This window comes from Pithys albifrons, chromosome 9 (assembly GCF_047495875.1).
Source record: "Pithys albifrons albifrons isolate INPA30051 chromosome 9, PitAlb_v1, whole genome shotgun sequence".
Lineage (NCBI taxonomy): Eukaryota > Metazoa > Chordata > Aves > Passeriformes > Thamnophilidae > Pithys > Pithys albifrons.
In genome coordinates, this window is record NC_092466.1 from 31,281,706 (window position 1) to 31,339,203 (window position 57,498).

At 38.2% G+C, this 57,498-nt stretch overlaps 1 protein-coding gene across 2 annotated transcripts; it reads left to right on the forward strand.

Moving 5' to 3' along the window:
- Nucleotides 1-3,443: 3,443 nt before the first annotated feature.
- On the forward strand, nt 3,444-54,195 carry CABCOCO1 (ciliary associated calcium binding coiled-coil 1). 2 transcript variants are annotated; one of them, XM_071563603.1, is made up of 9 exons: nt 3,444-3,509; nt 10,743-11,002; nt 13,883-14,052; nt 17,129-17,273; nt 21,381-21,450; nt 50,280-50,348; nt 50,722-50,862; nt 53,351-53,441; nt 53,796-54,195. In XM_071563603.1, the coding sequence occupies exons 1-8, from the start codon at nt 3,474-3,476 to the stop codon at nt 53,390-53,392; spliced, it is 933 nt and encodes a 310-aa protein (XP_071419704.1). In that variant the 5' UTR covers nt 3,444-3,473; the 3' UTR covers nt 53,393-53,441; nt 53,796-54,195. The 2 variants fall into 2 exon arrangements, with proteins under 2 accessions (XP_071419704.1, XP_071419705.1); XM_071563604.1 differs by lacking the exon at nt 50,722-50,862 and having other exon boundaries at nt 53,351-54,195.
- The last annotated feature ends 3,303 nt before the right edge of the window (nt 54,196-57,498 follow it).

A 57,498-nucleotide genomic window follows, 5' to 3' on the forward strand; every position in this document is an offset into this window, starting at 1 on the left:
GATACTGCCTGAGAAATGACAGAATTATCTTTTTGTCTTAAAAACGAGTTCTCTGACTACCTGGAATTTGTGTTTCTTTTCTAGTACATAATCACACCCAGGATTTTTTCTAAAGATAGATATATAGATAGATATAGAGATATGTGTATGTGTGTAAAACAGAAGACTGTTACCTAGAGGGAATGGTGCTCCCTGGATAGAGTTATCTGCAAAGAATGTTACAAAGAAGCCAGGAGGGATGATTAATTCCTATGTTAATGCACCTATGTACAATAATGCAGGGTCCTTATTAAGAGCCATGTAGCACTAATGTCCTGTTTCTTTCACAAATTACCTTTTGTTACTAAGAGGGTCAAGCCCAAATACTGTGCGTGCAAGACCTCCATATGTGCCCATGTTTTCTTGCTCCTTGTCCCACAGGGCACAAGTAGAAGCAATTTGTTGTTGTGAGGGCTGGCAGCCGGGGAGCTGCATGTCCATCTGATGTTGATGTAACAAGCACGGCTCCGCTAGGAATTTCCATCTGCTTTTCATCCTGAATTTGCCTACGTCTAATTACTGTGCTTGGTGATGCTTAACTAAAAGTGAATGGAAAGGTGTTTGCGATTGAACGTTTTTGTAGGATCTCTGTCAGTAGGAGGATGTGTGTATAGGCCTGGAGTTTACTAGAACTTGGCTGTGTAAAAGAAGGCTTCTGACAATTCATTTCTTCTCTTAAATTCATAAATTTCATTTACTCCTGAAATGCAAGACCTCTGCAAGTGAGTAACAAAATCACCTTAGTTATTAAAACTTTGGAGGACTCAGTGGAATATTTTGGAGCACTTACAGCTGCTGTTTTTGTTCCACTTGCAGGTGGCCTGCACCATCAAAGCCCTGCAGATCCTCACTTGCAGCTGTGATCTTTATTCCCCTTCTGACAGGACTTGTGTGATGCAGGTGAACCTGTTCCCTCCCCAAAGATGTGATATTATGAGGAACTGGAAAGTATTTCTAGAAAGACAGTGGTGTAGTTCATTGTGCAGGTTGCAGCTTGGAATTGCTATGTTCATGATGTTTCAGTGCATCATTAGCAAAATGAAAATCTGAGGACATGATGAAAATTGAGAACCAGCAGTACTGCTCAGTCTCTGCCAGGGCTGGGTGTTGGTGGTTATTCTACACACATTAGAGGTGGCCCAGGCACCATGAGCTGAAAAGCTTTAATTAAAGACAGAAAGAAGAGTTCACCTCCAAGATCCTCACACCTTGGGTGATACCAGCCTTGGCAAAACATCTCCGAAACCTGATCTCTGCTTGAAACCTGATCTCTGCTTGCTTCTCTGACAAATAGAAGAGCACTTACTGTGTAACACTGTGTAAAGCCAGATTTTCAAATATATTCTGTTTAAATTACACATGCAGGAACAGACACTTTCAGGGAACCTTTGCATCTAACACAGCTACACCAGTAGAGGAGGAGCTCTGATGTTCCTCGCCTCTAACCTGGAGAGTTCCATTAGAAATTATAGGAAATGTACTGTGGTTACCTGTAGCGGGAAAGGACTAAGTCAGTGTTTTAAGACTACTATTTCTGTTTGCACTTAGAAGATTTTGCATTTGAAGGAAATGAAAAAGCCACCTTAAATACTTGCATGCCCATGCAAATGTGGGTTTTGTAAATTGAAGTATTCACATGAAATTAGATGGAATGCCTTAATGCCACTATTGAATACTTTTTTTTGTGTGAAATTTTTTCTTTTTTCTTTTTTTTTTAATATCTAAGTCTTCTGACACAGTTATCTAAAAATCTAAATTGAAAAGTAGGAAGTTTAGGAGCTCACTACTGGAGATGTGGATTGAGCTTCAATCAGTTCTCAGCTTCAATCACCTGCTCAGTACAGGTTTTTTGTAAGAGAGAATTCTGTCCTTTAATATTTAGTAAGAGAAATGGAATTATAGCCTTCTAAGGGCTTTGAGGTTCCATGTCTTTTACATTGAAAATGTTCATCGTAGTCAGTGGGCATTTTCAATACCAGATGAATGCAAGGTTAAGTCCAGAATCTACCTGTTACCAACTAGGTAACATCAGAATAAATGTACACAATGTTATATTGCATCCAAATATCACACCTAATTCCCCAGTTTTAACACCTTACTCTGTGCAGTGCTTGCAGCTCTGAATACTGTTCTTATTTGGTTGGATTTATATACATAGTAAAAGGGGCAGTAATGCAGCTGTACAGCTGTCAGCTACAGAGCACAGCACAAATGGTAGGAGTTCACAGTGTGGGCCCTATTTCTTTAAAATTCACAGTGTGGGCTCTATTTCTTTAAAATACTATGAATAATTCTACAAAACACTGCAGGATCCAGCTCTCTGAACCTCATTCAAACAGATTTCTGGCTGCTTTTGGAAGCGGGATTGGTGTACATGTGTCAGTGAGGGTCAGGGTGTTTGAGCAGGAAGAGGAGCTATGGAAGTGTTGAATCTCACACTATAAATCAGAGTCTGAGTGGGTAATGGGCATGTTCTTGTCTCCTGTGACCCAGCTAAAACATGGGTACTGTACTTAGTGGTTTGCACATTTTAAGAAACTGATGATGACAATCTTTAGAAAGTGGCAAACTGCTCAGAAACAGCAGCAGACCTTGAAACAGCTGCAGAAATCCCAGGAGGCCATTGCTTTATGTGGAGCACTGCAAAGAAATTGTTTTGTCATACCAGTTCCCTCAGCACATCAATAAACTTTGCAAAAGAAGTTAGCTCTTTCTTTGTTCTAATTCCTGTTCACCCACCAAATGCTTGCATTTTATTTGATCTCGCAGGTAAGTGCCATTGCTTGGAATTGCAAAGCCCACAGAGAAAATGTTTCAGTGCAGTTTAGTTCATTAGTCTTCTAAGTTAAAAAAATAAAAGAAGAATAGGACAAAGAAGAGAAACAAGGGATACTGATGTTGAATGTAATGAAAACTCAATTTGTCTCCAAGTCCTCTTCCATTTACTGTAGTTTGTAAATGATTGTAGATAAAACCTGCACATGTAAATTTGGATCCTTAGTTGCAGTAAGTCTGTGTCACTCCCACCAGGTGTGCCGATTTACACCTGTGGGCACCTGAGCCACAGCCAGTCACCGACATTATCGGGCCGCGTTAGGGGCTAGGTGTTTGGCCCGGCCTTGGTTTTCGATAAGCTGGAAGGGCTGGGCGCTGTTTGGCACTTGCTGGGGTGGCTGCACGGCGGGGTCCGTGCCCTCGCTATTCCAGCAGTGACAGGGCAGCTCCCGGCACGGTCAGGGGCAGTACAGGGGCAGGGTCAGTACAGACAGGTGGATGTAAAAGAGAAGGACCGGGGCCAGGGGCAAGACAGGGGCATGTAAATGAGAAGGGGCAGGGCCAGGCACGGAGACAGGACAGAGAGGGCTGTGCATGCCCGGGCGGTGCCGCTGTGCCCTCTGAGGCCCCGCCCGGCCCCGGGCTGAGAGCGGGCGGCCATGGCAGCCATGGCGGCTCCGGCGGGCCCCGCGCAGGTACCCGGGCCGCCCCGCGGGTCTGTCTGTGTGTGCAGAGGGGTCTGTGCGGACCCTCCGCAGAGTGAGGGGCTGCAGCGGCTCTTTTGAGGAGGGACGGGGGAGCAGGGCCTGTTCGGTGTAGGGCAGGCTGGGAGCGGCGTGCCGCACTCTGTCGGTGCTGCCCAGCGCCAGGACAAGGAGCAGTGGCCATAAACTAAAAGACGAGAAGTTCCACCTCGACACGAGGAAGAGCTTCTTTACACTGAGGGTGGCAGAGCCCTGGCACAGGCTGCCCAGGGAGGCTATGGAGTCTCCGTCTCTGGAGATGTTCCAGCCCCACCCGCACCCGCTCCTGTGTCACCTGCCCCAGGTGGCCCTGCCTTGGCACAGGGTGGGACTGGAGGGTCCCCAGAGGGCCCTTCCAATCCGCGCTGCTCTGAGAGTCTGTGTGAAAATGCAGCGTGTGTGTGTATGTGTATCAGGTTCTGGAGCAGAGGCTGTCCTGGAGCAGCAGATGTCCTATAGCAGAGGTTCTTCTGGAGCAGAGAATCCCCTGCAGCCAGTGGCAGTGAAGGCTGCAGTGAGGCTGCTGTGTCCTGCAGCCCACGCAGGCTGCAGTGGAGCAGGTGCCTGTGCTGGGCAGTTCATGGAGTCCCATCCTCTGTCCCCATGGAAGGGACCCCATGCTGGAGTATGGGTAGAGTGTGAGGTGTCCTCAGAGGCAGCAGGGTCAGAGAACACGTGCCATGAACTGACTACAACCTACAACCACTATACCTAGTTCCCTGGTGCTGCTGGGAAAAGGAAATGGAGAAAACTGGAAGTGAAGTTAAGCTTGAGAATAAAGGAGGAGTGGAGGAGAGAAGGTGTTTTGACATTTAGTTTTTATTTCTCGTTGTTTTACTCTAATTTAATGGTAATAAATTATTTTTGCCTAAGCAGGGCCTGTTTTGCCAGTGATAGTATTTGGTGAGTTTCTCTGTCCTTACTTTGACCCACAAGTCTTTTGTTGTATTTCCTCTCCCCTGTTCAGCTGAGGAGGGGGCTGACAGAGAGGCTTTGGTGGGCACCTGGCATCCAGCCTGGGTCAAACCACCACACTGGCTTATTTGTGGTGGTAGGAGAATCCTAATTTTTGATTGTTGAGGAAAAGGCATATAGTTTCCCTTCAAGGAGCACTGAGGGAGTGGAAGCAAGCTCACACCTTCCTTCCAGCAACATCACGATTGTATTTCTCACCTTTCATTGCTTTAGGAGGTTGAAGTGTCCTAGAGGATTTTTGCAAATCTACCATGTTCACACTAATATTTCCTTTTTTTAAACTTGTATTTCACCTCTATTTTTTCCCCTGTTTTCTCTTTTGGCTTGGTTGAAGAGGTGTAGTTTTTGGGAGGCAACTTATCTCATGCTGCATGTCAAGAGATGTCAGAATACAAGTTATTCCTTCCAAGAACGCATGAGGTGCTGCATCAGCTCGGAATTTTGCCCTCAAGCCTCTCTATACAGTTGTAGCTACTATGCAATAATTTTCTTCTGGTTGAACTGCCTTGTTGTCTTAGATGGCCAAGAAGTTACTGTGGCTATTGTGGGAGTGATTAACCATCTCCAGCCAGTGTCATGGTTGGATTTTATTGTCAGTACAAAAGCTAAACGTTTAGGTTTCCTTAAATAAATAAGCCCTCTTCCATGTGAAATGTGTTATTAAGTATTCTAAATGCTTTATGAAAAATATATGCATCTTTCACAGTGCTCTCTGTTAGTGTTCTCAGTAAATATTTTGGCAGTTGGAACAGCGTAACACTGGGGTAATGCAGTCAGATCACAGTAAAAGGATACAGGGTGTACTGGATGGGAAATGACAGGCTGTCAAAAATATATTGTACATCTGTTTGAAATGTACCACTGAAATTTTTGTCATTTTACTTCATGGCTTTGTAAAAGAAATCTTAAGGGGAATTCAGTGAACATTTTTTCCCCACATATTTTCTGTTCCTTATGTATTGAAGTTTGTCCTACACACAGCAGCTTACCTTTGTGATATTTCCTTCTATCCTTAATGATTTGTTTTTACTTTAAACTCTGTGGAATTGTGTGTTTTTATAAATTACGTTACATAGTCTCCAGTTTTGGCTGAAGTTAGCTTGGCATGGTATATATGTAAGCTATAGGGAACATCAATTCTGTCACTATTTTTTTATTATGTTCCTCAGGTCTTGAGACAATTCCTTTTGATTTAAATTGAATATTTTTGTAATTGTTCTGACTTGTAATGAGTTTCAGCCAAAAGCATAGTAGAAAATCTGAGTTCTGATCTTAGCAAGTCTTGCTGCTGCTTTATTTTTGACCACATTTTTTCCAATAAGTGGTCTGCAGCTGTGAAAACATCAGTAAAATTTAGTGTCATCATACATTTGGTCAACCATAAATCTTGACGTTTGGCCTGTGTGAAATTTTTGAAACATATTCTATTATTAAAAGGGCATTATCAGTCTGTTGTTTATAATGGTCTTCTGAAAGCTTTCCTTGCGTTATGGGTTTTATCTTTGCAATTGACACATCTGCATGTTTCTCCTTTTGAAGGTAGTTGAAATTGGTGTTGCTATTTTTATTTCCTCATTTGTTTGACAACAAAAGATGTGTTTGTGACTAAAAATAGCAACTATTGATTTTAACTTCCCATTGTGGGAGCAGACAAGTGGGGCCTTTTTCAAACAAACAGGAACAGCGAACGTGTTTCTGTTTCTGCCTTAACTATTTATGTAGACAGCTTCAAGATTTTCTGCTGCTGCTGAAGCACTTGACAGCTTGGTAACAAATTGTGTATAATAATACAAATAACAGCCTGTGTTGCTGGTGTGGTTTGGTTGTTTTTTTCATTCCCATTTTGATTAAAGTTGTAACTGATACATAACACTCTCAGGGTACATCTGCACTGCTGTCAGCCCTGTCGCTCAGGCAGAGGTAGCTGAGCTGGCTTTACATCACTGACTGGGAAGTATCTTGCTGTGGCAAGCAGAGTTCAGTCCAGTCCTATTTCCTTGGTAAGGTGAGGACAGGAGGATCCTGAGTTACTTACCCTTTGGGTGTTTGATGTAATTTAAGAGATTTGGTAAAATGCTCCTTCGTGTGCATTTTTGAAAGTCATGTTTTTGCAAAGTGTGGTTGCTGCATTGTCAAAGACATGCAAGTTTTATCTTCAGCCACTGCAGAGGACTCATCGCAAAGGACAAGCTTATTTTTCTCCAGGGACTCTGGTGCTCATTTCCATTGCTGTGGTTCAAGGTTTTCCCACTCTGGAAAGGCCCTCACCAAAAGTGCAGGGCCAGGGATATCAGTTGGCTAAAACTTGGTTGTAATAATGCCAAGGTCATGGGTTCAATCCCCTCTGTGGGCCACTGACTTCAGAGTTGGACTCCATGATCCTTGTGGGTCCCTTCCAACTCAGAATAATCTGTGATTCTGTGATCTCACTAGGTGTGGGGGTTTTGAGAGCTCTCCCCCATCCCCTTAATCACAGAGGTATTTTGCAATTTGCCATTTAACTATATCACTCTGCTGATGATATTTTCTGCTTCGTGGTGATTTGTGAACATTGTCTGAGAGATTTGAGGAGGATCTTACTATTTTGTTTTAGAATGTCTGGTTTGGTATTTTGATTTGATGCTGTTGACAAGGGATGCCCAAAGCATTTGGAGTAATGTATTGAACAGCCAGAAACTTACTATACATTCAGAAGAGTTAAAATTCTTTGAAGGAAAATAAAACAGTAACGAATAATTCCCTAGTAGCAGTCTATGTTTAAATAGGCTAAGTCTACTGCTGGGAATGTGTACTGGTAGGATTGGTTTAGGAGTTTTTCTTCTGACACACGAAGGTAGCGTTGCCAGAATTAACTCACCTTGGATTGCCTCAGTCAGGCACTACTGTTAACAGTAAAACAAATGGTAAATTCTTTGACACCAGTGAATGTGTATAAAAAATAACTTCACTTCAGATTTTCAGTGGTGGCTAAAGACAGAAATCAAAAGGCAAAAACACAGTATTAAAATAATTGTAAACTTTTAGTCATATGTCTGTGAAGGTTCTCCCCAAACAAACTTTCCAAAAGGATGAGATTGTTTAAATGATTTCTGGACTTCCAATACTTTTTTAAATTACAGAAACATTGATAGTTTTAAATAGTAATTTTCTGCATTGTGTGCTTTTTCCCATAGTTCCTTATCAATGCTTTGTAACAGTATTTTTTCTTATCTGATATCTACGCTGCTTGTAGTGGACAGTGTACTGCTCATCCTTATCGTGAGCAGTAACAAAGACAGTAATGCATGGATGTTGCTGCTAAGAATGTTGTTTCAGGCTCTATGGGGTGAAACAGTTCATGGGAAGCTTCATCTTGCCCTGTAAACTGCTGGGTTTTGATGTGCAGATTACAGAGTCTAATCTGCAATACGGGGCTACAGAGCTTGCCTATCTGGTCAGTTTAAACTGCAGACTTTAGCTGGTCAAAGAATATGTTTTTAGAGCTAAAGGACCTTTAAATGTGTAGAAAGAGATTATAGGTAGCTGAGTGCAAGGTATTTAGAGTTATTTTTAAATAAATTTTTGTAATCATACATGGTTTATATATTGCTATAGTACCACATTACAGGCTAAAGCAGCTGTTCCCAAAGGTCCTCCTTGCTGTGTGTAATTCCCAGAATGAGATGAACCTCATCACCAGCCTGTGTGGTGTGCTGGGCCTGTTGACATCACGTGGGTTAGAGAGCTGCATACTGTGGTAAGCCAGGTACATACTGGGGGCAAGAGAAATTTCTATTCTGCACAAACCTTTTCTAACGTGGTGGATGTTGTGTACTACGTGAGGAATTAGTTTGGGTAGGATTCTCGGAAGTTGTCACCCAGAATATTCTATTTTTTAAGCTACTAACCTGTCCCTTACAGTGTGAGATGTAAGCAGTGGGAGGGAGAAATATGGCTTTTGATGCACCTCTATTTATGGAGTACTGTTGTGACCTGGATTTGTGGAGGGGGGTTGTGCAGGTAGTGAGGAGTGCTATGGGAGGGCCTTAGTTGTTACTAAGAGATGCTGAAAGATAGTTTGATGAGAATAAAAATACTATACCTTGAACTTTCTTATGCTTTTCTTTCTGATACAGTGCTAAATTCCTCATGCTATGCTGATTAAGTAAATCTGGGGTGATCATGAAAAATATCATTTTGCCATATTAAGAAGGATGCTCAGTAAGATGTTGACTAACTGACCAGTAGTATGTAATGGTGGTCATTATAAATACTAAAGTATCCTATGTATTGAACATCCTGAGTGAAAAGATGGATGGGTATTAATTCAGTTTCCAAAACATCAATATCAGTTATTCTTTTCATTCAGTTCTCACTGCTTCTAAAATAATTCAACAGGTTTCTAACACCACTGGTTGCTTCAGTAAAGCATTCATATTTTCTCTACTTGTTAAGAAATGCCTTTCAATAGTTGTATAATGTTAGTATTTAGAGCTATTGTGTTTTCCCTAGCTGGGGCATGTAACTTCAATTATGTTAACATTGCTGACTGTAGGAGTACTCTTTGTATGCTGCATGAATTATTGCTAATAAAACAAAAGCAAACTGACGTCATGCTCTTAACTATGTGAAAGAAACCTTCATTTATTCCATTCCTGTTGTTCTGATGAGACATTTTATCTGAGACTGACTTGTTTACAGTTGGGAACAATAATTTTTCATATTGAAGTACGTGCGAAAGTACTCTGGTACTTAATTAGAGGGGGAAAAAACCTAGTCTGTCCACGGAATGTTCTTTGTTACTCTCAGTGTTGTTTCCTCAGTCTCCTGTGGTTTTTCAGCTAGTCTCAGAGTTTGCAGTATATCTTGCAGTTCAGCAGCAGCAGGGGGAGTAGTGTAGCTTTATTTGGGACCTCTCCTTGACCAGCATGAGAGTAAGTTGATTATTAGCCCAGAACAGTGATGGTCAGGCTCTGAAATCAGTGCACATCAGGAAATCTTCTGCTTTGCTCTCCCTAGGTGAGCTGGAAGCAGGATCCTGCAAGCTTTGCCTTGTTGCACTTCTCTGAAGTCCTGCAGATGTGGAAGTTTACCTGCTACAAGCAAATTGTGATCAGGTCCCATCATGGGGCTGGAAGGGATTTTGGGACATGCACTGGTTCAGCTGCTTGCTCAGAGCTGGGCCAGCACCAAGTGCAGACCAGGACTTTGTCCAGCTTTGCCTTTCAAGCCTGAAAGGGTGGAGATTCCTTCACCCTTCTGGGTTACCTGTTCTATTGCTTAATCGTTTCCATTGAGAAACATTTTCCTTAGTGCTGTCCCATTGTATGTCACCTTTCAACTAAAATACTCCACTCTATGACCATTGTCCCTTGTTCCCCTGCTATGCACCTCTCTGAAGACACTGCCTCATCTCACATTTCATAAAGTGCTTTGACACCTCACTTTGTCAGCTGCATATTCTACTGTTTTATGTATTTCATAGATTTCTTACTGAAATCTCTGCTCAAATGTTTTTGGTCAGTGACAACACAAAAGAAAATATCATCAACTATTCCTATTTTTTAAAGACCATTGCATGGTTAGTGCTCAGTTTATTATACCCTATAACATTTACATCCTGGAATTTCCTATAAGGAGCTGCCTTCTCTATTACGAATACACTGAGCTTCCCTGTAACTGTAGTGTGAGATCCTTGTGTGTGTATCATTCTGCTATAGCAAACATCCTGGGCTTTCTTTTGGTTAGGGAAGGAGTCTGCATAGACAGTAAATTTGAAAATGTAATCAAGTACAGGGTGGAGAATAAATAGCATGGTAATATGTGGTATTCTTATAATATGTTAAGCAGAAACTAATTTTAAACTTTAATTATTGTGCAATCCAGTATCATGTTGGTCAAATTTAGATTCATGAAATTTTTTTTTACACCTTTAAATCTCTGTTGTTTTTACTTGTGAGTTAATTTAATCTTGCTCTGCACATATGTTGCTGTGTTCCCATAAGAATTTAAGATAAAAATAGTATTTTCCATGTAACGGCCCAGCTTTTCTCTGGTGAGAATGTGTTAAGGTATTGTGTTACTGCCATATAATTATAGCTGTCTTACATTTTTGGCATTTCTTGAATTAAGCCCTTGCATACTTCCTCACTATAAAAACGTTATTTAGGTAAGTTACTGACATAATAAAATAAACATTTTAAAATTTTATTCCTATATACATGTTTGTAGGAAGAAGACCAAGATCAAGGTTCCATATGTGAAAAGGAAGAAGACCAAGATCAGGGTTCCATAGGTGGGAAAGAAGAAGACCAACATCAGAATGCTGTAGGTGGAAAGGAAGAAGACCAGGATCAAGGTGCTGTGGGTGAAGAGGAAGAAAACCAAGGTCAGGGTGCTGTACATGGACAGGAAGAGAAAGAGAATAGTCCATTTCTTTCTCTTTCCCAAATTACTGCTTTGTTAGAAGAAAATCTAGGAGGAATGGAAAAGTAAGTAGCAATAACAACAATGCTAGAACAAATATAATAATGAAATAAAAATTACAGTCTATTTGTTAGATTTCTTTTGTGATGGTTATTAGTGTTTAATTGTTCCCTTAATTCATTAATATTTAATATGATTCCTGAAAGGTGGAAGTAATACTGTTGATCTCATATCCAGTCTATTTTACTGTATTTCTTGATTTTGCTTTGACTCCTCTTTTTTTCAACTTATATTTCACATTGTGGTTTCTGAATTTGCAATAGTTTTAAATAGTCTGTAAATTAAATACTAAGGTGTAAATAAGAACAGGCCAATACTAAACTTTTTTTTTATGAGTCTCACATGGTACCTTTTTTGCTAAAACGTTTAAGATTCTGTACTGTAACATGAGTTACTGAAAAATCAAAAAAGGTCTTAAAATTCAGAAAGGGATGGAAAGCTTAAGAAGGTATTAGAAGGTCCCCATTATGGTGCACTGGGGAAATAGGAGGCAGCCAAAGACTTCTGATGTAAGCCAGTCTTGTCTTTCCTGTAGCAACACTCTCCCTTGTTATTGGTGTTTAATAGCAGCTAAATTTAGGAGGCCAGGGGTTCAGCCTGAGACTCCAGACTTATATTTTAAAGATGGAACTTTTCAGAAGTGCTCAAATTATTTAGGAGCCCTTGTGTCCACTGGCAAATTCTTAGTGCATGGAAAGCCAAAGGGCTGGGCCACTGGTCTAGTTTGGGAAGGAAGGGGTGGGGGTAGATATAAAATGCGACTTTGTTCCTCTGAATAGGTGATCATTTAACAGAGATTAAAATATTATTCCTAAAATATCTTCTGCTCCTCCTATTTGTCACTGTTCTGAGGGAAAACACACTCTTTCTGGGATTTTCTTTTTTAAAGAAAACTGGAAAGAAAATTTGCTACCATGAAATAATAATGCAGAAATTCTTTCCTTTCCTGTTTTCTCTTGCACAATAGGCCTCTTTAAATTTAGAGGAGACTGAAGTGTATAACTCACTGGAGACTAAAATGTGCTTAATGACGCGATTCGTTGTGAAACTCTCTCATTAAGAGTAAAAGGAAAAGCACTGAAAGATCGTGGTCTCTTTCTTAGGCTCAGCTGATCACGTGTTTGTACATACACACAGTACAAGGAAACGTAAAGTACATGCTGCTGCATCCAGCTGAAAAGAGCAGAGTTACAGGGTATTTTTGCACTCTAAGCAGTTTGGCAGTGTCATTAAAATTTTGTTTACCACAGTGCATCGTCTCTATTTACAAAAGCAGTTTGAAGGCCACAGATAAGCTTAGAAAATTGGAATAGATCGATCCAGTAGGAGGATTTTGATGTCCTGCATTCCCATCTATCAGGGAATTTTATACCACTACCCATCTTTGTAGGACTTGAGCACCTTCCATGAAGAAAGAAAAAGCAGTCAGGATAACTAGGAAATCTAACTGCCCCATCATTGCCCAGTCATGTACAGACACTGTTGCCAGTGACAGAATATTGAAAAGATGAGTACTGGCATTGTTAGCAGAATCAGAGAAAATCTAAATCCCTGAGAAGCTCTGATTATGAAAACACAGAGTTGGCAGAAGCTTCAGAAAGAGAGGATATGGACTGTTTCAAATGTTGGAAAGTTCAGCTGGCCACGTTCCACTTCTATTTCAGGACACAGTTAAGTGTTTTTAACCGACTTGCATGTGTGCAGCCGTACAAATTTGTCATGGAGAACAAAGGAATACATGTTTTAAACAAAACTGATTGGATTATATGCTTTACTCTGTTAGCTGTTGAAGCTTTAATTAAAAAAAGAAACTCATCTTATTTGACAGTCTATCTGTACTGTCTCGGCGAAACCCCTGAAAATCTAATTGTTTCCTATCAGTAGGTCTGGGATTATTGTCCTTCTTGGAAAGGATGAGAAGGTTGGAGAGGTGGGGAAGACTTTTCCTTTTTACAGGGGACTAGAAACTGTGGTCGCTGTCTCCTGAGTCATCAGGTATAGTTAAGAAGCCAAGGATTGCTTTAGTGTAAAACTCAATTACCTGAGGCATGGCTGAAGTTGTACTGGAAGAACTGCAAAAAAGGTCCTAGCCCCAGTCCCCTCTCTTCATGTGGAAAAGTGCACACAGTTATTATAAAAGACATAACTAATTCTGTGTTTGGATAGAGTAGACATAAATGTGTCAGCAACACATGTGGCCTCCTACAAGGGAGTGTATTTTTTCATAAATTTTGCACGTTAAAGTAAGTGGAAAAATTTTCATCGTGTGCCAGTAAAATAGGATGAGGCTCTTTTACAATGTCTTGACCATTATGAAAGTGCAATTTAATTTCTAAATATTTTTGCTGCTTTCACTAATTATATATTATATTATTTACATTAATTTTGAAATGTAATTTTTCTTCAGAGGAAAAATAATCTTGAAATGGAAACCTTGAAACGGAAACATGACCTTATTATCACTGTAAAACTATCTCAATCAGAATGAAAGAGTGGTAGTAGAAAGTGGAGACTAATTGTTTTCATTTTATCCTACAAACCACTTCCTGATGAAACACTGTTTTTTCTCTGGGATTTTTAGTGTATTTCTCTTTGGTTTTTTTCTTCTTTTTGTTCTTTCATCAGTCTTATCTTAACACTTAAATAGTGTCTGCTGAAACCTGTAGGTCATTGTTTAGTTTTTGCAGCTGATATTTTCTCTGATCATAAATGTTTTTATCTGGAAACTGATAAGTTCAAGAAATTGTGTATATTAGGTATATGTAAATAATATAGTAAATAATAATAAAAAATATTATGGATATAATTACCAGCAGACTAAGTTAAACTTTGGAATCTGTAATTTATTTTTTAATCTCATTATTTTACTCTACAATTTTTTTTAGAATGTTGGAAGAATTTCTGAATTTTACACGATTAAAGACATCTTTGAGAAAAGCTATTTTAATAGATTATTATAGTGCAGGATTTTTGTGGGCTAAAGAAATGAACTTCAGTCCTATACAGCTCTCAGTATTCATGGATCTATTAAATTTCATCTTGGAGAACATCAGCAGTAAGTATAATTACGAATTGTAAAATAAATATCTGAAGTGGAAGGCAAGAATGTTTTGCAGTCATTTTAATAAAGCCATATTGAATTATGAATAATTATAAAATGATTTATTTTCCTCTTGAATATTGGCATGCCAGACCGTGTGCCTGGAAATAATTCCTATTGGCAGATGTTAAAACTTTCATTAGAGAAAACTGTAGTCATTTGAGCAGAATATCCCTCATTCTTTGTTTGTACAGTATGTGGTACAAATGGGCCAGTCCTGAAGAAACCTTTTCTTTGCTGTGGTAAAATAAATAATGATTACAGTAGTGTGAGAGCAAGGAACTCCTAAATTCCAATTCCAGCTGTCTCAGTGACTGACTCACTGTAGCCTTGGGCACATTTCTCTGCTGTTTGAGATATTCAGTACATCCTGTAGCATTACAGCAGGTGAATTACATTTATTTTATCCTTGGAGGTCAACTCTCAGGCAGCTTTTCTATATGGCAAATGCTACACTTCTGGCACAGAATGTGTGTTAACTAAAGAGTGGTGAGGGAAGTAAACTGGCATCGCTGCCGAGGATGAAAAATAACAATGAAGGGACTGTGACTCCTGTGGCTATGAGGAAATTTGCAACAAAGCATGGAGCCTGGGTCTAGTGGGAATGAGAGAGCCAGAAAAAATGGTAGCAGTGTCCTCTAAAACCTTCTTTTTCAGAGATCCTAATGCATGCTTAACATTCACTTTGAAGGTGATTATGTTGAGAAAAGTCTATCCCAGAGGAAGAGCAAAAAGACTCAGCAGTTCCATTCAAAGAGAAGGCGAATATTTAAAATCAAGCTCATAATAGTTATTATACTCTTTCATTGTAATTTAGTTCAAGGGCCCTTCTGACTTGGAATTTTGACAGAATATGTACGTGCTTTATGATCATTGGAATTCCAGTTGTCCTTCCTGTCTCCAATGAGAAAGTATCTTAACATATGCTAACTATATTACTGTAACAATGGAGAAGAATGGAAACCTGTCAGAAACCAGTTTTATGGGGCTGTGTAATGCATGTGTGTGCGACAGCTTGGTAGCACAACTGATTATTAAAGCTGACTGACGTTTTTCAGGAATGTGATCTTAGTTGCATAAAGCTTTGCCAAACTTTAACTCTTTAAGATGAAATTTTCCATGGCAGTGTCTGCCTTGGATTAATTTTTATATATAAAATTGCAACTGAACCAGTTTATTTGGCTTCCAGACAGAGGCTGTGAGACCAAAAAAAGTGTTTTGTGTTTTTTTTTTTAACAGGTCTAATACCCCTGTGCTGTGAGGTAGAGAGAAGGTTTGGCAAGCAAAAGTTGTGAATTTGCTTTTTGCTGTCCTGTGAAAATCCATTTGGATTTGGCTAAAATACATGGGGTTTAGGGAAAGAAAATACAGTTTTTAAATGCTTACAGGGCAATTCTTATATTTTCTTCTCAGATAAGTTCCCTAAATAATACATTTTATAAAGTCTGCTGTAGCCCAAGGCTGAGATGAATTTTTTTGTAATTACTGTTCTCAACTGGTGCAACTTTCAAGACTAAACAATTAACAGCAACATTCTAATGTCTTCTGTATTAAAGACACTTTGCCTTCCCTGCACTGGACCCAAGTGGCCTGGAGAATTAAGATGATTTGGCCCTATAATAGCAAGAATATCATGGAGCAGAAGGAATGGGTTATTTAGAGAAGGAGGGTAGTGGAAATACATTTAGGGCTGGTAAAGGACAAAGGAAAACTGGAGGCTTTTGGTGGATTGGGAGCTAGAATGAGCTGCACAATTTGATCCCTCTTCTATACATTCCTTACCTCACAGAAGTACTGTGAGAGTCTTCTTGAGAGAGGTAGTTGGGGTTGAAAGTCAGGTGTGCAGAGGAAAGAGAACATTTGCATGCTCTGACACCCGACTTGGGCCTGGTGATCCTGTTCTGTGGCTTCACTTCTCTACAATGGGTGGTATAACTGGTTCTATTGCTCTTCCTTGTTTCCCAGGGCTTTTGTTTCCTCCATGTTCTCTGCCTTTCGTTTTTGTCCCTTCCATTATGATTATTTCTATTGTGCTACCTCTCTTACTGAATACTGAGGTGAAATTTTCAGGTCTTTGATTACTGTACCACTAAAGGGCAAAACTATAAAGAACAGAAGTCTTGTAAGTCTTTTAATTTGTTTTCTTTACAAAGAACCAAGGAATGTATCAGTAGAGAATTTAAAAAATAAGGAAAATAAATCTGTTTCATCACTGGTGGATATATCCCCATTCCTTTACTGTAGATTTTTTAGATATAAGAGGGAAAAGTATATTGTATTTGAAGCTTTTTTTTTAACTCCCCAAAGTTCTAGAGATGGCAGACACTGTGTGCAAATCAGAAAGATGAATCTTTTCTTTTTATATGTTTTGCAAACACTGATACATTTCAGATTTTCCTCTTTGTCAAGACAGTTAACAAACAATGTAAATTCTAATTCAAAGCTGCTTTGGCATTTAATTCTGATTTCCAGGGTAAAAATGTAAAGTAATTATCTATTCTGGAGGGGTACAAAAATGTCTTCAAGTTTGATGATACATGCAGGGTATTATGAATGTTCATGTTTAATCTATTATGACTGTAAGCACTTTAAAAAAATCAGTTGCACTTTTAATATTTGTTCCTGTATTAATGGGTTATATTGTAGGGGGCACGGTCAGAAGAATAATATTTTAAAATACATAATATTAAATTTATTTTAAAGATAAAGGTACTCTGCATCTCAAATTTACATATTATTCTGCCTGTGGTTATCTCTGCACAGGTAAGAGGCCAAGCTGTAGAATTTGATCATCCATTATTGTGATCCATTATGAAGGCAGATTGGTGATTTTATGATGGAATTTTAATGCACACACTGTTGATGAGAACAACGGCAACAGAGAGGAGCGTTTGACTGCTGTTGCTCTTTAAGTTTTGTCATGGCTCGTAACTAAAAATTTGAGAAGTTTTATAATTAAAATGAGTCAAAAAAACCCACCCCACCCTGTCATGTTCATAGTTAGAGTTTGTTCTTTGGAATTATTTTGCAGACAAACGCATGACCTTAGGAGATAATTTAAAAGAACTGGAAAGAGCAATGGCTGAAACCAGAGAAACTGATTCAGAACAAGGAGGTGACTTGAATTTCTTCAGCATTGAGCAAGCCAAAGCAATCATTGATTACTTTGTTAACAGGTATTTATTTCTACAGGTTCTATTATTTCTTATTTCAGTAATTTAACATAGTGGGGAAATGACTGATAATTTTATTGTTGTTTTTGTTATTATTATTATTATCAAATAATTAAATTATTGACATACTAAAACATATCATTAAATTGCAATTATTTAACTGAATATGTTCCTCCTGTGCTAGTATGCTGCACAGACCAAACCTTAAACCATTCAAAAGAAGAGAGATTATGCAAGTAGCAGATGAGATCTGGCCTCAGATGTCAAAGCCCAGAGAATAAATTTAGACTGGTAGTTTATCAAAATGTAAGATTATGCTGAAAATATTCCGTCTGGGTTTTGTTTTGAGTGATAAAAGGAGAGAGTTGGAGTGGTACATAAAGACTATTCTTGGTTTATTTTTAAAACATGCTACTTTATAATTCCATTTAAATAGAATTTTAGGTCTTGTCTATAACTCTTTAAGTATTTGTCTGGCCTTGACAGCTGTAATGGACTTCTTAAGGGATTTAAAGTGTTTTACTTTACAGAATTAAGGCTACTATCATATAGGAGTCATAAAAATGTTGCATTTCAAAAGCAGCACAAACCCAGTATCTACATGAAAATGTTTCGTGGCAGAGACACAGAAAGAGGTGCAAACAGCAGTCATTTAGTTATTTATCTGAGAAGAATACTAAGAGTCTGATAGCAGCCAGTCACACCTCTCTACATAAAGTTTTAACTATATAGTGATGTCTACAGACCTCTCTCCACTGAAATGACATGGTTGACACTGGCTGTACTCACATACCACTGTTCCCAGTACATGATGGACAGAATGGTTCTCAAGCTGTTCTATCACCCATGAATGTTGGGGGCAAGGAGATGGAAAATTAAGAAGTCGCTCTCGTTGTATGTGCTCACACACTGCACGTACCTTGTGCTGTGTCTGTAGCCCTCCAGCTGTTCTCTCACCTGAGTGGTGATTGGAGGGGGGTTTGTGGCAGATGGGCTTAAAAATTGGTTAAGATCATGACTGTTCCATACATAGATTTGTTGGGAATTTTCAGACTTTTTTTTTTTGCTAGGAAAAGTTTAACACATCAAAGAGAAGGTTTTTTAGAGTGTCTTCCTGAATGCAGAAAAGTATTTCCTCTTGAAGACAGGCAAAAATACTAGGATAGCTATAAGCCCTCCAGTTCAGAGTGCTGGGATTCAGACTGGGGATTTAAACCCATCACAGGCGATTTCTCTTACAATTGGGCTATAAAATTATTCTCTTTCTTCTGCTGTCTGATTTTTTTTCTTTTGTTTCTTGTTCATGGAAAATACAAAACACTTCAGGTTCTTCCTGTATGAAATGGGAACATCTCTTTAAATCTCAAATTTCTGTAGTCAAGGCAAACCAATGTCCTGCCAAGTACTAGCCCTGAACTAAAAGGAAACTTGGCATTTAAGATGTCTCACTCAACTTCTTTTACTTCTCCCTTCCTGTCTGTGTCTTTTGTATATTTATAAGGAACAAATGTTCTTTCCAAGTAGCATGTCTAAAGCTCTTGTGTAAATTATCCATTGAGAGATATCTTGTCCATGAAGTAATTCCTTCACAGTCACAAGAATTTTGTCCAAGAGATTAGGTGCTCCATCCTTCTAGCACCAAAGTATTAACTGGGTAGGAATACAGTCAAGCCACAAGACTTTTGCAACAGAATGGTATTTTGGCTGCCAGATCTGTGGTTGTGTGTTCAAGCTGCACAATTTATTACAAGTGTGTGCTGTTGCAAGATCGTGGATATACACACTTACACTGAAATATGTTGTGTGTGTCCAGTTTGTGCACTTCATTATTTCAGTCATTGGAATATTTTTCTTAAATAAGAATGGAATCAGCAAACTTACATAGGTGTACTTTGAACTTTGTAAACTCAGAAATAGGTTGACTGAGTTTTATTACAGCTCAAATTAATGTATTACTTCAACATTTTTTTCTTGTTTAATTTTAAATGATAGACCTATAGCTTTTTTTTCCTACTCAGGACAGTATGACATGTTGTAATTCAGATCATATTTTTACGGATGAGCTCTAAACCCAGGGGATTTATAATGGAAACAGGGGCAAATGTTTGACTACATTGGCACAAACTGTGCAGCAACTATAATGACACCTTCAGGTTTGGTGAAAGGTGACAGTTATCATCTTTTTATCTTGTCTCCTTGGGCAAACACACATCAACATAACTCTTGACATTTTCTTTCAGGAAGCAGTGGAGCTGTGGAAACATGTCATTGTTAATCACCCTCAGGTTCTCATATGACATCATAAAAGGGTCTATTCTTAATCTTACTTACACGAGCAAAATTATTTTTGTGTGGTTGCTAAAAACACTGCTATGGAATTTTTTAATTGTTCATAACAGATAGAAAAAAAAGCATTTTCTATCATGCCAATAGAAGAGAGAAAACTACACCCTTTTTTTCAGGATAAATATTGATGTATAATTTACATGATTTGATGTAAAGAGCATTAGATGGACGAGTTCTTTCCTTGATACAGGATTAAGGGTGCCAGGTTGAAGAGAGGTCTGTTTAAAAATAAAGACATAAAATTCATAAATGCCAAAAATAAGTACTTGTATTTTTGGCATATTATAAATTATTTGTACCTGCAACATACTTCATTAAGAATATCATAATACATTTGAAGTGGATGGGGAAAAGACCTGATTTTTAGGTTTTGTAAATCTGGCTCATTTCCAAAGCACTGGAATAAGTAATAGAAAAAAGTCTGAAATGTTGATTTCTGCCAGTGCAGCTGGAAAGATGTATGTCTTATTTCTTGTCTGTGATGTTCATAAAATATCTTTTTTGTATTTTTTCAAATAATCCCTGGTAGAATTTTGCCAAATAATAGGTGTGTATGAGAGAGCGCGTGTATTTCAATAAATTGGTGTGAGTCATTTCCTGGTTAAGTCCTGAAGTCTGTTTAAACATAATTTCTATATCTCCACTGAAACATATCGGGAATTCTTTGGTGAAGTGCTGCAATAAAAATGTACTGCAAATGAAATGGCAAATATTTTAAGAACTTAATTAATTGCCTGTGTGTGCTGGGTTTGGGGGAAGGGCACATGTAGTTGATGGTGGCCAAAGTTCTTATGCAGGCCTTGTAGGTATCAAGGCAAGAAGAGGCATTGCTGCCCCACTGATGGCTCTCCTAAGGAAAGAACCTGTGTCCTGTCCCTACAAATATTGCTGTACTTCTCAGGGATACATCAGGCAGGAGGAGTGTGATAAACTCTTGAAATCATCCTTCAGCCTGGACTTGCTATGAAATCACAGAGCTGTGTTTTAAATTGTATGTCAAAATGACATGACAGAAGCCAGAAGTTCTGTATCATGATTTTAAGAGGAGAAGTAATTGTAACAGATGGACTGTGACAAACGAAACCTTTGATTAAACAAATGCCATATCATTGATCATTAAAAAAGGAAACAAAGAATAATATTTAAAACACGTGAAAAGGAAAGCCATGCATGTTTTAAGGAAGATAAATATTTTGGGCCATTGAGAAAGTCTATTTAAAGTTACTTTTGTTGTAATGCACAAAACTGCTGTGTGACAATGTAGTTTTTTTAGTTTTTCTTTGAGGAAATACTAAGCTGATTTTGCAAAGTGACCTTGAGAGAATAAATGCTTCCATTCTTTATTGTTTTGGTGTTCCAAGATCAAACTTGCTCCCTGGACTGGCAGCCCATCCCAGAATCTGAAAGTTGATTTGGCTTTGTTTCCTTCTTGTCTGCTATTGCTGATATTAAAGGCATAAGTATCCTGGTGATAAGTGTTTCAGGAATTACTTTTTTCAGAGGAGAACTTTGTCTTCTCAGAGTTTAATTTTGTAAGGACTTAAGTGGATGTATTTTTAAGTACCACACTCTATTTTCTACAGCCATCTGATAGTATATCCTGCAAACTAAATATACTACCTGTTACACCTGAAGTTAAACAACAGTTTTAGAATTTAGAATATTACCATCCTGGAGGGTAACCCTTAGTTTAACAAAATTTGTAATATTGTTATCTTTCCAAAGATTTACAACTGTAATATTCTGTATTCTCTTGATTTTCAGCTTATTTAAATACTACAGAGCGTATGAATACCTTTTCCACGGTCCTGGAGGACTTGAGTTAAGTGATGAGGTGAGTCATTTATATAGATGGAACTCATTATGCAGAGTTATTTAACGAGTGCACCGTGGCATATGTTTTATATTGCTCAAAGCAACTTCATGTCAACATTCCTGCATTACTAACGTAAAATGGCTGATTAAAGAACACAAGTTAGATGTTTTTATCCTCATATTCAAAATTAATTTTGGATTTCAAAACAGTGTAAATGCACTGCTGGGTTAAGCTGTTAGTTGTGTTAAATTAGGAACATTTTTGTGGATGTATTTATAAGTTGATGCATGTAATTTGAATTAGCAACGCATGAGTCTGGCTCTACCTTAAAATCAGAAGAGGTTGTGTACCATGCCCAGTCTGACCAGAGCCCTAATATTTATGTATTCCTGTGTATGTGCAGGGTTTTGTTTCTACTGTAGCCACCAACAGGTAATTATACTGACTGTAAAGAAACAAGAGAGAGAGAAATTGAGCATTTTGAAAGCATCCAGCTAATAACAGTGAGTTGGCTTGTCTGTAAACTTTGTCATGTATTCTAATTTACATGGGGAAAGAATACATCAGAAAATGCACTGATGCAGGATGTGGCCTTTAATGAAATGGACAGATTCAATTAGTCAAATAAACCTTTCTTTAGCCTGACTGTGCCTTTTGAGGATATACGTTACAATAGTGAAGAGGATTTGCATTTTAAATTTGTATTAGGAGATAACTAGTTGCTCAGAGGCACAGTAGTGATTTTTTTTGATGGCACTTATATTTTAGCTTATCAATACACAGTGAAGTTAAAATTAATGCACTGGAAAATTTTCTTTACACTTTCAGTGGGTGATTGGACTTTATAAATGATGTGAGATATTTTCTTTCCATATTGCTTTTAAATAGCCATATTATAAAAAAAAGCACTTTTCTTGACATGGATGCAAATATTTGGAAATTATTCTCCTAGTTTCTAAGGTGGGTTAAAAATCCAGCTATGACAAAACTGTCAGGTAGAGCAGGACTTCAGCATTGCTGTGTTAGGATGGGTGTTTCATATTAGTTAATCAGATCAATGGGTGGTTAGCACTTCCTAATTGGTAAAATTGATTTGAAGAGGCTTTGATAAAGTAATTCTTGTGTAAATTTTGGTAATCCAGCAAATCAGTTTTAGACTGGCATAAAAGAAATGTGTCTGTGTTTTTTTAAAACCCGTTTCTAGTGGGTGAGATCAGCACAGGCTGTGGCAGCCATGGAAGGGTGGTTTTCCTGTGCTGGGGAGCACCACCTCTGCCTCCAGGGAATTGCTGGGATTCCAGTGATGATCCACCAAAGCAACAAGTGCCATCTACCGTTATAACTGCCACAAAAACCTGCAGGACAGTTGTTAGCCATAACTGCTTTATGGCCATTTCTTACCTATGGCACCACTTCGGTTTAATCCATCTGTTTTGTATTCTGAGTACCATGGCAGAGAGCTTTTGATTTGTCCAACCACACTCCAACACCCAAGAAAATCAATACTTATATTCTGTTAGAGTCTATTTTGATAGGGTGATGCATTGTTCTTCAATAAGTAACAGTTTAAGGCATTGAAGCTGCACATACAAATTTATGGTATTATTTGCTCTTGCTTTATGTGTTAAAATGGGATGAGAGGTGAATCCAGCATAGACTTCAAGCCCTTTTGCTACAACTTTGTTATATTTAGAAATGCTTATGTATAAAGAAGAGCATTACTTCTGTATTTGCAGTCCCTTGGATGAGCAGCTCAGACCCCAAGGAGCTGGTGGGACTGCCGTGGTTTGGTGTGTGTGGCTGTGGCAGGAACACACCTTGCCCTGCAGTGGATCTGCTCAGGGGACAGGAGATGGACTGGGGTATGTCTGTGCTGAAAGTGGACAGTGAATCTGTGCTGAAAGGCTGACTGCAGTCCTGCTATGTAGACCAATGTCTCACAAAAAAAAAAAAAAGCCACTCCAGACACAGCACAGCCCACAGCTGGATGTGATCCTGACTCCAAGTTGAGTGTGATTAATGTCTAAAAAGTTTTCTTTTAGCTCCAGCAATAAAAACCAGTTCTGTTGGAACAGGGCACTGTAAATTGTAATGGCCAGATTTGCCGAAATAACAAGAACCGTAGTGTTCCAAGAGCTTAATTACAGTATTATCTCCTTTTGCAAATGAACACTTTGAGACAAGTCAGTGAAATGACTTGCTTCAACAGAATTGATTTGCTTCCAGTGAAATGGCTTTAGCTCAGTGAGATGTGTGCCCAAAGAATTACCTACTGAATAAAAGCCCAACAGCCTAACGAGAGTTGCTGCTCCTTTAAAAGAGATGCAGCACAACAAATAAAAGCCATACTCAGTGTTTAATGGATATCCTTTCAGAGAAACCGCAGTGTGTGTTTTCCAGAGAAATCTTACAGTGATGGGTTGTAAACTCATTGGAATTTTTTTTTCTCTAGCACAGGCAATTATACAGTGTTCTCAATCAGGTTTCCTTTTTGATCTTTCAGTGCAGTTATTTCCAAATGACCCTGTCATTTCCTGTGTAGCATAAAATCTGACAAGAAAAGGGAAATGACTCAAAACTCAGATTATGCATACAATATCTGTGGCCGTGCCGCTTAACAAAATGTAAGTTATTTAAATGTAGCACATAATTAGTGGAGCTTCACAGTCTGATTAATATTCTGCATTCGACGCAGCTAGCATAATGGAGCCACCTTTGTAAAATACACAGTGTTTAAGTCTTTTAAAAAAAAAGGTAAAAAATGCCTGGCTAATTTAAATTTATTTTTTTTATTGTATTGGCTAAAGCCTTCAAACCCCAAACTGCCTGAGGTGATCATATTGCCTAGGAAAAAAAAAGGTTAAAACAGAAAGACACGAATGCTTGGTTAGATGATAAAACACACATCACACTTCTAACCTACTTTGACAGTATTTAAAATTTAAAACTTGCCTTTCCAGCTATCAAATCCCTTACTTCTCCTTCATTCCAGATCTACAAAGACCTATATATTATGTATGCATGAATACCTGTTAGAAAACATGACGGTACAAGGAACTGCTGAGAAGTGTTAACATTGCCAAGTAAATTCATTGCTTTCTTTCCTGTTACTATTATGAGCAGTTCCCCCCCATTTAGAATGATTACAGGAGAAGCTGTGCTTTAGCTGTTTTATGGCTATGATCCAAAATAAAATGTATGTAGTGCTAACATACCAGGGTTCTTTAGGAATATTGTTGTTAAAGATAGTGGGTTTTTTTTCTTTTGCCTGTTCTGGAGGTTTTGCTCCCTAGTTGTGATTTAGTGCACCTATATTAGTCTGCAATTTCAAGGAAAGTGAAGGGACTACAGACTAAATCTGGATGTGCAGGGATTCAGTGGAGCAATTCCTATTAACACATGTCAGATCTTATAACAGAGGTTTAAATTGTTAATACGTGAATTGTGTAGAAGTTTTTATTCTTTTCTATTTCTATGTTCAGTTAATTTATTTTCCTCTGATAGGATGATATATTACAGCACATCTTGTAATTTTTTTCCTCACATTTACAAATTGTACCTTATACTGCAGTTCATGTTTTTTGCTGCTCTCTGTTGTGTATTTTTGGATGGAATGAGACTAAGGCCTTTTGGGATTATGTCTGCTTTGAAACATTTCCTAGTAAAAATAATGTGGTTGGTAAATCTAGTTTTATTCCTAGTTGCTTTAGCCAGCCTGATGGAGTAATCTGCTATTTTATGGCCCAGATGACTAGCTAAGTTTGACTTCTTGAAATAGTAGTGTACAATGTAATTTTCTTTAGAGATGTCATAGTGGGTCAGGTTGCAATAAAAATATCGAAGATTAAGTTTAATGGCAGTGCAGATTCAGTATTATAGCAGTCACTAGATATCATCCTCTGTACTTAGAGTTCCAAAACAGTTTCCATTAATGCCTTCTTTCCATGTACTCCTTACTTTCTGAAACATTAAGCTTTTGGACTATGTCTGGTCTTTATCCAATTGTGGGTTGGGTTGTTTTTTGTTTTTTTTTAAATTTGAACAAAAGCCCTTCTGCATTTGAATTTAAGGTGGTGAATAGGAAGAATATACTATTTGAAAGCTAATAAAGGATTTTTTTTCTCTGATGTCAGAAGACCTGAAGTCTGGGACTTGACTTTAATATGTAATCCTCATTAGGTGTTGCATATTTAGATTGGTTAATCAATCATTGTTTAAACAAATTTGCTCAGTGATTTCTTGAGAACTGCTTAAAGATCTCTGAAAACAGAACATTTCCATAAGCATATCAGTTCATACTAGAGAGACTCATTCCCCAGCTAATGGAGTGCTTTTCAAAGCCCTGAGGTTTCAGATATTTGTAATGCTTAAAAAACAGTGAGTTGATTTTCCGTAGCTTTGTTTTGTACACATCACCATGGCAAAGGCATCAAGAAGAGCAGAGGACTGGAAGGGATGTCTTCAATTGTCAGCTCTACTGCCTCTTTCTGGTAGTGAAACACACATAATCCTCTTGAGAAACTTGTCAAACTCCAATTAAAAAAGTTAACTTTTTTTTGGTTTTGCTCTTCCAGTTAGAAAGCTGCCCTGGTGCCTGGTTTCTGTAATGCTTATGAAACTTCAGTTTCTAGTCAAGTGTATTCATGGCAAGCTTATGTGCATTTGTCCTTATGCCAATTTGTGCCAGCATTGACCTTTAGCTCTCGCTCCATCCCCAGTGTTTATTTTTCTAATGTATAAAGGGAGAGCGATCTTATTGTCAGCCTCCATTTAGCTAGACTAGAAAAGCCAGCCTTCTCTAATCTTTGCTTTCAAGGTAGACTTTTGATACCTGTATTCTTACAAAGGTAGCAGCCTCTAGTCATCTTGTTGGCCTTTTTCTATAATTGTTCCACTTTGAATCAGTTTTTTTTAACGTAAGTGACCAAACTGAGATAATATTGTTGCTGAGATAAAAGCAAGGCCTTGTAAAATATCAATAGTGCTTTCTTTTCCTCTGCTGGGAATAGCCTACATGATAGGTCCTAGAAGCACGTTTTATACCTGTATCATGTGGTTGCCTCATCGTACATCTGCTATTCTGGTTCTCCTTTATTACTGCATTTTCCAGCTGAGGTACTCCCAGTGCACAGTAGGTGTTAAAAAAATCATGTCCCCGCAATGTCACCTTCCAATTTGTCATTGAATACAAGACTGAATAGTCTTCAAGGCCATTCAGTCCCATCTGTGTGATACTCCTGCCCACTCATGAATTGATCATGTCTCTTACATTGCTTTTGTCTAGAAAATTAGTTATTTAATAAACTATGAAATTAGACTGGCATTGTGAGTCTTTGATAAACTGATGTTGTGTTACGTTCCATTTCTCTTTCAATTCCATGCTTTCATTTATTTTTCCTTCAAAACATGTTTGTCAAGCCTTTACTGCCATGAAGATCAAAACTACAGCTTCAGGAGCAGGTTCGTTATTTTACGATTGTAAATGTTTTGAACTGGCAGATTGGTACTTGGTCTTTTGATGTCCATTACAGAAGTGTGTGGTATCCAAGATAGGATGACTGACATAAGCAGCAAGAGAGCCAGTGGGTTTTGTGACAAAAATCACAATCTTGAAGCCTCCTATGACTATAAACAGAGAGATCTTGAAGGACTTGTGATAAATCTGAATGGAAAGTGGAGTCTGTTGGAATTGTATGCAGAATTATTATTTAAGCATGGTAGAAACTACCTTTGTTGTTATACTCGTTCACCAGTAGGAGAGATACACTGACCTTTAACAGCCACATTTCCATGTGGGTCTCATGCTGATGGACTTTTACAACAATTGTAATGTTCCTGAGTTTTGGTAGCTGCACTGCCCTGCCCTGAAGGCCAGTGAGAGCTCCAGGGAGCTGGTGGAATTCATAAGCCAGTGCCGAGTACTTTTACAATGCTTTAGAGAATGATTAACAAAATGTTTTTTAAATTATTTTCTTAGGAAACATCAAATACAAAACAAAACCTGCTCTTTAACTCAGTAACATGCATGAAGTCACGAAAGAGAATTCAGGCAGGAAAACTGCCAAGTAGCTGACATAGGCAATGCCTTCAGTTTGCTGAGCACGATGGTTCTGACTCAGCCAGCCTTTAAACAAGCGCCTCTTTTTAAGAAATTGGGAACTTTCATTTCAATGGACCTATTCACCATACACAGAGTTAAACTGAGAAGTGACTGGGGTCACATTGTTCAGCACTGTGAAGGATAAAAAGCTAAAGACACCAGAGAAAAAAAAATTGAAGCTCATCATCACTTTTTAGTTCAGTTGTACAGTTGACAAGGCATCACATTTTTTGACTGTATGATGTTAAATGAGAGAGGGGGGAAAAAGTCCATGAATTCTTGGCATGAAAACATTTCTGGAACTGTGCAGGAATTAATATATACACAGATGTGCACTATGAGATTTTTTATTATTTATTTAGAAAGTGGCTTTAGTTCTGTATGCATGTGTTTGTATGTATGTAAACATACATAGTTGTGATAACAGCCCTAATGACTTGTTTATTTGCTGGAATGCTGCTCAACTAGGAATTGCAGGCTTTGACTAGGACAGTCAGTATGTTAATGACAGCATGTTTCTGCTATTCATCAGAATGTTCTACAGTCCAAATGATTAAGTGCTGTATCAGGAGACTGCAGCACATGTTTAAAAATAGTTATCAGTCAAGATATAAATTTTAATAGAAGACGTTGAGATTGGCAGAAATGGATTGACTTGGAGAAATTTTAAAGTGGTTAAGCAAAGTAACTGAAGGCAGACTATTAGGATATGAATTTTGTTTTACTTTTCTTATATTCCTGAATAGCTCACTCTCTTGATGCCCTTTGGAAGTTCTACTTGTTTTACTTGACCAGCATAAAACCAAGTACTTGGAACTGAGCAAAGATCAGTAATTTTGTTTCATAGGAGATTTTTTTGTAGTTTAACTCCATTTAAAACAAAAAATAAACACATAACAGAATTGCTGTTCTTACATGCCTGTGTTTAAACTCCCTGGCACCAAAGCAGTGCCCTTGAAGGCCTTTTCAGAGCCCAAGCTTCGTCCTGGTGCCATGCAGTGTACTTGGCTCTGCAGGAGCAAGGTCCACTTGATCCTGGGGTCCATGTTGTGCCCTCAGCTTTCCAGAAGGCAAGTTACTGGGGAGCCAGGAATCTGGAAAAGAGGCTGTTGGGTCAGCCAACATGGCAAACTGTTGGAAGAGCTTTGTACTTAAGCTGGTAAGAGCAAGGTAGGCCGCTGCTGGCATGTTGGCAGGAAGTTAATTGCACAAACTCTATCCTCATTTTTAAGTAATTCAGAGAATAACATTTGAAAAGAATCTGCCCTCTTCCCCACAAAAAAAAGGACACATCTTATTTTGAATCCAGTCCATTATGTCTGCTGCAGGACAGTGCTATTTTCAGTGTTAAACTCATCCATACAGGAGTTTTTCAAGAAGGTGCCACATTTCTTTTATATTTTGCTGGTTCAGATTTAACTGCCTTTATTTAAGGTTGTTTGCTATCAGGTATCATTTTGGTACCTGAAGACTGGTTTTCCAGAGCAATTACCCTATTTCCAAAATTTCCAGCATAATTTTTGTTAATTGGCAGACAGAGATCCATGAACTTATACTACAATGGACAACTATTTTTGTACCCCCTACTTTTGTCTACAGCTTTTCATCATCTTGAAAATTGTATTCATAAAAGTATCTGTGGAACAGGCAAGTGATGTGATATTTCATGGGAATGTATCCCCCTGGGTCAATAGTTATGTATCAAATTCATACATCTTGTGACCTTATGTTATGAATAACATGTTGACCTTATTCATATAAATAAACAGCATGACATTTCTTTACTGTGGTGATTTATAATCAATATACATTTTAATAAATTTTTATCCCTTTAGTTGATGTTATGAGGACAAATGTAATCCAAGTCTAAATAACAGACAAGTTTTGCAGTCTTTTAAAATCCTTTTTAAAATGCGCCAGAAAGTTTCCATGTCTTCTAATTTCACCTTGAATTTTATGACTTGTCACAAGATACAACATAAAGTATTTTTACTGAACATTGAATCTGATGTATTTGAATTTTTAATTCATAAAATGTTATTTTGATTTCCTATAAATATGTTAAGCTCAGCAAATTGTGGTGTTACTCTTTAGAAAGCTGTTTTATAGGATGTCTGGTTGGTATGTGAGGTAACTTATATTGCTACTTAGGCTTACATTTAATAAACCTTAGCTAGGAAAATTGTTTAAATTTCAAAGAAAAGATAATAAATAAAATGAGGGCATAGAATATTAATGTGAACTGTGCCTTTATTTTGTTAAAGCATTCAAAGTTAAATAGTGGTGGTCTGTTAACAATCTAGGGCTATTTGGCAAGTCTCTAAACTTACTCAATAATCAAAACATAAAAGGACAATGGAAACTTTTCACAATAAAAGAAAAAGGAGTTGAGTACAGAAACCAAACAAATTATTCTCTGCTTTTTCTTGGTAAGGAGGTGAACTTTATAGGAAGGGCAGCAAGCTCTGGGTTAGGGTTGCCTTTTCCTGTCTTTGTTATAAATTACATCTGTCTGTGAAGAATCCTCTCCAGTCATTCATGGTTCATGGCTACGGGGGAGGTGTGCGTGTCTATCTGGAGTGGGGCAGAGAGAGGCAGTTTGTGGGGGAGCCTTCTTTTCATTTTACTGGTTTGTTTTTCACTTAGGAAATGGCAGTTCTAAGCATTAATTTGCTTACTAAATATACAGATGGATAAAATTCCTAAGATCCCAGCTGTGTAAATAGAATATTAACAAAACAACTGTTTTCTTCAGCGTTTGTATTATCTGTTCTTTGTAGCTTGCTAGACTTTTGGAAGACTTAGGCACCATTTAGGTTCAGTGTAATCGTTCAAAATGTGTTTATAAGGGCTTAAATGAGGAAAACATTTGGCAAAGGGGTGGACTTGATCCAAAGCACAATGCTTGATTCTTTCATGAGAGTCTGAATATATTGCAACAAGATTGTGAGGCACCAGAAATATGGGAAGAAGCTGCCAAATGGTACTGGAAGGAGAGCCATGTACATACCTGGGTGCAGAGCACTCTGCATGTACCTGGTGAGTGCCCAGAGAGAACAAGCTGAGGCAGCCCATGTGTGACTGCAGACAGGAGAGAAAAGGGCCAGAACCACGTCACAATATTATTTCTTTGAAGCTAAAACTTCGTTATGTATCTCCAGCATACTACTCTCAGAAAAACAACATTAAATAAGTAGAATATACTGTATCTCCTCAAGGCAGGCTGGAAAAGATGGCAGTTGGAGCCTTTTGGTGTGTTTCATGGTTAAGACTATTATCTGAAGTATTTTGTGGTTTGGCTTCCCATTTGCATGGTTGAAAATTTGGTATCTCCTCTTGACCAAGTTAAAGCGGAGAGAAAGAATACTAAATTATTTATACTTAATGTTTGCTTTTTCTTAATTGTAGGAGTGGGCAGACTCTTTGGCTGACTTTAAGATGCTAAGGTGGTGAGACTTGATCATCTTTTTTCAGGCTGATTTCACCCTCCCATTTTGCCCTTGTCTTGGACTGCAAAGCCTATGCCAGAGTCCATGTGGGTTCTGCAGACTTACATTGCAGCTGGTGCGGAGTCCAAATAACCCCACATGTCTTCACCTTAAATATGTCAACTTCCTGCTCTTCACTTTTATGACAAGTGGTCCTTGTGACCTTTTTGGTTGGTTCTGCAAGAATCCAGCAATATTGTGGAAACACATTCCAGAAAATATTGTTAGTACTCCCACAGCACAGAACATTCTGCATGAATTACATGCTAATAGACATATGACTGTTTTCTCAGTGTTAGAATTCTTGTCCTTGGTAAAATTTTTGTTGTCTCTATTCTATTCAGACAGCACTACGCAAGGAACAATATCTCCTGTGCAGTTGCTCTGTAGTTTATTTTGACTATGCATATCAAATTTGGCTTGTGAACACAGTCTAAGGAAATGACATAGATTCTAAGAGATAAAGATGAATGTTGCATGCTTCACTGGAAGGCCATCCAAATATGGTCTCAGAGTTATGAGAACATCCTGTGCTTGAGAAGTCTTGAATTTCGGATTGGTTGAGGCTGTGGACAAGTTTCAGGCACTAACAGGATGGAGTTCTGATCTGCCTCTCCAGATTTTACTGAGTAGTGTGTGTTGTGAATAGATTGCAATACCTTGCAGCCTTTGACAATGCATACAGTACTCTGCTTTAATAAAGGGAGGAGGGCTAGGGATGTTCCTACTACTTTGAATATCTTCCCTACATTCTCTCAGAGTTTTTCTTAGCAGTCATTTTGTATTCATGACACCCGTTTATCATTTTTGTCTCTGTCTGTTATACATTTAGGGTCTTAATGATTTTCTTTTGTTCTAAGGAGGATACAGTGCCAGCTTTTTTTATTCCTCAGGAGTTAGGATGTAGTTGAAGATTTACATTTGGAGAAATATTAAATTACCTGTCACGATCGTATTTCTGATGAAGCATTGAAAGGTTTTACCCTCACTTAGGCTTGTCATGTTAAGACTATTTTCAAATATTAGCATTACTGTTGTCCTGGAAGGTCTAGATTGAAATAAAGTGAGGGCTAGAGGCCAAGTTGCTGACTTTTCTCTTTATACTTTTGTTTTGTTTTGGTTTGTTTGTTTGTTTGTTTGTTTTTAAATAATCCTACTGGTGGTCCATTGTGGTGCCCTCCGGTGGAACTTCTGGAAACATCATTATGTTTCTGTCTATTTTGAGATTGACCCCTTGAGCCTATTGGTACTGCATACATATGGTAGGTATGCGCACTGAACCATTCATTTCTGTGTAATAATCACATTTTGTTTGAGAACTCAAGAAATTGTCAAAGTGGAAGTAAGGAGCCAAATGTTACTCGTTTTGCCATGACACAGATTTTATCTTTTGTGCCTCCTCCTTGCTTGCAAATACAGCTCCCTGAATTACTGAATGTGAAATTAATATCCTTTCCTTTGCAACCCTGGCACAGCTAAACACAATAGGAGAAGTTAAAGACAGGATTTCAGTCTTATCTCTGCGTGTTTCCGAACTGCTGCTGATTTGACTTCAGTTCTTACTCTTGTTATTCTTGCTGGTTTTATTGCAGTATATTTAATTGTCTCTTTGTTCTGTTCAATCCTCAGTTAAATGGATAAATAATAAAAGAAAGAGGGTACATAATCAAATTACCAGAAGTAATTGGTCAGTCCAAGCATTACTGGAACTTTGTAGTCTGAACGAACAGGGCTTTGGTATCAGAGTCAAAAAGGCCAAGCGTTTAAAACTGACAACACAAACACATTGGCACATCTTTGTGAATTTAAATTACAAATTATTGTGTATAATCAGAATCAGAGCAACTGGAAAGTCATACAGCATGGATAGACTTTATTAATTTTGGCTACAAATGACAAGCATTAGACAAGCTTAGAAATCTGACAGACTAGGGGAATCTTAATATTTGACAAGTGCAAGATAAAATGAGAATTTGTCTTGTGGATTGCTGGGTGTTTTTTTCTTTCATAGTATCAGGGACATTACACAAACTAATAAGCAGCAAACCATATGCATTAGCATAAAATGTAGAAGTCTGTGGTAAGGGAGCTTATTTAGGTAACAGGGAAATTTAAAGCCTGTGCATTAAATGGTCAGCAGGACATGGTGTGTTGCACAGGGGACTGTGGGTTGCTCTGGGAATTGAGAATTAGGCACTAAAGTTTTTCAGAGCTCATTTGCCATTTTAATACATTTGCTGCAGTGAAGAAATACAATTAAAAAGATAAACCAGCTTTCTTCCTTAACATTTATCTGTTAACGTAGTAGTAATTTTAGCAGCAAAATTAATAATTTCATCAGATATATATCAGTTACTCAAACCTGTACTGACATAGAATTTGGTTTTTTAATTTTCATTTTCTCTTTCCACCAAGTCAATTGGGGAAGAATGGAAAAAGAGTAAAGAAAAGGTAGCATGACTATTAATAAACTAAACCCTGCTCTGTGGAATTCAGTTGTATAAAAGGTCATTTTTATCCACTGAGAGGATTCCATGTGTCAAGTCTGGTAAGATTAGTATGGCAGGGGCAAAATTAAAGGTGCTCAGTAAGAGGACACTAAATTTGAGCAGTGCTACAATAGGCAGTGGTGGTGCAGTGGGGTATTGCAGCTTCATTTTTACCTGGGGGTCAGATGGACTCGGTCAAATACTTCCCTGTTAAGGCCCAATTTACTTGGGCTGCATAAAATCTTCAACGTGACTCTTAATATTCTGGTGAACTCTTGTCCTCAGGGAACAGTAATTTCTACTTCTCAAAACCGTCTTGAATTTGAAAAAATAAAGTAATTCTTGAGATGAAGACTTTTAGACAAATTGATCATTGATTAACCCATGAGCAGACTTTTAATGTCTGTTCTTCTGTTACTGTTGTCAGGTATAAATTTTGAATGTGCAGTTAAGATTTATGGTCCCATTCAGGTGTCCTCAATCCACTGTGCCCCGAGTAATTCCAGGGGAACTTCTGGGATTGTATTTAAAATAGACACTACATGACCATGGTGTGTAACATTGGTAAAATTGGGCCTCAAGATGAAAGCTTTTACATTAAAAATATTCTCCCTAAAATGCAAACATCTTAGAGTTGTAGAAAATAGTGCAACAGCTTTGTGGTGTGAGGGTGTATTGTATGTGTGTATAAGTAGAGTATGAAGTGCTGTATTGGTTCGTCTTGCGGGTCATTCCCAAATAAAACCTCATTTGAAAACATTTGAACTAATTGTGCTTTGTATTTTCTGTAGCGAATTAAGGAGTCTAGTTAGTTTTCAACATTAAGAGGAGGTTGCTGCAGTATTTCTGCAATATAACAGGAATTATATTTGTTAATATATTTTGGGAGCATTTAAATTCTAATCACGCAGACGAAAGGAAATTTCAAGTGATGGCAAGTAAATTTAAATTACACAACAGTAAAGACTTTCATACCTTTGAAAATATTTCAGCACTGGCTTTTTTTTTTGCTTGCTTTGATTATCCATGATCACAGCAGCAGAATTCTATTGCTGTTGCCATAATTTCTAAAGCATAACTGTGCTAACATGAAATATGTATATATAGGTACATTTGCCAACTTGTTTTAATTTTGTCACTGGCTTTCCACCTCATGTGTTGGGAGGGACTGCTGATCAGTACCCTGGCTGAAGGAGATGGGGAGATGCAGGCAACATTTGCAGAAAAAGCAGGCTTTTCTTTTCTGTGGTTTCAGCATAAAGAAAATTAGGTTTCCATCCCATAAAATGTGTCTCTGTGACCTCTGGGATCAGCATTTGCTGGCTGTGCGCATGCATGTGGCTCACGAGCACTGTCTGAGGGAGGAGTTTTATGCCACATAAACTTGCCAGCTTTGAGCAATCCTCTGGATCAGGCCTCACAAGCTGTGTATGTCCAGTAATCTCATGGATATATAGCTTGGCTCCTCCTGCAAGTGGGTCCTGGCTGAGGGGGAAAAATGCATTACAAGATACTCAGTGACTGTGGAAGGGAGGAAAATCCTGTCCAAGAAAGCACTTTCCTACACTTCTCCAGTTTGGTGTCCTTCTGCTGTGAGACTTTCCACCTCTTCAGCAGCACCTGCTTATTGTAAAAGTGAGAAGAAAGAACTAAGCACAACTGTGACCAAAAATAGAGTTCCCCCATTTTTTCTTTTTATTGCTGTGTTTAACCTCTGCTCTTTTAATCATATGCACAGCAGGAAAAAGGGGATGTGCTCTAAGAACTTGTTAGGTATTAAAGCAGTGCAAATTTTTAGCTAGAGATCATGCTATCAGTTGGAAGTAAACAAAAAGGCTGCATATATATAATTATTTAATACATTTTGAGTTATGCTATTCTTTTAATTATATTAATCAGGCAGGCTCCAACACTGCAAGCCTTAGGGCTTGAAGTGCAATTTCAATGCTTTGTAATTTGCTGAACTTTGGAAAAAGATGAAATGGCTTAATATTAAACACTTGCTTGATTTAAATTTTACTAACCCATGTGCTTTATAATTCATATTTTTTCAGAGCAATGTACAGCCACAGCAGAACAATCACAGTAGTAATAGTGAGCAAGTATTGCTTTTCCACACAGGTTTTGCTTATAAACTTGATAAATAAATCTCTGGAGTATCAAGAGAATGGTAAAGATCTACTGAGGCTTTCCCTTTAAGGTCACTGGTTCAAGCACACATCCTTAAAGACAGAAAGTTAACATCTGACTGCTGCTTCCTAACACACATGGAGTTAGTGGTGTCAGTGGTGACAACCAGTTTAATAACATGAAAAGAGATAGGACTAATGCACAGGCCCCAAAAAGAGGAGGAGACAGGGGATACCCAGCATACGAGGCTCCTGTCTGCCCCTGAGTGGAGTTCTTAGGGCTGAGTTCATTCCTCCATCTGCAAAGGGTGTAGCCACCCTACTTGGTCTCATTTGATGTCCTAAGCTTAACTGAGTTGAGCTGGAGAAATACTAGGATCCAAGTGAGGAAAGGATATAAGGGAAATTCAGGTAGAAGATGGTTTGATGATGAAGCAATAGTGAACCTGGTTTGATGCTGCAAGGGCCCTGCACAACAGGCTCTTTGGAGGGAGCTGCCACACTGATATCCCCACCACTGCTCCTCGCCTCAGGCATAGAAATCACCAGCAGAGAACTGCTGGCCACGGTGTCCTCATGCCTGCCTTCCAAGTGAGTAATTACAGCCTGCCAGTGGTAATTCCCTGGCAAAGTTAATGGCGTGAGGTGGTCCCTCTTTGATCAGCTGTGCGCTGTGATTGCTGCTTCAGGCTCCTTTACAGAAGCAGTTGCTTTGCAGTGATGGGATTCCTTGATGTGAGACCTTTAAGAACATTAGGTGTGTTTAGAGGAAGGAGTTTATGTAATAGGGCAGTGGTTTTTATTAGCTATTTTGTATTAGTTGTCAAAGTGAAGTGAATTGCTTCTGTCCGCTCTAAAAAGTGCATTATTTCTCCTGCAGCTCTTTTTTATTTTGTTTTGGTCTTGTTGTTGTCATTGTTTGGTTTAAAATCTGGACTAAGTCTTGACCCAGGATGTCTTTATTTAATTTATACATTGGGTTTAGTGACAGAAATTATTTCAGCCATTATAAAGGAGCCCTATGATTTCTCCTTTCCATGGTAGCTTTAGTTGTGAACATAAGCAAAAGTAAAGAAAAAAAACAAAAAACTTCACATAACTAATTACTTTACTAATAAGCTATCTTAAGAATGTTTTGTGAGTAAGAAGGGAAATAAGGTAAGAAAAACCAGAAAAGGAGCTCAACTTTCTAGACAAGGTGAGATACAAATGAGTTTTGAGGAAAAAGTACAGAGATATGCAACCCTGGCTTGGTTTGGTTTGTTTCTTTTGCCCTTTAGCCCTTGTTACTTGTATAACATAAAGTTTTTATAGCTTTGGAAGAAGTTTTAGTTAAATGTTTTTTATAGTTTTAATATGTGTATGCATTGAAAATATGTAGTTATATTTTATATTTAATGTGGGATTTTCTTTTTATTCTCAACACTTCACTGGAGCAGAAAGCATTTTTGAAAGAACTCTTACCCGTCTGAGCTACTGAATTAGTCTAATGTAGAAGTTGTTAATTGATGGGTGGTTTCACTTAATTGTAATGGGGAAAAGCCACTGAAAGATTTTGTAATGGATTTTTATGAATGAAATTGTGGTTTACTTTATATGATTGTGTGATGTTCAATGAAAAGATCTCTGGAATTTTCCTGAATATTTTATTCAATAACCTTAGCTTATGTTTGTTTTTATGAGGAAAGTGAAGTTCCAAGTATGTCTTTTTTTAATTTAAAATGTCAAAAGCTTCTATGTAAAGAATATATTTCAACCTCTAGGTATTTGCACATTGCAGGAGTATTATTTCTTTTCATAAAATATTTCATCTAAATTCACATAACAACTTCTCTTTTTTTGTCTTTTTTTTTTTCAGTAACAGTTTAAAACCCAACCAAGGTTGAAAAAGAGGAATGAGTCAGAGGTCAAAAATTAGATATTTTTAAAGTAGCCTGGGGCAAACATGCATAGGATATGTGAGTTCCTTCCTGAAAGAAAACATGATCATTAATCCCTCACTTTCCACCTAATTTTTTTCACCTCCAAACTTGAATACAAAACTTTTTTGATATAAAAAACAATTGGTATTTAAAATTGTTGTCATCTCTGGGAGAAAGTGGCACAGACTTTAATTATTTTTAAAAAAATTTCTTTAGTCTTAGGTTATGGCAACCTGTTATATTCGGTTGGAGGGTTCTTATGGTTTAAAAGAAAAAAACCAGAACTTTTATATTTCAAAATATTAGTACATCAGCTTTATTGGAAAAAGCTGAAAATGTTGAAATGACCTCAGTAAAACAATTTGGAGCACGATTCCCGGAATGCCCATGAAGCTGACATGTCTACATGTTCTTAAAAAGTCATAATCCATCATTCTGAGGCTGGATCGATGGATTATGACTTTCTGATGTCAGATCTGTGAATTAAGGCTTTTTTGAGTACAGCCTGCTATCCAATTATTGCCCCTATTCATATATTATAAATCATTATTCCTTCACCAGGTAATCAGCAGTTTCTATTTCCTAAAGTTTCAGAGCCTTCTTTTTTTAGCCATTGTGGCTCTCCCACAAAACTGGAGAGTGCTGACCTGAAAAATAAAGCTTCTATCACAGCAAATTGTTGAGGGAACAACAGTCATTTCTAATTCTTCTAGTTTCTGTTGAAATAAAGGGTATTAGATTAGATTTGAACAAATCTCATCCCCTTCTTGCACAAACAAGCAATATAATAAATTAGTACAAAAGTTGTTGGCATGTATTGAATTCATTTTTAAACACTCATGTCTGAATTTCTTAAAACTGGTGCTTTCTTCTGAGAAGCTGACTTTTTTTTTTAATATGAAGGCAGATTGGCTTCTGATTTAAAGCTGAAATTTGCCAGTGTGCTACCTTAAGTGATTGTGCCTATTTGGTGCTGTTAAACTGAAGTTCCTTTGAGTGAATTATTTATAGAGTAATAAACGTACCTCTAATGCAGTGGAATATATGATAAAAATAAAAAATGCTTAACTGTAACCAGTTTAGGTGTCAAATCAAAACACATCTTGAACAACTTTATTAAAAGATATTCAGAAAAAAGAAGAGCAGTTTTAGGACCTATCATGCATCCAGAGAAGTCATTAAATGAAATGTAATCATGCTGTGTTGGAGAGTTTATCTCTACAGATTTCTCAAGCTAAGGGAATTTAGGTCTAGTCCATATGGATGGAAAAAATCAATAGTATGATCCTGTTGTGTTTTATTTCATTTTGCTGTACTGATATTCTTCATTAGGGTGCAGTTTTCACACTAGATGGCTGTGCATAAATTATGTCCAGTCAGTACCTTGCTGGTGGAGAAGTTGTCAAAAAGGATGGTAATTGATGGAAGGGAGGGTGGTGTAACAAGTGTGGGAGAATTCAACTTTTATTAACTGTTTGTTCTAGTGAGAGAGCTCTCACAGGCCTGGCTGGTGCCTCAGTTTCTCCTTTGGGTGGCCACATGGATTCTAAAATCTGTGTCCCAAGGACTGTTTCCATGGCACTCTCCTGGAAAACAGATTTGTGTATCTTGTGTTACCCCTGTTGCTGTTCAGTCAAGGATGTTACCAGAAACCACATGACATGGTATTTTGCATGTCCTGCCATTAAGCAACTGGGGGCGAGTTTGTAATGCTTTAATATGCTGTAATTTAATTCTTCTTTAAGGAAGACGTTGTCTTGGCATATTCATCTAATTCCTTATTATTTATTTCAGGAGTTCTGGACATTAATGGCATCCTTGCTCTCACCTTCCTTACCCTGTTAGACCTCTTTCACCTTTTCAAATTTTGGCCACCAAAATTTCCAAGGTTCTGCAGAGCGCTGAAAAAAAAGCTGTTTTGTAGGGAAACAACAATAATAATTGTTCTATGGATGCTTTGAAAACAAAATTTCAAGGACAAGTGCCAGCACAGGAATGGAACCACCAGTGGGGCTTCAAAGCCTTTCTTGTTTCTGATAACCTTCCCCGGCGGCACAGCTTTAGAGCTGAGTTCTGCTGGTGGGGAGTCCAGTGAAGCTCCTTCTGCCACCCATGGATGTAGGCTCCAACCCATTTTCAGATTTCCTGTGAAATGCAGATGCCCACTAGATGGAGACACAATATTTTATACATTAGTGGCTGTGCAGATGGTAATCAAACCCACCAGCTGCTGCCTGCGCGTTCCGGGCACCTCGCCAATTTACTGGCACTATGTTGACTGGGAAGCAGACAGTGACACACTTTGATCGAAAAGCTTGTATGATGATTTTTTTTGTTGTAATATTATTGTTTTTTTAAAAAATGATAAAAGAGATCAAGATGTGTATCTTGATCAAAGGGTACTGCTGTCTGCTTCCCCATCAGCAACTTCTAATTTATAGAAATCAGATTGCATGGAAAGCAATCAGCAAAGGTTTGAGGTCTTTCTTGTTCTCACTGCCAAGACATGCTGACAAGTGAGAAAATTAAAATCAGAGAAGGTAGGGAGAGAACTAGTAAAACAGTGGTTGAAATATAATTATTTAAAGTTCATGATTTTAATAATTTTAAGGCTGTAAAGAAATCCAGTTAAAGTGCTCAAACTGGCTATCGCTTATATTACAAGAGCGCCTTAAGGTCTTTCTCTGATGGAGGGTGTTGCTTTGAGACTAATTTACCACTGAGAGAGAATATATCTGTTACTTGTTGTCACAGAATAATAACCTGTCTCTGGTTCTGGGGCCAAGTTTTTCAAAAGTACCTCCTATCAGCTCTATTTCTTCCACACGGAGTTGTGCATCCAGTATGATTTATTAGGGTGTGTACACAATACAATGAACATCTGCAAAGAACATTTAAACCAGTCAGTCCTATACCTGTGAAGGTGGTGTGTGCAGAGACTACTGAAAATTTGTCTATGATACTTGGTAAGGTCTTTGGTCTTTAGAACTTCTAGTAGAGTGTTTTGTCTTTTCAGCTCTTGGTATTGACTCCTCCTTTAAAAAACTGCTTTCAGTTTTGGGTTTGTTTGTTTATTTTTGGTCCTTTCAGGCTTAAAAAACAATTAGCAGTTACAGATATATGTGTGTACACATATATATATATATGTGTGTGTGTGTGTGTATGGACTGTGTCAGCTGTAGAAAGACTGTTTTGGTGCATGGGTGAACATTTCAGGCCAACATAAAAACACAAACCCAGTGGCAGGGTGAGAGTTGCTTCACATTCTGCCAAATGTTAAAATCAAAATGAAGAATTGTGTGATAGAAGGACCTGGGATATGTGGCATTTTGTTTAGCTGGAGCAAGGGATCATTGAAGGGTGATGTAAGTAAGGAAGTGTTTCTGGGTATGGCTCTGCATTCTCAAGAGAATGTGCTGCTCTTTGGTGCTTGCTCCCTCCAGGTACTTATGACATTGCTGTTTAGGAAAGCTGCCAGGGAAAAGGTGCTGCTGAAAGGAATAAATAAAACCCTTTGACATCATTGCTTCATTGTTTTTCCATCAAAAGGTGACACATCATCCTTATCTCATCAGGTGAACTGTGTGCAAACTTTATGATCACATTTTCTATGTCTATTTTTGTAGAACAGTTTCTCAGAAAGACAAAGCACGAGGGGCCTAGAGAAAAGGCTGCAGTGTACAACTCAATCCAGTACCCTTTGGATTCACTTAGTCTATGGCAAACTCAAAATTTTTACTTCAAAGTTTGAAGCATTTGCTCTCGATTCTGACTTGTGCTGGAATTCTGCATGATTATGGAAGCCTTTGAAGAAATGTCATATTATTGTTGGTTCTGTTACTTGCGTGTGTGGTAATTTTCTAGACGATGTAGTTAACAGAGTTCGTAAGGGATAAGGAGTTAAGTGGCTGTTGTATGTTTGGTTTTTAATTAGAGAGAAATTATTGGGTAGAAATGTTTGTTTCTTCTCGTGCATTGTTTGAATGAATTCTCAAAATCCACATTGGATTATATGATTTGTCATGAGCTTCCCAACAAGTCAAAGCAGAATGAGATTTATGCTCCTTTTCAGCAGAAACCATTTCATGCCCCAACAGAAATGGAAATGACTGTTCTCAGAAACCTTCCAAATTGAAGTGGGAGGAGATAATCTGTAAGGAGATGTTACCTTCTCAAAAACAACCTCACATCATCCAAGGTGTGGTTGGCTTTGGCAGCTTGCCAAGAGGAAACTTCACTGGATTTCAAATCACCCACCAAGCCAAGCTGTGCTGAGGCAAAGCTTTGATTAACTCTTGCATTCTGAGCCTGCCCCGCCCCACTGCTGCATTTTTATTCAATGTGAATGACAGTCCTGTGAGACAGAGTTAAAGCAAACGTGGGCACTGAGGCCAAGGTGCAGCATAAACAGATTTATGAACACGTGTGGTACAAGGAGAGCCTGTTTATTTTCCAATGGGGTATGAAATCCAAGTGTCACAAAAGGAAGGGGTGGCTTCTTTTGACTAACAGGCTATGGTTAGAATGCCCCAGATCCAACTTGTGTAGAAATGGAGTTGTAAAGAAGTACCAAATCTTAGAGTTATGTGGGGGTTTTGCTGATCAAATATTCCGGTGTTAAAATAGACTAGTTTCACATAGAGAGGTGACTGAAAACTGTAACTCTGAAATTTCAGAGAGAAAAACTGGCTTGCTTCTGCATTCACAAATTGGGAAATGTATGTTAATAATTTAATTTTTATGATAAAAACATGAAAAATAAGTCCCTAAAATAGTGTTGAATCAATTTTCTGATAAAACAAATTTGTTTTCCCATTTGTGATTAAAATGACCTGCAGTGAGATTTTTTTTTAACTAGGTGTTAATTAAAAATATGGAAATGGATTTAAAAAACCTTGCAGTTCACAGTGGAAGAATTACCATAACTGATTTGTTCTCAGAGCCATGCCTGTTTTGAGATGTTTTTAAGATGTCTAAGTTACTGGTTGTTTTTCTGCATGATTGTTTCCAAAGCAAAATGTGATTCCAATAAAAACAGTAATTGAATTTACAGTCCACAGGACAAATTGTTGTTTTAACAGAAACTTACACACTCAGGCAAAGGCCTTATGTTTTAGGTCTAATAACAAAGAACACAAGCTCCCCATTTTTATGTGGCCATATATTCTGAAAAGTTTTCTAACGTGACATATATTTTTTCAGAAAAATCTGTATTATATTTTTTAAATTGTATGAGCAGATTTTTTCCCCTTCTTAGCTCTGATCAATATTCCTTGGGTTATGTTGGCTTGGTTTTTTTTTTAATGCACCTTTTAAATGTTAGTGCAGCTATTTTCTGTAGCATCAGCTGGGGATGAATCGATATAGAGAATCCTATCCATATCTAATGCGCCTGATGACTGAGAGGAGTCGGAGAGAGCTTGTTCCTCTGGCTTTTGGTATTGAGAGAATGCACAGAGCATGGGACAGTTGTGTGAGGAGTTGTCCATGACCAGTCTTGCATGGAGTAAAGGCTGCTTTCTAAGGAAGTGGATGGGAAGGGAAGGCTGTCCAGGAGCAGTGGCAGACAAAGGCAGCATCAGGTAGAGACTGTGCTCCACTGTATCAACAGCAGAATATTATTTTTCTGCAGTCAGACTTTCTCAGCAGGAGCTCCCAGTCATTTCTTGAACCCCTTTTGCTATAAAAGGTGTGGGGGATTAAGTTTTCCTAGGTTTTTGGAATCTTTTTGGTTCCTTTCTTTCCTGTGCATTTCCTGTTTGGGTAAAGCCTGAAGTCTGTGCTTGCTGAACTAGGAGAAATCTATTGGGATAACACACAGCTCCAGGGGCAAATGCTGCTGTTAACTAGTATGTGCACGGCATGGGACGTGCTGGAGATCCACACCTGCCAGGAACAGGCATGTCTACCTTTTTGGTGTTCTTAGGGCTGACCTAAATCCCTGTGGAACAGCAAGAGTTGGTGAAATATTGCTGCATCTTGGATATAACACCTGGAAAAACCCAGGATAGTCTGGTGCTGGTAATCTCCACTGAGTGCCTACAGTGATCATTTCAATAAAAAAGGGAGTATTTTGTATTTCTCATTGCCAGGCAAAGCAGGGAGCCAGCTTTCCTGGGTTCCCCCAGGGAAAACAGGAGGTAGCAGGTTGTGCCTGTTGTGGTCCAGGGCAGGTACATTAACCAGTTGTTGGGTTCTTAATTCATCTTAGTTGCTCTGACTGTCTCTCAGGAGAGGGAATTGTCTTTGAACTTCCTACAAGGAGGGGTTTGGGGGATTCACAGAGCCCCCAAAGCAGGTGTGATGAATACCAGCCCCCTAAGCAATTTAATTCTTATAGGCCATTTTGTTGCCAAGGGCACACGCTGTCATGCGAATTGGTTTTCTGAGAGTATGAAATTGCATCAAGTACTTAGAACATGTTTGAAGCCTGGCCCCAGAAAGAGGTACCGAGATGCACCTGGCCAAGTGAGCTTTCACATTTTTATCATAAGGTTTTCAGCATTCATATCGGATCTTTCCTGATTAAATGATTTGGAAAAAGAGACATACAACAAAGAAATGTAAAGTTCCAACCTGATAAGATGGGTGCCACCAAAACAGAACCTCCTTTTATCATTTTCTGATGCGATCGCATGAATAATAAAAAGGGCCTTAATTTTTTTAAAATATTTGTAGATCTAGATAGGTGGTTACTGTGGGAAAGGTGCTTGTGCTTTTTAGTTTTGTTAAATGGCTTTAGATCCCTGTTGGTTATGACTGTACAAGCAGAATAGGAGCTGGCTGCTCTTTGTTTGTTTGTTGGGTGCCCTTGAAGTGGAAAGTGAGGGCTGGTACTTTGAAGAGTCCAGACATGTGAGAGTTGCACTTTCAAGAACTTAAAAAAAATCCTTCACCCATCCCCCAAATCTGTATGTGTTATTTTTAAAAGGTTTTCGTTAACCTTGAGCATTTAAAATGATGAGACAGAACCCAAAAAATCATGAGTTGCTTAAAAATAATTGTTGTTTTGTTCCTTTTCCTTGCAGTCCAATTTTTGAGCTCTCAAGATTTATGTTTTCAATCTTTGCTCTGCAACCATAGGAGCTAGACACTAACTTTATTTTTAAATGAAAGCTGAGATTCTCTTGTAGTCCCATAACACCAGGAGATTTGGCAATGCTAAATACAATGTGAATTTAGTGACCATTCCAAGGTGAATCATTTTGTGATGTGTCCTCAGCATAAAAGCCAACTGAGGATTTTTTTCATGTCTTTTATTTTGTCTTTCTAAATAATTTGAAAATTGGCAGTAATAATTGGAAGCTTGGTAAAAGCAGTAGAAGACAACTGCAGACTAGTAAAATCAGAATTTTTTTTTTGCTTCTGGTATGGTAGGATATTCTTACAGAATCTAGGTATTAAGGGCATTCTGCATTAAGATATCTCTAGAGAGGAAGGCTTTGGTTGTTTTTGTAGAAGCACCCTTTTCTAGTCAGTCAAGCATTAAAATTGGCAGCAGTTCCTGAAGTAGAAAGAAAATCCTGGTTGTTGCCCTCATATAGTTACTGAAAACAGTAAGAGGATATGTAAAAGCTTTAACTCCAAGGAAAAATATTTATAACTGTGACAGTGTGTTTCCTTACAATAATTTATGGGCAAAATGTAGGAAAGGAGGAACACAAGCTATAAATAATATTTCTTATGTAAACATAACGGCAGTAGCAAATTCTTTTTATTTAAAAATTAATATTGATGTTCATTAATATAAATTACCACATTTCAGATGACTCTGATGTCCTTGAGGCCAGATGTCACTGACTGATTTACAGCTTCCTGGGGGGAGGAGGAGATCCTGTTTTGTCAATGTAGGCACCAAATTGCTTCAGATAGCTATTTTGGACGAGATTAATTACTGATGTATTGTCAACAAAGTCGATTCACATCTCAGCTCAGGAACGTGGAAAACTCTCTTTAAAACATATTAACGTAGATTTTGAAATGCAGGAAAAAGAGCATGAAACCTACCTTTGACTCACTGAACTTCTGTCTCGTTTAGGAATAGTATTCTGAAAACTCCTGCCCAGGAACACGCACACAGAATTTCCATGTGCATCATTAGCGACTCAGGAATGTATTTCAGAGGCAGATTTGAGACCCTCATTGACCTTAATTCTACTTCTGATTTTAATACAATTGCGTGGAGCGAGGGTGTCCAGCACAAAGCTCTGCCATGTTTGTCACACCAGAGATCGGATATTTGGATTAAGTGCTTCCTAAAATCCTTCAGACCTTGTGTGTAGTTTTGCTGCCAAATGGGAAGGAGCCTCCACTGGGAACACTGGTGGGTGATGCCTCAGCAGGCAGGTTGGATGGGTCTTGCCTTTCATACACTGGCAGGTTGAAAAGGAGGGATAAAAAAAGGCTGCCTGGTTTGACTCTGCATCTCTGTTCATTAGATGTTCCTTCAAACTCAACCACATGAAATGCAGGCACCTGAGTTCAACCATGGGTTGGACTTGATGATCTCTGAGGTCTTTTCCAACCCAGTCGATTCTATGATTTGATGATTCTGACAGACCATCTCTTGTTAACGCCTTTGATTCCAGCCACTGAAATGGAGCACATTTGTAGGTGTGTGGCCAGGCATGCTCAGTATGAATAGCAAACTAACGTAAATCCTGTGTTGCAGAGTTTGTTTGATAGCAAATCTCACAAATATATGAGAGTAATCTGTGCAGGGCTCTGGTAGCACAAGGTCCTGTGGCCTACAACTAGAAATTACACAGGTCATATGAATATAGAGAATAACATGCAAAGAACTCTCTCTGTAAAATGCATCTGTCATTCATATAAAATCACTTCCATATCCATGGAAAGGCTTTGAAAGATGTTACAAGGCTTTGGAAATGGCCCATGCTGAACATGGGATCTTTTTTCCAGTCCTTATAAATACTTATTTTCCCGTGTTTGGTAAGATTAGCTGCAGACAATTTATGTTAAGACTGTGTGGTAAGGAGTATGGAATTTCAGATAATATTAAAATGAAAAGGTGGTTTCAAAATATTTCTCTGATACAAAAGTCTTGGATCAAAGAGGCAAATGCACCACCCCCTCAGTCTATTTTCTAATTTATGAAATAAGTAAACAGAAACTCTAAATTCTCATTTTCAGCAAGTATGTTAGTAAATCCAAACTGACCTTGACCTTAGCTTTGCTAATTTCCAAACTCTAATATTTATTCCTGGAGTAGATTGTTTCCCTTCATACCACATACATAAATACTGCAAACCTTTCCAAGGACTTGAATTAGAGTGTAAGTAAATAGCTGGTTTTAATCTACATAATATTTTGAGAGCAGACATTCTGTGCTATGACTATTAAGATATACCCAGCAGCCATTTCTATAATACTAAAACCTCTTATATATATTATTAAAAGTAATGCTATCAGCCAGGGCTTGTTTTATGCCACAGAAACTTAAATAATAAAATACAGCATGGATAAAATCTGCAATAATAGTAACTTAAGCAAAATTAATTTAAGTAACAGATAACATCTGGGGGGAAATGTAATGGTATATTGGTAAGTTATGCAAAGCTAATTTTATAATAACTACCACATCTGTGGAACTCATCTATTAGAATGCTTTACCAATCTTCTTTCCTGCCATTATCCTGTTTTAAGAAATTTTCCTGGGTACTATTTTATTGTCTTTTCTCTGCCTACATTTGTAAGAAGGCAATTTGCTAGCTGTGAACAACAAGAAAAGTGTGTGGGTTTATGTAGAGAACAACACAACGTTTTTTATACTTCCCTTTCTTTATGCACTCTTGTACTAGAAAGAATTCCAGAGTGGAATTGTGGCAGGGGGCTGTCCATGGAGAGCAGTGTGTGCAGTTCTCAGCTGAGGTAGGTGGGAGAGGGAAGGTGATGCTGAGCGACACCTCCCAGTGAACCTCTCTGGGCGCCAGCGCAGCCTCCAGCCTGCCCCGACTCGTCTGGGTTCCAGTGGCCTTTTGGCACCCCACCACACCCAGGAATTAGCAGGAATATTGCACTTAATTCTTCCTCCAGCTCTTTCACAGCAGCTGACACTGATATGCCAGCTAAATTTGTGCAACTGCTCCACAAATCCTTTAGGTTTGAATTCCCGTGGACCCGACGGACCGCAGTGTGCAGGAAAATATTGCCAATTAATTTTAAGGCATTATCATCTTGCCAAACTGTTTCTCACATTTCGATAGTTATATTGATTCAAGAGGACACTTTGAGTAATACATCTTTGTCATAGTGAATAATGCTCACATAATGACAAATCTTCAGGAATTAAAAAAAGGAGGATGAAGTTTTTAATGTAGGTCAGTGGAAGTAATTCACCATAAATTTACTCAGACTTCAGAAACCGGCAACATTTTTTTAAAGCCACTGTTAACTGTATAAAACTTACTGTGTCTCCTCTGTTTTTAAATAGATTTTACTACAGAGCCATTGGTGCTATTAAACATGAGGTTTTGTTCAAAGGAAACACAAAGACTTAATTGTATTTTTTAAAGGAAAGTATTGCATCAGAAGGATTCATTTAAATACATTTGTTGGCTTCAGGCTCTCACCACAATTCATTCGTTCTAATTTTCCCCTGGACTTGTTAAGGACACAATGTATAAGAAGGAGCAATGCAGAATGGCATTTTTAGGTCACTATATTTTGGCTGTAAACTGTAGTGCTGCTCATAAACTTGTTATTACTAAACAAAATGCTTCATATTCTACATTGAAGTTTCACAGTCTTTTAAAAAAACTTTTGGCTGAATGCTGAGACTATTATGGCTCATTAAAGAGACTAGTTCTGCTGTAATTTAGTTATTTCTTAATGATCCAAGAGTTATTATTAGACATGGAACAGATGAGTAAAGAATGGTGCTCTGTAAAAAGACGCAGTGAAGTAAAAATATTATTCTACAAAAACAGAACCTCTGAAAATCTTATCCATGATACCAAAATGTATTTGATCAGCTTGGAACTCATTCTAAAAACTGGGTCTATTTTTTTACATTGTTTTATCTTTTTAAACTTAGACCAGAGGGAATAAATGGACCTATGATTTAACCTAAATAAAGAAAATATTTTGAGTGAATAGGTAACTAACTAACCGAAAAATACTGTTTTAAGGAAGCAGAAAGTAATTGTGAATTCTCATGCAGTTCAGCTAATATTTTTAATAAGAAAATATAAGGTAAGAAATCAGAGAAAATGGATATAATTGCTACAACAGAAGACCTCTGGTTTAAAAAAAATAGAATTTGAAAACAGTGTCTTTTTATTTTAGCAAAATTTAGCTCAGCTTATTCATTTTGATGGAAAACCCAAACTCTCTGGCTTTTTCTTTTGTGAGTCTGTAGGCACTAACGCAGTGCTGAAAATTTGAATTACAAGCAATAGAGGAAAATGTTTCTATAAATCTGTTTTTCTCCTCACTTGTAAATCTGCAAATCTTTCTGTCAGCTTTTTGGGTTCCTATAAACATAGGCTAATACTGTCTGCCTTCTTTAGCAAGCTCACGCATGACAGGGAATCTTAAAGATAGGGACAGAGTCCAAACAGAAGTTCTGAAAAGCTTTTAGGACTACAAAAGAGATTTTTAATGTAGTAATGTGACTAGGTCTGACTTTTTATTTTCAATTTTTGCTATCACTTCTGTAGATGTCTAGAATCTTTAATATTTTCAGCATGTTTAACTGCAGCAAGTAACTAAATAAACTTAATATCAACCTAGCCATGATTTCAAAAGCATGAGAAAATTAATTTATGGGAGCTGCAATTACCCTGATGTGAATTAATGTCGTTTACTTACACCATCCAAGCAAAATCCTGTTTGTAATCGCTGACTCAGAACTGGAACATCTGCCTCATATTCTCGATGGGCACTTCCCCTTGCAGAGGCCCCAACATACAATTTCAGTGTTATACCCTCTTCCTTGCTTGTTCAGAAATGTCTTTTTTCGCCCTATTTGGCACATATGTTCTCTGTCATCCGTTTGTTTTTTAAATAGGACACCAAACTTTGTCCCTTTAGAGGACTCAGGGCTGCCTTCTGTGTCACTGCTGAGAGTCTGAGCATGGGCTGGGTTCTTCACCATCCCCTGGAGCATTCCTGGAGCTGCAGCTCCCACCCCAGCACAGTACCAATGGGGTGCTCATGTTCAACAGCAAAGGAGCAAGTCAATGAAGCAGCAAAACTTGGACCATTAGCAACTCTTACATTATCATCACCTATTAAAATACTTTTCTTAGGGCCTTATTTGATGCAGTGTCACTACAACTTTACTCCAACTGACTCCTTTGATACCACCCTGCTATTTCAAACTGCAATAAGATCCCTGCTCAGAGGTGACAAATTTGCTTTGGGAAGGCAGCACGTTACCTAAGCACTGTGTTTGCTAAACGTAATTATCCACATGAGTAAGAAGCTGTAGTGTTATGAAATTATGAAAATCATCTGTTCTTTCCAAGTATTATAAAGAGCGCCCCTTGAGATGCAGCTAGAAATTAAAGCTGATCTATAATCATTTTCAGAATGCTTTCCAGTTCTGAGCACCTGCATAGTAACAGAAAAGGTATTGTTTTATGTTGTTTGCTAACCGTTTCATTTCCATTTTAAAAAATCTGCAAGAAACCTCTGAGCAATAATTAAACCTGAATTGCTCTTTTTCTTTTTTCTTTTTTTTTTTTTATTCCTAGAACCAGGAGCATGTGACTGAACTTGACCAACCTGCAGTTCCCTCCTCAACTGCAGTGACAGAATCTCAGGTATGGAGTTTTGTTCCTTTTATTTTGGGGTTTTTGTGAGCTATTTTTCCTACAAATTCCCATTGGAGCTCAGTCACTGATGACATTTATTCTCACGACTATAACATGAATTCTCTTCTAAGATTGAATGAAATTACTCTTAATGCATTAATTGGTCAGGAGAGGACATTTATTTGAGTTATCACCTCTGGGCTCTTGCCCCATTGCCTCAGGACCTCTGTGCCAACCTGGGCAGTGCAAGACAGACACTGATGGTCCCTGTCAGAGCAGCACTTCCCAAAAGCAGCTCCATGCCTTTGGCTGGTGCTGTTTGGTCTCGTGGAGGGCAGGAGGACGTTCTAACTCATGTGTTTCCTGTGACTGGTGCTGGCAGGGGTCTGAGCAGGAGGATTACCTGGGAGAGCCCTGTCCAGAGGCAGAGTCCTCCAAGGCAGATACTGTGGCTGGTGTCACTGCTGAAGATCAGAAGTCTGCAGAGTGTGAAATCCCAAATGAAATTATTGGCAACCTTGAGGTACTATTACTAGAAAGCTATTCACTAATTCTGTCTATGGTTAATTAGCTAGCTCAGACTTAATGAATATAAACTGTATTCGTGCTAAAGCTGGCAAAAAGCACATCCATATGCTGTAAAAATGTGAATTAGCCTCTATAAATAACTCCTAGTTTAGTCAGCTTACATGTGATAAGATAAAAAATATTCAGTAATGTGACAACATATATCTTCAGCATTACTATGTGTCAGAAAACAGGCCAAATCCTGCTCTTGGTGATGTCAGCGATAAAATTCCTTCTCAGGGGTTCAGGACCAGCTGCTGTGGTGAAGTGTATGCAAAGTGTGTTTAATATAAATTGTTAGATGCATCTGTGTTGCGTGTCCTTCAATCTGTGTGAGAAGTGACACCTTTATGCCAATTCCAGGCTTTGTTTGGTCAGTGTGTGACTACGCAAGAGCTGCCTCAGTAGAGCAGATCAGGTGTCAGTGTGTTTTGGGCTACAGACCCTGAGGAGTCCATGATTTCTTTCTGTAGAAAGGAAGTTATTGACACTGGACTTAAATGAGTAATTACTGAAAGCAAACCAGCGAGGACAGAGTTCCACCAAGGAACTGCTGGAATCTGATCTTGTTTGCAACAACCCAGTAGCACTTTGAACTTTAGATACAGCAGGTTAGACACCATTGACCAAGCAGAAGTTTAATAAATATGTAATATTTTCTGAAAATAGTGTGATATTGATAAATTCCTTTACATGCATGAATGGAGAATATAAATTAAAAAAATCTGTTTGATTTCATATTCCATTTCAACATGTCTTTAGAAACAGAAGGGAATCTCTGGCCTTTGTTGTCTTATTCCTGTCCCTACCTATAGAAAAATATTAAATTCCTACTTTTCAGTTGGTCTGATGCTTAGTATTAGTGCTAAAAGTGTTTTTTCTTTGCAAAAACTATACAGATGAGAAAAATGCTTCATGTTTTTTCTTCTTTTGCAACTGTGGGTATGTGAACAGAGAATAATTTCCCTTCAGTTTTTAAGTCTTTCACCAGTGTATCTTTTTCACCTGTTTTCTCAGTTTCTTGACCTCTGAAGTCATCTTATAATTAGATTTTTACCTGATTCATGATCAAACTCATACCATTTTTTTTGTTATGTATGAGCTGTGATTGCACAATCTGCACTATGTCTTAACATATGCATTAACAAGGCAGCTATTGCTGTAATTGAGTCTAGAAAATAACTTTTAGTGTGGTGTGACAGTGCTGGCACTCAGTGATCTCAGCAGCAACCATTGTGAAGCAGAATAGAAGATTAGCCTGGATGATCAGTGTCCCACACCAAAGCAACTAAGTACATACATAATGTGAAGGGGTGAGGACTTATTTGTTGATCCTTGAGGTTGAATTGATTGTGGGGAAGGCCATCTGCAAAGGTACAAAATTGAAAGAGAAGCTCCAGCCTTTTGGTTCCAATCTGAGCCACTGAGAACTGAAAACATTTTAGTTGTGGTTATCCATTGATAGATTGTAGAACAGCTCTAATAGGGATTTCCAGGACTGACAAGCCACAAAGTTCCTAAAATGTCAAGTCTTTCTGGGACAAATCTATTTGCTTTATCAAAATTACCTGAATTCCATTAAAAATGCAACTCTGAGTTCTGGAATAGTTTGTGTAGAGTCTATAAAGGACATCTGAGCCTGTTCCACTTGTTTGAGCAAAATTCTGTGATTTAAAAATACTGTCGTTGCACTCCTTCCATTTCTCTTGTGCTTTTTAAGTAATTAAAGCTAACAATGAGAAATATACGTAAATGACCCATAAACCCTCAATATTTGTGGTCCTTTTTCCAAATGCCATAGAATCAGAGATTGCTACGCGTTATCACTGCCAAAGGTTTCACTAAAATACGTCCCAGCCCTTGTACCTTCTCCCCTAATGTTACATTGCAAATTAAACACTCAATGTCTGCAGCAGTCTGGGTTTCTAGAATGAGATACACATTCATAATTGTGCTTATAATTAAGACAGACAAGCAGCATCACAGAAATATGGGTTTTTATTGTTCATTTTCAGTAATGCTTTCTAATTCCAGCAATGTTTCAATAAAACACATTACACTAGAGAACAAGCATCTGCAGCAAAGGAAAACAGTGGCAACAACCAAATCCCAAAGCAATTTTTCTGATTTGGTGCCTGTTGGTAAAGACTGTCTGAGAGTGCAGGCAAATTATCCTATCTCCCAAGACAAGGTTACATGAGGAATGGCTGTCCCAGCTCACTTCCTGCTCGTGGCAGCCATGCCATGCATGGGAGTCGTGCACAGCAATATGATAACATGTTATCACATAAGTACAGGCTGGAACACCACCATGTCTGCAAAACAGGAAGGTGTGTAGGATAATGTCTGTCTTGCTGCACTACAGTGAGTCAAAGCCACAAAGACAATGTGCAGCCTAAGATAGCTCCATCATAACCAATTCTTCCTTCTGATTTTCTTTACAGGCAGACATGAATGAAAAGCTGCGAACGCAGGAAGAAGCTTAGACTCGGAGAACAGAAAAATTAAAAACTCCTAAACAGCCAGATAAGAAAGGTGATGCTGGATTTTACAGGAATTGGGCAGTAGGGGATGGTGTGCACAGAGCTGGCTCCCTGCCTGAACATAATTATTTCTGTATAAAGGAAAGTGGTTCTGTTAACATTTACCTAGAAGGAGTTCATCGCTGTTTGTCAAATTTACTGAATTCTGACAGCGTCATTGTTTAGTTTGGACTTAAGCTAAAGATTATAAACAGAAGGATACATAATTAAAACATGTTGAAGTTCAGTTTATTTCTGAATAGAAATCCTAACTTAAAAAAAAATATCGCGGCAGTTTCATTGTCTTTCCTTCTTCCAGTTGTGAAATATTTAACAGTTTCTGCTTTACACCTATGGTTTTTTTCAGGAAATGTTGCTGCAAGGAGAATACATAGAGAGGAAACATCATTTTGAGGCTCGGCAGATATAATAAGGAGAGAATTTAATTAACATGTAATTACACACTTTTCACTGTAGCTATTCGTTAATAATATGTATGTTATTTCATTTTAATTTGCTTCCTAAGCTTTAGAACAAATTTAATAGCTTACACTTCTTTCTTTCCACCATATTAAAATTGCATAAATAAAGAGTTTTCACTTCAGTATTCCCATGAAGAGTTCCTTAGATTTCGGTGGATTTTTTTTCTGGAATGCATGTAACCTTTCATCTGAGAATGTTTCCATATTTTGTCAGACATTAGAGAAATGTTTCATACTCAAAAGGAATTCAACCAAATAAATGACCTCAGAAGAACTGGTTTAACATCTCTGTTTCAAAACTGTAGCCTGTATTTATTGTGTCACAGAACTCTGTGCCCTAGAAAGCATGTGAAGTACAAGTCATGCTTTGAAGTGTAAAGACTGGATTGGATTACATGTTTAGTGGAATATTTGAGAAATAGAGTGTTTTATTCATTACATTTTCATATTTGTCTCCCTAAGTAAAAAGTTAGGGTTTGTTTCATTTCATCCCCATTTTTGATGGTGGTAAATGCAAAAAAATTGGCAAACCTGACTCAGCCCAGTCAAAAGAGAAAAAATAGCTTGTAACATTTTTCCTGCAAGGTCTGGTTTGGTGGTGCCTGACTTGCAGGGGCTGCTCCCAGCAGGTGTGGGGCTGAGAGTGCAGCTGGAAGGGTCGTTGCCATGAGCTGGTCAGCGGGAAGTGGGAAGGCAGCACCGAGGAGCTGTGCTGGGCACCAGCAGCCTGGGTGTGCTCTACAGAGTGTGAGCCACATGTGGGCATGAAGCTCTTGTAAAGCAATGGGTCAGTGTTTGAAGTGGACAGAGTCTCATGTGCTGAGAGAGATTAGTCCTCCTGTAGGAGATAAGGAGAAGTAAGGTCTGTAATAGTTCACTTCCAAGTTTTCTTGATTGCTCTTTCCAGTGCTGGCCAGCAAATTCGTGAGAGCTTCCTTTCAGCAATTAAAAGCTAACTGTTCTGCTTTTAACACTGAAGGAATTCCTGAAGCATTATTAGTTTCACCTTTAAAAAAATATTTTGATTCCTGGCTATGTTCTTTTTTTGTTTTATTGCTATAAAATAGCAATATTTTTTTGTTATCAAAACTTTCTGAAATCAAAATGTCCTTTGGTTTGATACATAAATCCATCTCCCTGCACACTATGCTAATGTCACCATTTCCCTGGTTTTGAACTCAAAGGTGAGAACAGAACTTTTGAAGAGAGCTGTCCATATGACAAAGAGTATTTTAAATACTTCTTAGTGAAAATGTGTTATTGGCAATTTAGCATTGTTTAGCACTTCAGACCTAAATCTGAGGACTGCAACATTCCTGCTGTAGCTCTGAGCAGAAAGGGACTAGCTGTGATTTATGTTAAGACTAATGCTAAAGAAAGGCTTTTGCCCATAGCTCTTTCTCTCTTTCTCTCCCAGATTTTGTAGAACCTCTGGGAAATTTTAAAGTGCTTTGAAGATGAGAAATTGTATATGAACATCAAGTAATACTGTGATGATTTGTTAGCAGTCAGTACATATGCATAACAGCTGAGGTAGTGCAGAAATCCAAAGTGAAGTCCAAATCCCACAAACTGTATTTGTAACCATCTTTCTGCTGAACTAAATAATGTTACCAATAAAAAATAGCCCCTGGGAATTTGGGAAGTGGGAAGAAGGATGGTTAGGAGGCTGAAGGAGGGAAGATGAGTAGAGAGTAGACATAGCATCTCTCTAAGCAGTCAGAGTGCATGTTCTGACACAGCATATGAACATTGAATTGAAGACTCTAATGTCTTCAGAATGTTAATATGAAATGCAAAACGTCATGCTTTGGATAGATGGGTAGGAACAAAATGTTCAGATGCAATATGGTGCATTAAGAATACTCTCCATTCTGCATTCCTGGCTTTTCCATTGGTTTAAATCAGGCTTGCTGTTTCTCCAGCCTCTCATGTCATGTTGAGTTACTGCTATAGTCATCTCTAAAAATAATTATGCTGTCATTCCTGGGACCTACAGCTGAGGCTTTGGTACAACAATCTTTGGATATTTTTTTTTTGCCACACTGTTGATGTAACAAAGTTCTCTATGCACATACATAGCATGTTTCCTAATGGGTTCCCACCCTACAGAGCTCTCAATTTAAATCAGACCGTGTAGAAATGAAGGGAAGAGGTGTCATGTTCTACCTGCTCTGCCAGAGGAGTGGTGATTTTCCAGGGTCAGAGGACAGATGAAACACAATATTTTCTCCTATATGATATAATATTGATGCTTTTTAGCATCTTCATGGCAAAATCCTGGTCTTTACTAGCATTTTATAATGAGACAGTGAACAACTAGTAATTATCCCCTAGTAAAAGAAAAGCTCTATTTTCAGGCAATGCCTTCCTACATTATACTGACAGACTGATGGAAGTTTAGATGGAAAGCAGGTTTTCTAGTAAGTAGCTGGCTTGAAAGTGATGGAAAAGGAGACAAAAAGAGAAAACAATTTTTTACCTCTTTCATAGTGTTTTGTCATGACCTTTTCTTCTCAAACCTTGCTTCTTTTCTTCTGTGCCAAAACTTGATTTGAATTTGAAAATTACCACATTGTTTCCTTCCTAAAATTGTAACTGGCATTCCTAGAAAATTGGCTTTCCCAGAAAAGCCACTGTGTGTAGGCTTCAAATTCAGCTTTTTGCAAGTGAGAAAAAGACATTTTCTTCAATAACTTACACTGCCAACCTGACCACAAAATGTGGGCAAAGTCAGCATTGGCCTGTGTTAAATTGGGCTCTTCAGCAGTGGCTGAGCTGGCCACCCAAACACATCCATCCAGGTGTACATGCTCTCCTTACCTGAACAGCCTCTGGAGAACCTCTACTTCTCCACCTCCCTTCACAAGAAGGTGACAGCAGTGCTGCTTACCATGAGCAACTCAAAACTGAATGTAGCATTTTGTTGTGGCACTGAGTGTGCAGAGCAAGCTCTGGGCTCCAGCAGCTGAGGATTCAGATCACGTGTACCAAAAAAATAATAATCAAAGGATAGTTGCAGTGACTCATGTAATTGAGAGTCCCATTCAGATGCAGAGCATTAAACAGGACATGGAATTAGTAATGCTGCAGAAAGAACGGAATGTAAAATATTTCCAGGGTAGAAACAACCTGACATTTTACATAGTGGACTGCTTTACAGCATAGTGGTGCTGCTTTAAAGCCTGTGCTGCCCCTGACTCAACAGAGAGTGCATTGAATGGGGGGGTTCTTCATGCAGAATTCTGCACTCACGGGGCTGCCTGAGCCTGATGGGAGTTCTGTGTATTTGGAATGTATTTTTGAATGTTTCTGCAGCTGATTCAAAGAACAAAAAAGGAAAAAAATATGTTGCTACAAGCACCCCAGCCAGGTGGGATGTGTGGAACAAGAGGGCAGCAGGAGGCCTGGCAGCAGGAGGGTATGAGAAAGAAGGTCCAAAAAAGTTATTCACCTAAATGACTCTGGTACTTCTGTTTCTGGAAGAGGGCTGGTGGACCTGTATCAGTTTGGGATGCTGATGTGGGTGGTGGTTCTTGGTGGGAGCCTCTGCAGTTTGGTTGAAGCACCTTTTAGGTGAGTCCATTC

What these genes read in the sequence shown, in the direction of transcription:
- CABCOCO1 (XM_071563603.1), top strand. Translation starts at nt 3,474, where the DNA reads ATGGCAGCCATGGCGGCTCCGGCGGGCCCCGCGCAG. An exon ending in CTCCGGCGGGCCCCGCGCAG is followed by an intron (nt 3,510 to 10,742) that starts GTACCCGGGCCG and finishes ACATGTTTGTAG; the next exon opens with GAAGAAGACCAAGATCAAGG. An exon ending in GACTTGAGTTAAGTGATGAG is followed by an intron (nt 21,451 to 50,279) that starts GTGAGTCATTTA and finishes TTTTATTCCTAG; the next exon opens with AACCAGGAGCATGTGACTGA.